General features: G+C 32.4%; 4 protein-coding genes across 5 annotated transcripts; all 4 read left to right on the top strand.

The window, feature by feature from the left end:
• The first annotated feature begins 3,828 nt into the window (after positions 1 to 3,828).
• LOC134690757 (uncharacterized) lies at positions 3,829 to 5,409 on the top strand. The gene has a single exon (XM_063550840.1). It carries the CDS (start codon positions 3,829 to 3,831, stop codon positions 5,407 to 5,409), a length of 1,581 nt encoding a protein of 526 aa, XP_063406910.1.
• A 17,661-nt stretch (positions 5,410 to 23,070) lies between these two features.
• On the top strand, positions 23,071 to 29,375 carry LOC134682879 (tubulin alpha-8 chain-like). Its single transcript, XM_063541804.1, has 8 exons — positions 23,071 to 23,225; positions 23,938 to 24,154; positions 25,120 to 25,268; positions 25,997 to 26,149; positions 26,534 to 26,837; positions 27,434 to 27,694; positions 28,159 to 28,299; positions 28,998 to 29,375. The coding sequence occupies exons 1-8, from the start codon at positions 23,223 to 23,225 to the stop codon at positions 29,108 to 29,110; spliced, it is 1,341 nt and encodes a 446-aa protein (XP_063397874.1). The 5' UTR covers positions 23,071 to 23,222; the 3' UTR covers positions 29,111 to 29,375.
• A 3,217-nt stretch (positions 29,376 to 32,592) lies between these two features.
• Positions 32,593 to 49,138, top strand: LOC134682853 (tubulin alpha-8 chain-like). Of its 2 annotated transcripts, none has more exons than XM_063541803.1 (8): positions 32,593 to 32,748; positions 39,307 to 39,532; positions 40,005 to 40,153; positions 41,463 to 41,615; positions 42,166 to 42,469; positions 42,785 to 43,045; positions 46,349 to 46,489; positions 47,584 to 49,138. In XM_063541803.1, the coding sequence occupies exons 1-8, from the start codon at positions 32,746 to 32,748 to the stop codon at positions 47,706 to 47,708; spliced, it is 1,362 nt and encodes a 453-aa protein (XP_063397873.1). In that variant the 5' UTR covers positions 32,593 to 32,745; the 3' UTR covers positions 47,709 to 49,138. The 2 variants fall into 2 exon arrangements, with proteins under 2 accessions (XP_063397873.1, XP_063397872.1); XM_063541802.1 differs by lacking the exon at positions 32,593 to 32,748 and adding an exon at positions 39,089 to 39,164.
• A 5,868-nt stretch (positions 49,139 to 55,006) lies between these two features.
• Positions 55,007 to 56,960, top strand: LOC134682837 (uncharacterized). The gene has a single exon (XM_063541801.1). The coding sequence runs from the start codon at positions 55,194 to 55,196 to the stop codon at positions 56,382 to 56,384; it is 1,191 nt and encodes a 396-aa protein (XP_063397871.1). The 5' UTR covers positions 55,007 to 55,193; the 3' UTR covers positions 56,385 to 56,960.
• Positions 56,961 to 61,921: the final 4,961 nt, after the last annotated feature.

The raw sequence follows: 61,921 nt of genomic DNA, 5'->3' as shown, positions 1-61,921 counted from the left end.
GTGCCCCTTTTTCCTAAACTGTTGGGACCAAAACTCCCTAAATCAATCCCAATGTACCTTTTATGGTCATAAACCTTTTGTTTAAATTTCATAAATTTCTATTTAAGTTATGGTGCTAAAACCAAGGAAAATTCTTATTTAGCACCTTTTTTGGCCCCTAATTCCTAAATTGTTGGAACCGCAACTCCCAAAATCAATCCTAACCTTCCTTTTGTGTTCATAAACCTTGTGTTTAAATTTCATTGATTTCCATTTACTTATACTAAAGTTAAGGTTCAAAAACTAAGAAAAATGCTTATTTTGGGCCCTTTTTGGGTCCCTTATTCCTAAATTGTTGGGACCTCAACTCCCAAAATCAATCCCAACCTTCTTTTTGTGTTCATAAACCTTGTGATTAAATTTCATTGATTTCCATTCACTTATACTAATTCTATTGTGCAAAAAACCAAGAATAATGCTTATCTGGGCCATTTTTGGCCCCTAATTCCTAAGCTGTTGGGACAAAAACTCCAAAAATCAATCTCAACCATCTTTTTATGGTCATAAACCCTGTGTTAAAGGTCATAGATTTCTATATACTTATATAAAAGTTATATTTCGAAAACCAAATGTCTTCGGAAGAAGACGACGCCGGACGACGACGCCAACGTTATACCAATATACGACCAACAAATTTCAATATTTGCTGTCGTATAAAAAGGGAGGATATTCCAGTTTTCAGACAATGCTTTGAACAGTTATCAAACTTTGGTGACGGGTGTATATCTTAAATCATAACCTCCCTTTAGTTTTCATGAATTTGTGATACTAGAACACACCCGTGAAATCGTGGGTAAATATACTGACTGGAGAATTTCAGGAGAGGTATCAAAAGTCAAAAGATACTTTTTTTTCCCTCCCCCTATTTTTCAAATACCGGTTTTTATACCTTCTGTTTTTCTGTACTCTTTGAACATATTAAAGATAACCATTGGAATTTATAGTTAATTATAACAAATACAGTTATTCATATTATTCATAGTAAATGTATGTAAGCATACAGAAATATATCCGCAGTGACAGCCGTTGATAGTAAACCATAGGCGGATCCCAGGGGGGCCTGGGGGCCCTGTTCTCAATTTCGTTGAAAGAAAATTGTTGCCATTATGGGGAATCACTGAAGCATAAGAGGAACGCCCCTTCCCTCTTAGGTCAGTCAGCCCCCCCCCCCCCCTCCCCTCCCTTATGAAATGTTCTGGATCTGCCACTGTAAACTAATTGATAGTGAATAGCAAATATTATTCATTTTCGTTTCCCTCCTGAAATAACCCAAACTGAAACACACAAAGGAAGGATCTCAAAATGATAGCAGAAAGCAAATTTACATACTTTATTCATAGTCTTTTTATGTCAAAGAACAGAAAAACTCAAACTGGAAGTCTAATCGGGCTTAAAGTTTTGTCCAATGACGGGAAAATATTCGGACGCTTTCTTTTTCGTTTTTATCCAAAATTACCCAAACTGAATGATCATAAAAATGGATGACAAATGCGACTATAAATGTTACCTTTAGGACACAGAGGCATGATGATTAATTTATTGTGGAAGGAGGGGAAGCAAAACACGAAATGAGGTATTTCGTTTAGTAGTATAGATGACACTGAGAAGTTATTATTCTTAGAAAAAGCGACGGGCGTAACATGCGCTGTTTATTTTTATTTTATGGAATTACACTGTTAGGATCAGTTAAGAGTACATTTGAACTTTGCAGTATATCTGAGATAGTTAATGATTATTATGTACACCTTAGCTGTGCATGATCCTGATCTATGAAAGATTCAAACAAAAACGACTCAACCTCCACTCCTCCCCCAAAATGCAACAGGGTATATATTAAAATTTGTTGAGTCTTTTCAATAAGCAAAGACAGTCATGACAGTACTGAGAGTGAAACAAAGCAAAGCATGCAGTTATATTCCCCTTAGAAAACTGAACACTATTAACAGAATTATATGTAATTCTTTACATAATCTATATGACTAAAATTTGATTGACTGGTATATATGGGTGATATGTGTTACCATGGCAACTGTTGTAATAATACTTAACGATTGTAGTTTGGAGCTTTTATATGCTTCAATGCATGTCTTTTCATAAAGGTTTGGAAACAGTTGAGAACATTGAATTCCCTATACTGCAGAATTCAACAAATAATAACTCTGTTTCAAAGGAGAAAATACGTTAACATGGTGATAAAATTTAAGAGAGCACCACGCAGTGGTTTTTTTGGTCAGGTAGTATTCAAACTTGCAACTATAATGCTAGCTATGATTTACATATTTTCAAATTTTGAAAAACGCATGAGAAAATTCCACAATTCTTCATGATTCCGAAAAAAATGATTTTTTGTTTAATTATTTTTTAACAAAAAATCTAAAAGTCGGGGTTGAACTGCAATATTAACTAAGCTCTGAAGCTAAACCAAAGCTATATAGATGAATTATTCATGTATATGAAATTTCTGAAAATAAAATTGATTCTATTCATAATATAATCATTATTCTATTCATAACCAGGCTTTCCGACCAAACGTTATCTTTTCAAGAATCTACATGTATGATTTTTTTAAATAAACCTACCCCCACCCCCCCTTTTTTCCTAACCTTCGGTTCTAATGCCAATGTTTCATTATATATTACAATTGTTGAACCTTCTGAAAAGAACAGACAAGACTGTGAGTGAGGCAAAGCATGCAGTCATATTCCAACTTGATAATAAACAGCGTCTATATATAATATATGTATTTTTTTTTACATAAATTTCTATTGATACATTTTTAAATAGATGTTGCTATGGGAAATGTGCATTTCCATGGTAGCTTTTGAAGTCAGCAACTATTAACGATGGTAATTTAGAGTAAGCTTATGTTTAAATGTATTTTTTTAATCAGTAATGAAACAATTCGGTACATTTGAGCTCTAAAACTGCAATATTTTGCAAATAATAAGTCCGTTTCCAAGGAAAAAATCGGTTGCTATGGTGATAAAACTGAAGAAAGTCCCAAGCTTTTTTCTATTTAATTTGGTAAAGTAGTATCCAAACTTCATAACTATAGTGCTAACTAAGCTATACACAGTTGCTCTTTTCTGAAAAACACCATAGAAAATTTGATAATTTCGCAAAAATCCCAAATTCAAAAAAGTTGAAAATATGCATTTTTTGGCAAAATTTTTCAAAAAATTTACAAATTTAATTTACATGCAATCTTAACTAAAATGATGCTTAAACAAAGTTGTATCAATGTTACATATGAAAATTAATTAGAAATGCTTGATTCTATTCCTAATCAGGCTCTGAATTGTAGTGATCTAGCTGATTTTTGAAAGATTTTACTATGTTTAACAAACAAAAAATAGAGTGTCCGTTACCATGGCAACCACTCGTTTTTCCCACTCATATTTATTTTTTGAGTAGTATTTAGTTACTGCTTCTTCTAGGCCATTTATAGATAAAATCTGAAACCCTCATAAATCACATGTATATGGCACCCTGCCTGGTTCTTACAAAGAGCTGTACTTAACATCTTACATTACGCATTTATCAAAATCATAATATGAAACGATAAAGGATATTTGAATAGTATAACCCTGTAAAATGAAAGTAATTTTTCTAATTTTACAAAATTACTCAGATATAGTCATAAGCATGAAACTGAGAACGAAGGAGAAATAAAAAAAAATGTTTTCATAATGTAAACAATTTGATGAGTGGTTTCAATGTGATAACACTTTATCATAAGCCCGTATTTGTACTTATTTTTAAATATATTCTATTTTTAAATCATTTAAAATGGCGGAACCTTTAATTCACTGTGGACAACATACAACTGAAATCCTAAATCTCTTTTGCTGTAAATGTGAAGAAGTTATATGCGTACATTGCTTGATCGAGAGTCATCAAAAGCATGAAATGAAACATTTATTTGACGCAAAGAAAGTGATTCATGGACAACTGAGTCGAATTCTTACTACGGACGATGAAAATATCACAGATAAAATTAAAGAAGCTAAAGACTTCGTTTCAAACGAATTGTCAGATTCTGACACAGATGAAAAGCAAGTTTGTAAACAGATTGAAAAAAGTTCCGAATCGGAAAAGGATAAAATTGAGAGCCAAACTGAAAATCTAACTGAAATTTTGCAGACTAAATATGCGACATACAGACAGACGGTTAAAGCTATCGTTCAAACTGTAATCGAAACTGAAACTAGAATTGCAGAAATGAGAAAATCAGGAAATGGCATAGATGATTTTGAATGGACGGAGCAAGTTGAACTATATTCAAATATTAAGAAATCTACCAATAGTTTAGAAACAATGGTCAAAATTAAAAAGGATATGAAACCTAGGTTTGTTCCTACAAACGACTTTAATAATAGAGAAATTATTATCGGATTTATAGAAATTGGTGAAAAAATTGCTGTTTCGAACGAACTTTCTGAAGTTATCTCACAAGGAATATACAGCGATCTGAATACAGAAAGAACCCCTTTAAAGCAAACGAACACAAGTGACACTCATGAAGAATCTTCCTCGGATGAGGTTCGGAATGAATACCCAATAACTATTGAACTTAACGCCTCTGTAAAGAAACCTGTGAGTAAAATTATTCCAATTTCTGATGAAGATGCATGGATTATTTGTGAAAACAAACTATGTAAGCTGAAAAACTGTAAAGTAGAAGATACTTTGTATACAGAGAGAGTTGATGATATTGCCATTTTGGGAGATGGAAGTTTATTGCTATTGCAAAGAGAGTCAACCTACATAAAAAGACTGCTTGGTAAACGAATATCAAATTTTGCATATCCAGGTACAAAAATACCACAATGTCTTCACGTTATGACTGGAAATAATGTGATTATATTGTTAGATCATTCCGGTAACGAAAGTGAAGATCAATTAGGACAAAAAAAACGAGAAGTTGTACAGGTAACTAATCATGGTGTCGTCCAAGTGGCCTTTTCGTTTCTATATGATACAGACGCTATACCTAATGCAGTAACTGTAAGAAATAGTTCTGATTTGTATATCATTTTCCGTGATACATATTACACCCCAGAAAGAGCAAGTATTGTAAGAATGGACCTAAAGACTAAAACACTTGATGAAGAAATAATATTTACTGGGGCGATCGGAATAGATGTCAATTCACAATTTATTTCCTATGGGTTATGTTTTGAACCGAGCGGTAAGATTCTTGTTTCTGATCAAAATCATCATTCCGTCTTATTAATTGACAATATGAAATATGTAAAAAGTGTTTACTTTGCTGACCACGGATTAGATTCTCCAGGTGCGCTCGCTTTTTTTAATGGTATCCTTTGGATTGTGGATGACACCAAAGTACATAAGTTTAGATACAAATGACGAATAAATATGTATGTATGAGCATGTATACAACATTATTATATTATACTTATATATGACTTTACCTATATATATTTTGATATCAATCCAAAAAAGGCTTTTATTAAAAACATTCAGATTTCTAATATATAGGGATCTGTAGTTTCTATTGTAATTCAGGTTACTCCTTTTGCTTTTCCTGTAAATAGAATAATATATAGCTATTAGATTTGTTTCAAATGTCGGTGAAAAATACAATTTAATCGAGAAAAATATTAGAAAGTACTAGTCAATACTGACAAATACCGGTCATATGAACTTTTGATAGAGCATTACTATATAATACTAGTAACCAGCTCCTGACTAGTATATTACTGGGTAAAACTATGAGTGTGGTTAAGGGACATTTATAAAAACAAAATAATCAAAAAAGGATGTATTTTTTGAACTATGAAGCAATCCGGTCATTGGCGATCGACTATGTTTTGCATAACAGCTATATATTTCGGTTATTTTTTATATTTAATTAAGGTAGCACAATACAAAGATTTTTTTTCTGCCAATCACTAACCTTTGAAATGCGGTAACTTTCTTATGAATGCATAGAAAATAATAAAAGAGGTATATATGGATGGATAAAAGATTAATCTTTTAAATGAATGCAACATTTTTATTATGCAATCATGATGTAATCAATTATTATGTAATTAGTGGCAAAATCTCGGTTAGTTCACTTGAATGAAATTAACTCTATCATCTCTTTAACTATACAGAAACCTTTAACGAAATCTGAATCAACACATCATGGGCCTTAAAAGGGTGTCTCAGATTGTCTCTATGGTATTCCATTCTCTCATAAATCTCTGATTAGTGTAAATATCCTTACCACATAGAAGAAGATAATGTTTAAATAAGTGTAAAATTTGTTCTATACATTCTATCTGAAATCTGAGACCCCTTTTGTACATAATGGCCATAGAAACAACATAAAATAAAATCAACCCTCTGTGGATACCTATGCAGAAGCTAATTTCATTTGAAAGTGAATATTTGGTGAAAAATATTTAAGACACAGTTAACATTATAATTGGTTACATAATTGTTGCATAATACTATCATTGTATTAATTTGAAAGAGTAATTTGTGAGCTATCCAAAACTACCACGTTTTATAGATTTTCAAGCATTATTGAGGAATTTACAGCATTTTAAAACTTGGGAGTTGGAGTTATACAATCTTTGTATTGTGCTACGTGTACCTTAAGTTTTAAAAAGATAAAAAAAAAAGGTCTTTTCTTAAACATCGAACAAGTTCAATCAATGCAGAACATAGTTATCAAAGGTACCAGGATTATAATTTGATACGCCAGACGCGCGTTTCGTCTTCATAAGACTCATCAGTGACGCTCAAATCAAAATAGTTATAAAGCCAAACAAGTACAGAGTTAAAGAGCACTGATGACCTAAAATTCTAAAAAGCTGTGCCAATTACGGCTAATGTAATCTATCTCTGGGATAAGAAAATCCTTCATTTTTCGAAAAATTCAAAGTTTTGTAACAGGAAATTTATTAAAATGACCATATAAGTGATATTCATTTTAATACCGAAGTGCCGACTACTGGGCTAGTGATACCCTCGGGGACGAAACGTCCACCACTAGTGGCATCGACCCAGTGGTGTAAAAAGTTGAGGTAATCTATTCCTTGGATAAAGAAAAAATATGAAATCATCAAGTCAATATATAGTGGAAGATATTAGCAAGCAAAATCGAAGGAATTCTGCAAATGGTGATACAAGCATGAAAATTACCACAAAGCATCATTATTATACACTTTTTAAGAAATAAACTGCTGGCCATTAAAAAAAAGTAATTTCGAGATGGCATGCATGGTCATTTTCTAAAATGGCTGTTTTCTTCAGTTTGTAAATTATGATTTTTCTGGAAAACTTATCTTTGACCTTCCTTCAGTAAAAACCAATCATCAGGTTTGGCAGCAACCTTCCTTACATCATATATTTATTAAAAATGAATATTTGACACATCCAGTATTTGCGCATACGCAAAAATGTTACAAAAGTCTTTCAAAATCATTTGAACTATTTACTATATATTTTGTGTTTTTGGATTTCTTATGATATTATGAATTGATTTAATAACATTTTTCAAGGTTACGATACACATGTGTTTAACACTTTTGCTTTGCACATGTGCAAACTATTAATAGAAATCAAAAGCAATTGTTATGCACGGCCAGGCAATTCTCGGGTATTCGATGGATAAGGCGAAAATGTGGTGAATCCCGCAGAAACATCAATTGTAACTGCAGATCAGCCACTTTTGAAAATGCCTTAGCAAATTCACTGGGAATGGCCTGATTTGTACGGAAAAGATAGGTTTATCGTCATGTTTGGTGGATTGCACATTGAAATGACTTGTTTTAAAACACTTATATATTGCGTGATAGGGAATGGACATGTTGTCTTACGAAAGCCAATATTGCAACACCAAGAACGGCAGATTCTTTTAATGTATATTTAAATGTACATAGGACTAGACAGGCGCACCAGACAACTGCATGTCTTTTGCTTAAACTGTTAATTTCCGATTATGAAAGCTAAACTCAGAATATATAGTTATGTCATGACTCTGTAACGTTCAATGAGTTTAAAGACTAGTGTAAAGAAATAGAGTCATCTCGACCACAATTTCATTCTTGGCGTCTAATTATAAAATATAAACTTGTTCTGATTTTGGTATTATGCTCATTTTATGAGTGAGATTTCGTACTTTACAAACAGTCCATATAAAGCATGATAGGGTAGTGGTTTAGGTCTTGATCAAGTAAATTATGCTCGATCGTTACCGATTAATCTCCAAGATATGACTTACCTTCCCGAACATCACTCAAAGGTGGCAATGTAATTTGAAAGTGATACTTATACTGTACGTAAGACCAGCAAATTTCTTTCTTATAACACAATTGATCAGGCACTAAAACAGAATAATGCAATTGTGAACGGCGATATTGGTGCTCTAGGATTAACCGAAGACCCCATTTAGACAAATGGATGGATGGAGTCAGTATACTAGAAGATGAATTTGAAAGATCTTGTGTCACTCTATAACAGATCAACGACCTAATGAAGACTGTACAAAAACACAAAAAGATGTCTTTAAGCAGCTTTGAAGGCCTTGTAAAGTTATGAACAAGTTTAGAAATTCATTTCTAGAAGAGTCGTCCGATTTGGAAGGTAGCCATACACAGTTAGGATTTTAGTTTCGCATTTTGGCCCCTGTGGATTTTTCAAATAGGAAACTTATTGTGTAATACAATTCATTTTTAGACAGCTGAGTACTAATTTGGCCTTCAAAGATGGTTTATAAGAGCATCAAGATTGTTTTTAACATGTTTTATGGGCTATTTTCTGTTTGACAATCCGTATTTTCATAGCTTGACCGGCCATCGGTCCAGAAATGAATGTAGTGTTTACAAACACTTTTTTCTACACGAAGTTTTTGACGCAATTTTACCAAAAAATGAGATGAAAGACATATGATTTTCATTGGATCTAGTGAATGACAGAAAAGGTATTACTTCAAGCAATTGAAATTCTACTTTAGCCAAATTTGGGGGAAATATGTGACATCTTTTCCCCCCTTTTGCAATATTTTATAGCAAATAAGTGCAGATTGTTGCCATGGATATACCCAAAAGAAATTGTATTTTACCATTTTATATACTGGATATAAAATCTATGAAAGATTCTGATTACACACATATGCAAATATATGACTCAAACAGTACGCTTAGTATTGCTAGAAAGCAATGAAAAGGGGATGGTAAAATTTATGAGGGCAAATTTTAATGTTTTTTTCCGAACTGTTTATTGCTACCTAAAAAAGAAACACTTCATTTAGGAAATTGTTGAACAGGTGAGATATGCTCAAAGATATTGGTCCAAACAATACGCAGATCTATTGAAGTAAATGCAAAACGAAAGAGAACCTGCTTTTTATAAACAAATAAAAAATAACAACTTCGTATATTTTGGCCGCAAAATTAAACTGGAAACTTCTTTGTCAAAAACATAGCTAGAAAACCTTAAAAATGATTGGGAAACTTTTTCTATAATTTTTATTTCTTGTCACAGTTTTCTTGGAATATTTCTTTATCCATAAAAACCAAACTGCTCCTCCGTCTTTATCGCAGGATGTTTCTTGAAATGGTGGTATTGAATCGCTGCAAATGGGTTTACTTGAAACATTATGCGATTTGTTGATCCAAATTCGAACGCATTTATCGTCGGTGGGGCAGCAATGGTTCATTCCAGGTCACAAAGTTGGGCAAACATAGTTGATGATTATGCAAATAATGTCATACTGCCTTACATATAATCTTGTTTCGATAAGTATTCAAGAGTAGACATTGTATATGATGTTTACTAAATGAATAAATGAAGGCTGTGACAAGAAAAAGGCAATGGTTTGTGCCAGATGGAAAGGTATTGGTTCTGGTAGAACATCAAGGGTTTGGAGTAGTTTTCTCTGTGAAGATGACAACGAAACGAAATTTTTCTTGTTTCTTTAAGAAACTAAAAAAAGTGTGTATTTTATTCATGGTGAAAATATTTTTTGTAATTTCAATAAGGATATTTCATATCTATCCCCTGTAAACACGTACACGAAGAAGCAGATACACGAATGTTTGTCCATGTTCGGCATGATTATGAGAAGTGTAATTTTAGGAAGTACTGACACAGATGTAATAGTATCAAGAATTGCAGCAATCGCAAAACTAGTTAGAACACATTGTGGATAGGTAATGGAAGGAATAAAGACTTTGATGGCTTCCCGTACGTAACATATATCAACTGCGTTTAGTGCTTGTGTAGCTGCTCTTTCTTTCTTTCCGACCCGCAAAAATACGTATTTTCGAGTATTTTGGAACTGTTTGCTAAAGATATCTCTGAAAACATTTTCATTTTCTTGACCTATGATGACGGGTCAGCTGGTGAACCTATTGAACTTGGAGCACTTCGACAAGCGGGCATTCCTTTAAGGGAAGAAATGTTCTTCAGGTTTAATAACGCAAAGGTTTTCAAAACCGAACATTCTGGCAATGTATGGAGAGAAGGGAACAAGAGTTTCAGCAGATTTTTTGACAAACTGATGACTTTACTTTTCTCTGTCTAGCACAAAGGAAGTCTTAGATTCAAAAGTATTTCTTGAAATTTAACTAGGGAAAATTCAGAAAACAATAGGGGATCAAGTCACAGATATCATGAATATAGAAGACGACAAAAGATTCAATGAAAACAATCAAAAAGACATTGAAAACAATAAAGATTTTACTAAACCAGTAAAAGTTAAAAAAATCAGTTACCGTATCGCAAAGCTTCTATTCTCTGAATTGTAAGAAATGCAAGGAAACATGCCATGAAAACTGTTGGGCATTGGGCAATTTCATCTGGTCATGCGAAGTAATGTCTGGATCGGAATGTCGTGTATGTCAGGGTAGATGCGGAACTCAGTCACATGAACTTCAGTCATTTACGCATGAAACAAAGACAATAGTTAAAATCGAGACAATAGAAGATCTAAAGAGACGGTACGATGTTGCCAAGGAAGGCGCAGAAGGCGCAGAAGGCCGAAAAGATATAATGGATAAAAATAGAGCCAGTTTAATGAAATCTTTGGATGAGTTGAATGACATTATAAAACAAGTTGACGAAAATATTGAGAAATTACGTAAAAAAGCGGTTAAACCAAAATTTAAGAGCATTGATGAGTACTTAGATAATGTAATCGCTGAAGTAAAAGATTCCCCTGTGAATAAAACTAACCATGAACGCGTTCAAATTCTACAGAATGTCAAGAAAGCTGTGTCGTCGAAGATATCATTAACCGACCTGATAACAGATATTAATTATTTGTTAGAAAAATGCACTTTGCATAGACTAAAGAAATAGTAGGTATTTAAGAGCTTTCAGATGCAGCTTAGATTTTAAAAAATGTAACAGTGGCTCCGCAGAATGAACATAAAGTAATGATGTGTCCAAGAAAGTTTGGTTCTTTTCTTTAAATTGCTTAGAGGTATTCATTGGAGGATACCGAGACCTTGTTAATAAATATTCCGTATTAACTTTTCAAATAATACGTGATGGTCTATACACGATTGTTTATTATAATTGCGTGTCATAGTGTTCTTTTTATATGTCTTTGTATATTTTCAACATTTACTGTTATTTGGTATGACTCGGTTTTTATACATCCAGTCACTGTTTTATCTTCCTTTGGTAATTTGGTTTTTTTTGTATTCTTGTCTTCTTTCTTTTTTTCTTATGTGCTTTGGCTATAGATTGTTTAGATACCATCTCGTTTTTCTTTGTTGAAATAGTTGTTTGCTGTTATATTGATTTAGATAATGATAAACAATGTTGACCTCTGTACCCCATTGTGTGACATTTTTACCTATCATGTCTGTTTGCTTTGCTCAAAGATTGTTGTTAATATAATGGAATTATTTTCAACTGTCATACTAGTGAAAGACTGCTATAAAATCAGGTTAATCTACCATTTTCGACATAAGGAAATACCTGTTACCAGTCAGATTATTCCATAGTCTGGCTGGTAACATGGCAGTTGTTTTCCATTCGTTTGAAGTCTTTTAGCTTTTTATTTTACTATGTGATGCAGGACTTTTCGTTTTGAATTTTTCTTGGAGTTCGAAATAGTTTTGTTTTGTATTTTAGTATATTTATTGAGATTTAACACTTTTTGCATGAAAAAATATATCTAGGTTTATCTTGAATTTTCATGAACATTTTTTGTCAGATAATGGACATAGTATTGTTTATAGTGAAACACGCCTTTTAAGAAATCTTGCTTTGAGTTTTTTATTTACTGAATACTGCGTGATGCTTTTTTTTAAATATTTTTCATGCTGTAAATATACTTTTGATTAATTACTGTGGTTTTCTAATTATTAAAATTGAAAAGAAGATAAAAAGCATTTTTATCAATTTTAATTTAAGGAATCTTTTTTTTTTTACTTCAGTTGCATTATCATTGTAAACCTACCTAAGTGGAATTTTCTACACTAAATGGGGCACGTCTTGAATCGCATTATAGTTTATTTCAAATATTGTAAATGTGATAGTTTTTATAACTTAAAATCGCTTAACTGATGAATTAAAAAACGATGCTAAAGTTTTGCAAGTACTTTCCGTTAACTGAAACATTAAGCTTCATAAGCTATTCATCCTTTCTTAGCATCGATTGTTGATTTGCAATTATGCTTCAAAAAGGGGGTTATCCATGGTACTCTGCATTTGAAAATGCCTGTACCAAGTCAGCAATATGACAGTTGTTGTCCATTCGTTGATTTGTTTTATCAATTGATTTTGCTATTTCATTAGGGACTTTCCCTTTTAAATTTTACTCGGAGTTCAGTATCTTTGTGATTTTAATTTTTATAGAATCAATTAATGAATAATTGTTTGTCTGTTTGTCCTTTTCATTTTTAGCCACGGCGTTGTCCGTTTTTTTTTCGTTTTTTTTGGTTTATGAGTTTGACTGTCCCTCTGGTATCTTTCATCTTTTAATGAAATGTCATCAACGCCAACTTCTCACTATAACAAAACAAAAATACAACAAAACAGCATAACAAAACAAATAAAGGCAGCAGTAGTATACCCCTGTTCAAAAGATATGAGTTGATGGAGAGAAAACAAATCCAGGCTACAAACTAAAATCGATTAAAACCATCAACTATAAAAGGAAAACAGCGAAACAACAGAAACACTGAAGTGCAACAAAAAAAACCGACAATGCAACACACACAAAAACGAACTATAAGATAACAACTGCCATTTTCCGGTCATGGTACAGGACATTTAAATAAAAAAAGTGGTGGATTGAAACTGGTTTTGTGGCTAGCCAAAACTCGCGCTTTTATTGCAATGTTAAATTTACCACTAAAATGAAAACATTACATGACAGGAATACAGTTCAAATAAATGCAAGAACATTCATGACAGAGAAATGCACAAATAAAAAATACAATAGTACATGCTATATAATCAGAGAAAAACTAAAACGTTACGTCAGAGTTAAACCAAAAATTACAGTCGTATTTGGGAAATAAAACATGTTCTGTACTTAAAAGACCAGGCGATGTAGTAGGCGAGTGACTTTAACCATAAAATTAAATTTTTAATGCACCTACCTAACACACGGCTAATTTATACATCATTTGAAAGCAACACATCTGTACTATCTGTTTTGCCCGTTCGTAAAAAAATCGTACGGTGCAATTTCCGTCAAATCAAGAGCAAAGGTCAAGGACGAATAAGTGCATATTTTCTTAGATTTCAGCTTGATTGCATAATATGACTTATATATACTAAATTCACATATGCAAACAATTTTAAAAATTAGCAGAGATATTAACAGTCATTAATCAAATGCATTTTTTAATATTTAAAGCGTGTTTTTGCTAGAAAGAACATGTTTCTAGAAATTTGAGTAAAATTTAACAAAATGTGTGAAAATCCAAATTTTTCTTTCTGATGCAAATTCTTATCATTTCAAACTAAGTAAAACCCTGTAATAACTACCAAAGAAGTTTTTGACATCATACATTTCATAAAATAATGCTTACTTCTATTAAAATAGCAAAACATAACAACTCATACAGTTGCCCAAAATACCACCACCTGCGAAAGACACAGTTTTCAAGCATTCTTCCTATTTAAACATTGTATGTGGTCAATATATGATTTAATTAACAAATCCTTTAGAATCTGTAAAATTTAGGACAACAAAATATGTGCGCAAATCATACTTTTGCTTGAAATAAAGGGGGAGGCGAAACTAAAAGATTACAATCTGCATTGTAACTACCAGACTGAAATAAACATCTTTCGACTTTTCTAATTGTTTCATTTATAGCTTCATTGTAAATATTGATGTAGTGAAAAGACCTTTTATTTATTCAATGTGAACAATAAAAAAATAAATTGACAATAATAAATACAAAATAAATTGACGAAAATTGAAATTTCAAAGAATTAAAAAACCTGTTAATACATTATTAAACTTGAGTTTTTGACTGCTTAAATTGCGTTGTTCATTGTTTAAATGTATAAATTCATCTAAAATAATAATTTTGAAGAAAAAAATCAATTAATACACAACGATTCTGGTTGCAACTAGACTTCCTGGATAACTTGAATGGCTAGTTCTTTTTTCATACTAGGATGACTTCATGTAAGATCAACTTTTGACGACTGCAAAGCTAACATTAGCTTGAAACTTCACCTCCACTATATATATGATGTTATCTTACTGAAAGTGCCAAAATTGTGAGAATGCGGGACTCGTATTTTCTATTGAAATTGAAAAAAAAACCTCAACCGCCTCAACAGATATTAGTTAACAACAGTTTACTCTATCACGTATATGGAAATCGACGATGAGTGTTTGTTAAGAACAAGTTACGACAAAAGAGATTAGAGCACAAATCAACCCATAAAACACTTTTTACTACTCAATTATAAACTTTTCATTTCTATGTAGCAACACTATAGTAACGCCTGCATATCTTTACTACTAAAGGAGTAGACCGATTTTATTTAGCCTTAACTTCTCTAAAACAATAACAAGTCATAAATATTTATGATATGACATATAAATGTAGGGTTTTGTATTTCCTAAATTTGTCTTTGCATTCTCAGTTGACGTACTGCCAGCGAAATTAAATAAATCTTACTATTTAAACACTTTTCCAATTGTAACGCATTTTCGCGGCATCTTCTTATTGGGTATATATCTCTAAGTTGATGCAATATTCCAGAGGTTGCATTTACTTCACAATTGTCGTGGTAGTGCGTAACTGCTCACAACGAAGATATTAGTTAAAGGCATCTATAGTATACCGCTTTTCAATAGTCATCAATCGATTAACTAGAAATTAATAAACAAATCCGGGTCACAAACAAAAACCGAGTAAAAGGCATCAACTATAAGAGGAACACAAAGAAATAAAAAAAACCACCGAACTGCTACAAAAACAAACGCCAACATACAAAGAAACAGATTATTCAATACCAGACTTCAAATGAAAAGTTGAAATCACCCTTTGAAAATTTAATGGACAACACTACGAGTTGGTTGACAATTATGAAATATCTGTTTCACCAGATGACGACTGATAAGTCCAATCGACATAACCAACATACCGTCATCTCACCCTTGAATGTCACCTACCGAATAAGGCTTGGCACCGACGTAGGAATTACATGAGCTACAAGACGGGTGTCAGATGTGGAACATGATCTTTTATCCATTGGGAGCCCATGAGTTCACACATTGTTTGGGGCTTGTGTTACTCAATCTTTAGTTTTATATATGTTGTGTTTTGTATACTGTTGCTTGTCTAGCTCGTTTTTGTCCGGCTTTGTCAGTTCGTTTTCAATTATGAGTTTGAACGGCATTCAAACTAAAAAGTCGAAAAACTGCTGACATCGTCGTGGCTAAAAAAAAAATCCGACAAACGAATGGTGCCAAATAAAACAAAACAACACATAACAAGAAAGACTGAGAGGCACGAAAAAGCACAAGTAATTTGAGGACCAATAGTCTTGATGACAAACTATAATTGACAAGTCGTATCATAATAATACCATAGATAGATATTTGTAGAAACGGCGGTCGGTAATTCATTGTGAAATTGACACAAACAAAAAAACAGAAGCTCAAGCTTTGTTTGTAAACCGTATGACTTATGGTTATGAAAGGTAATAACAAAAACACTGTATCCCACCTTAAATCTAAACTTTTTAATAGACGTTTAAGATTCATCCGAGTACTCGAGTATCTTGACCGAGTACCCTAGTAGTAAATTTCAGATCTTTTGACATCCCTAATATATACATATCACCGTGATCACATTAAGTTATTTTTCGCGGATACTTGGCTTATTGCGTTAATCTTCTTCATTACTGTAAGTTAATGTTTTTCAAGTAAAATAATACCTAAGGGACAATCAATATCTCAAACCATGAATCAAATAAACTTAATCAAAACCATGAACAAAATATTCTTAAAGTCCAAGACACAAACAACAGTCCGCAAAACACAGCGCAACACGAAAACGATCACCATGATCACTGCCTAAAACGGCGAATGATCTTATGAGATCAGGAAAGGTATTCAACTTTCTCATTATTTTATTTCACAACTGCTTATAGTATTTTACATACACAATGACATGCATTTGTATTTCAAAAAGTTATGTTAAAAAAACTTAAAGCATCTTTTATTCAAAAAATTAAAGATATTGAGCTTCTAAACACATTTAACATGCCTATCACGATTCTAAACTGAATAAGAATCAGCAGCATTATATTTAGTTCGTTTTCATCCTGTTTTCGACAACCAAGTGTTTCTATACAAGTTTACTTATTTCAATGTTGCCTACGATTTAGTCGCAAAGTCATGTTTGCATTTCAACATGATTACAAAAAGTAAATAAGTTTGACTTCGTAAAAAACATATTTTTACCTCAATTAGCTCGTATATTTTCTTTTCGAACTTTAAAAAAAACTTCTTTTATTATGGAAAATCATTCTGCTCCTTGATATTGACAATTGGAGATGTGCAAACTTTACTTAGAATGACAAAGTGACCGCTTTTTGCAGATGGCAGATTTTGGGGCAACTGCAAACACTTCAATAGAAGGCTGTTTTATGAACAATAATTATCAATTACATCTTAAAATTACAAAACAAATATTCCTTGACCTAAAACATATACATTTGTCTATTTTGTTCAGCAAACAAATATCATTTCCCCAAGATATATTTTGCTTTTTGAACAATTTTTCATTTTTTTAGGATTTGGGATGAATTTCAATTTTCGGGAAATATTGCGCATTTTACCTCTTATTTTTTGTTTAATTTGGAAATTATGTATCTTGTTGTATAAAATTCATATGATCTTTTGAAAAATTTTATGGTACAAGAATAAGAAAATGGCTTTTTGTTAAGTAATCGCAAAAAAATGAAATGTTTTTTCATGACCTTTGACCTTGATTTAACAGAAAATGCACCGTACAATTTTTTTACGACCGGGCAAAACAGAAAGTACAGATTATTAACTTTCGAATGATATATAATACAGCCGTGTGTTAGGTGGGTGCATTAAAGTCGTTAACTAAGCGTCTTTTTGAAATAAGTCACTCGCCTATAGATGATAAACCACAATCTAAGACGTGGTCAAAATGTCGTTAGTTAGTTTAGACACAGACACATCGTATGGATCAATCAGTTCGTGATGGTGTCCATAAAATTTACGAAGTGTCATTTTTAATCTTTGAAATTCCTCTTTATAACTTTGTTAGAGCAGTTTCTGCGTAAAGAGCACACTACTGTATATGTAGTCCGTATAGTATGAACAGGCACGAACATAACGTATCAACTGAAATATGTAAACGCCACACGATGGGCAGCGCGTATGTTACTGCTGAGAAATGGGAAATTGATAATTGGGAAGTTTAAATCATACCGTTTTTTCATAGATTTTAGTGTTTGTGTGAAGTCGCCCATCTGTGTCAATATTGAGGAAAAGATCAAGGTATGAAGCAGTCCGTCTAGTATCAGTAGTATCCTTAATTTCAAGTTCAGTGGGATATATGAGATATAAGTGTTGACTGAAATATGGGTAATTCATTGATAGGACATCATCAATATATCTGAAAGTAAAATTAAAGAATTTCGGAAGGTGCTTTTTCTTTTTGTGTTTTAGAAGGTTCTGAATGAATTCTGCTTCATACGAGTACACAAACAAATCAGTCAGTAGGGTTGCACAATTAGTATCCATTGGAATACCGACTGTCTCCAACTTCGTACTTTATTTGGCCTTTTAAACATTTTTTGATTCGAGCGTCACTGATGAGTCTTTTGTAGACGAAACGCGCGTCTGGCGTAATTATAAAATTTTAATCCTGGTATCCATGATGAGTTTATTTGAACTATCAATCCTTCAAACCCAACAAATTTATTGTCGATAAAAAAAACCCAGCATTTTGATATCATTTTCAGTAGATTTTTGGTAGATTCATTACAATATAAGAATAATTATAACCCAAAACAAGAAATTTGTATCTTTGATTCCCAGTTTTATAGAAAAAGGCTCTGTTAAATGAGATGTTGATTATGAAGTCGGTCTTTCAATTGAGCATGGGGAATAAAAATGAAAAAAAGTAAAGCGTATATACCGAATGTAAATTGAATCCAAAGGGAAGACAAACGACCGGACTTATACTATATTATATATAACAAAAAAAACGAAAATTAACTAACACGAGAGACATTACCAAATGACAAAAAAAATTATAAGCTCCTGACTTTGAACAAGCACATACAGAATGCCGCCCTGTGATAGAGATGTAAATAAACTCATCATATATAGATATCAGGATTTTGTGTTTACGCCACCCGCGCGTTTTGTCTACAAAAGACTCATTAGTGACGCTCGAATCCAAAACATCACAACACTAGGGAAAAAAAGGTAAAAAAAGCCGGAAAGAGGTCAACTTGTCAAATCTGCATGAAGAAAACAATAACAAAACACAAAGCATAACACAAAGAATCGATCTAAGAGTGTAAGCAGGCAATTACAACCGTTAATAAATATATTAAGACTAAAACTCCATCACCACACATTCATAATAATCATTTGTATCACAATCAGTACACAGATTTTGAACTTTGTACTGATTATGATATGCAATGAATGTTAATTTGCCTAGAAAAAAAATGGAAATTAAATCAAGAGATCTGAATATAAACGACTGACATTTCAGTCACATGAATATATGATGTGCAGCATACGGGGCGCCGAATGGGACTCTTGTGGTTTTGTACTCAAAATTCAATTTTGTACAGACAAAAGTGACTTTTGATCAACAAAAATGAGTTCAGTTTAACAAAATTTGTATCATACTACAAATTTAAAATTTTGTCATACAAAATTATCTATCAGCGGACAAAAGTCACTTTTGTCATGACAAAATTCATTTTTGAAAATTGACAAAATTGACTTTTGTCTCAACAAAATTGACAAAATTGACTTTTGTCTCAACAAAATTGACAAAATTGACCAATGTGATCAAGAAAATTGACAAAATTGACTTTTGTGAGACAAAATTGACCAATGTGAGACAAAATTGACTTTTGTCTCAACAAAATTGACAAAACTGAATTTTGTCTCAAAAAAATTGACAAAATTGAATTTTGTCTCAACAATTGACTTTTGTCTCAACTAAATTCTCATAAAATTGACAAAATAGAATTTTGTCTCATAAAAATTGACAAAATTGAATTTTGTCTCATAAAAATTGACAAAATTGAATTTTGTCTCACGAAAGTCAATTTTGTCTCATAAATGTCAATTTTGTCTCATAAGAGTCAATTTTGTCTCATAAAAGTCAATTTTGTTGTTACAAAATTGAATTTTGTCGTCACAAAAATGAATTTTGTCTCAACAAAATTGACAAAATTGACTTTTGTCTCAACAAAATTGACAAAGTTGACTTTTGTCACAACAAAATTACCAAAATTGACTTTTGTCTCAACAAAATTGACAAAATTGATTTTTGTCTCAACAAAATTGACAAAATTGACTTTTGTCTCAACAAAATTAACAAAATTGACTTTTGTCTCAACAAAATTGACAAAGTTGACTTTTGTCACAACAAAATTTACAAAATTGACTTTTGTCTCAACAAAATTGACAAAATTGATTTTTGTCTCAACAAAATTGACAAAATTGACTTTTGTCTCAACAAAATTAACAAAATTGACTTTTGTCTCAACAAAATTGACAAAGTTGACTTTTGTCTCAACAAAATTAACAAAATTGACTTTTGTCTCAACAAAATTGACAAAATTGACTTTTGTCTCAACAAAATTGACAAAATTGACCAATGTGATCAAGAAAATTGACAAAATTGACTTTTGTGAGACAAAATTGACCAATGTGAGACAAAATTGACTTTTGTCTCAACAAAATTGACAAAACTGAATTTTGTCTCAAAAAAATTGACAAAATTGAATTTTGTCTCAACAAAATTGACAAAATTGAATTTTGTCTCAACTAAATTCTCATAAAAATTGACAAAATTGAATTTTGTCTCATAAAAATTGACAAAATTGAATTTTGTCTCACGAAAGTCAATTTTGTCTCATAAATGTCAATTTTCTCTCATAAGAGTCAATTTTGTCTCATAAAAGTCAATTTTGTTGTTACAAAATTGACTTTTGTCTCAACAAAATTGACAAAGTTGACTTTTGTCACAACAAAATTAACAAAATTGACTTTTGTCTCAACAAAATTGACAAAATTGATTTTTGTCTCAACAAAATTGACAAAATTGACTTTTGTCTCAACAAAATTAACAAAATTGACTTTTGTCTCAACAAAATTGACAAAATTGATTTTTGTCTCAACAAAATTGACAAAGTTGACTTTTGTCTCAACAAAATTAACAAAATTGACTTTTGTCTCAACAAAATTGACAAAATTGATTTTTGTCTCAACAAAATTGACAAAGTTGACTTTTGTCTCAACAAAATAAACAAAATTGACTTTTGTCTCAACAAAATTGACAAAATTGATTTTTGTCTCAACAAAATTGACAAAATTGACTTTTGTCTCACAAAATTGAATTTTGTCTCACAAAATTGAATTTTGTCTCACAAAATTGAATTTTGTCTCACAAAAGTCAATTTTGTCTCACAAAAGTCAATTTTGTCTCACAAAAGTCAATTTTGTCTCACAAAAGTCAATTTTGTCTCACAAAAGTCAATTTTGTCTTACAAAAGTTAATTTTGTCTCACAAAATTGAATGTTACCTCACACAATTGACTTTTGTGATTTAATTTCCATATCAGGTAACAAAAGTCAATTTTGTATGCAAATATGTTTATGCAAATATGTTCATATTTGCATACCTTTTAGACAAAATTGACTTTTGTCATGACAAATATGAATTTTGTCTACAAAAATGAATTTTGTCTACAAAAATGAATTTTGTCATGACAAAAATGAATTTTGTCATGACAAAAATGAATTTTGTCATCACAAAATTGCAGTTCTCGCAAAACAAGTCTTTAGCACATAGTTTTGTAAGACAAAAATGATTTTCTTATGACAGAATTGAATTTTGTACAAAACCACAAGAGTCTCATTCGGCGCCCCGTAGAGCATGCATGTGACATTGTTCGTTCGAAGTGATGCACTGAGAAGCTTTAGAAATCAGTTTAAAAAAATGCACTACTTGCAAATGAACCAACAATCACCAGGTACAGTTATTGAACTACTTTTTTTGATTTACCACGATTGTGTAACGATTATAATAGTATATTTCGGGTCAATTTCAAATGAAAATTCAATATATCTATAATACTAAAATTACGAGGTCCAATTTGTCAGCCGTCATCACGTAAAAACGATGAATCAAAGAATTCAACTTTATATACAACTAATATACTTACAATGGTGTTGATAAAAAATTACACCACTCCAGTTCCCTTTGTTTTCCACGTAATTAATATTGCCAATAATTAAGAAGTTCCGGATCGAGTCCGACACCGATCCCAATAGTATATTCACCTTTTACCTATTACCTTATCTGTACGTTCCGCATCTGACAGGCGCACCATCAAAGGTTCAAACAGAAAGATTTTTTAAAGCAGAGAAAACTGTGCATCAGATGACAATACAAATACTAAAATAAGGCATACGCATAGTTATATACTTTAATTCAGTCACTGACCCGCAATATCACGGGTGTGTTCTAGTACAGTATATGTATACAGGAATAGCATTTCTTAACATCCGGCTACAGCTTTGCGGTAAAGCGGTTCAATTTTGGTCACATCTTATAACTTTAATAGATATTATTCAATTTAGTTAGATATCTATAATGTGTATAATACTTAACCTCCTGGTTATTGGCACGTTTACCATTGCCATCTGATTGTGTTGTTCACATCTTGTGTTGTAAATATAACGGTACTTTAGTCATTTTAATACAACTTGGAGGTATAACCATTTATATAATCGGGCTTATTTCATCAATGGTAATGCCTATGGGAAGTAAGGAATATAATATTTGTTTTACTATCATACTTTTAATATTATTGTTAAGTCGAGCATTTGGTTTTGTCAGTATTTATGAACTACTCCTTTTGGAGCTTTCATTGGAGTTAGGTTTTGTTTTATAAGAGTTTGTTGTACATCAAATAACGTTAAAACAACACAGCTCGTGTCACATATTGAGCAGAATATCACATCATTCCCGAGTTAACCCCTCAATTGAGATGTTTCTTGATTTAATGAAAATGGTCCGACTTTTAAATCACATTCGGCAGCAATATTTTAAAACTGATTATTCTCACAGTAAAAGTTGTCCGACACTCTAACCAAGTTTCAAAAATGTATGCATTTTGATACTTTGCAACCGTTCTCGAGTTTGTAAACACATTTCATTAATAAGGTTAAAATACATACATAATAAACAAACACTATCAACACCAAAATAATTGTGACCAATAGTATCCTGAAACAAGATAAGAGTCTTACATATTCGAAAATCCATTTCCGTTTTTAAATATAATGTTTCAAGGGAATATACGGCGAGTTGATAGTTAAAAATAATAACAGGATGACAATATTAAAAATATATCATATAAGAAAAATATAAGTTGTTTTTTAAGTTGTTAACACTTTACTGAGAAAGTTATAACTCAAATCATAACATAAGAAAATGGTAAGTACATTAACATAAAATTTTGAACAATGAACATAAAAATTCTAACTTTCTATCTCTTTCGACATAAACCAACGAACCAACGACAACCGCTTCAAACTACAGGCTTCTGACTTGGGACAGGCCCATGTAGAATATACGTCTATTGGTGTTCTATATTATGAGTAATCATATTAACTTAATCAAGCATTTGTTAAATTGCTGACCGTGAACTGAATTGATAATATTATTTGTACAGATTAGCATATACTATTGACTTTTTCTCTATTATATATTGGATTTAATATTCAATTAATATTTCCTAAAGAAATAAAAATCCCTTACAAAATTTCGGATATATAAACAAACAAAAAAAGTAATTTATGATTGATAAGGACGCTGTGGAATCCATGGTTGTAAAGGCAACTTGTCAAAAATGTCGATTTCATTTATAAACAAAATTCCAAACCTAAATTCACATTTTTCTTCCGTGCTAGATTGTATTTGAATTGTCGTTATTGATATAAAAATTTCTAATATCATAATTATCAATATCATTTCATTTTTATCAGAATAACAATATTCATTGTATTATAGCTTCTCGTTAAAATGCCAGAGATTGGCTTGTTGATACGAGGGAAACATTTTACGCTATTCATTGGCTCAGCAGAAGACACTTTTATAACATTTTTTAGAGTATACATTTAATGATTGAAGGTCGTCTTTTTTTCAGAGAGAATGCATATCAATCCAGGTTGGCCAAGCAGGCGTCCAGATTGGCAATGCATGCTGGGAACTATATTGTTTAGAACACAACATCAAACCTGACGGAACTCTGCAGGACGGAAATACTAACTCAGACGATTCACTCAACACATTTTTCAACGAAACCAGACATGGCAAACATGTACCAAGAGCTATATATGTTGACCTTGAACCGAGTGTAGTAGGCATGTATATATTTGTCAAAGTCTTGAGTGTTTTTGTCCAAAGGAATTTGTTAAATTAAGTATAAAAAGTAACGAAGTCCATTAGTATCTCATTTAGGTAAAACGCCACTTGCATTTAGTGCAAAAACATTAACTTTTTGTAAAGTGTTAATTACTCAACATTTCGACTAAAGGACGAACCGGACAAAAATAAAGATAAACTAAAGGTCGGAGAAGAATTGTTAGACTGACATAATCTATTAAATATACCAAACTTTTACCAAACCGACTAAAATTCTCGCTTGAATTGTTTTACTTTTGTCATTTCGGGGCCTTTTATAACTGAATATGCGGTAAAGGCTTTGCTCATTGTTGAAGGCCGTACGGTGACATACTGAAACAGTTGTTAATTTCTGAGTCATTTTGTCTCTTGTGGAGAGTTGTCTCATTGACAATCATACCACATCTTCTTTTTTATAATCTGGAAATGGATTCTTGGAAAAACAGTACCCAAATTTAATTCCGTATAGTTGTTAACAGTGATGAATAAGATGAATTAACAGAGATATATGCCACCCCAATTAGACAGCAACACAAACACGACCAAAAGATATCAATAGGGAAAAAATAAAATTAACAGGTTTCTTTTCAATATATCAAGCTCCGAGTCAAAACAGTTGGAAAATCTATTCAATCCGTACCAAAATCACCAAAAACCATAACATCAACAACAAACCATCAAGAGAAGGGAGTGCAAATTGCTACACAAGAAACCCACTGCAATACTAGTATATAGTTATGTATAAAAGTACATAATGAACAAAGCCCTCTCTTCGCCTATTCTGCGTTAGATGTCCAACAAAAACCTTTAAATTTAAATCATTTGCAAGGCAGAAACACTCTTGTATAGAATGAAATTGGTGCTTACTGTGCTCAATTTTAGAGTTTCAACTTTAAGAAAAATGTTTTCCTTGATTCTATTTTAGATGAAGTACGAACGGGAAAATACAAGGATCTTTTCCATCCGGAACAGCTAATCACTGGCAATGAAGACGCTGCTAACAATTTTGCAAGGGGTCACTATACCGTCGGAAGAGCCATTGCTGATGATGTATTAGATCAAATACGACGTGTGGTAAGTAATCAAGGAACATTACTGTGACCAGAAAATATATGTCTGATATCCGGAAGAATCTATAAGGAGATTTCATAATGATACAGAAGAAGTTTACATAAATATATGCATGATATTTTTAGCATCAAGCATCAGTACTAGTATTCCAAGAGAAAAAGACTATTATTTAATATATTTTACGAATGAAATGGTATGTATATAAAAACGTCTCGGCGGGTTTGAAAAATATGTTCTATCATATTTGGTAACAAGTGTTCCAGAAGTAATTTTGTAGTAGCGGGTTATTTTATATATATATCCAAATAAATGGTTTACTCTTAAAAATTCGGAAGACTAAATATAGCATTTGAAATACAAACGAAAAGAGACATATAAATGAAACAGAGAACTGAAGTCGCAACCAAAGCAGGTTGCATTCATGCATCATCATTGACTGTAAAAAGGCGTCATACGACTGTTTCCATGACCTTATATTCTTATATATATATAGTCTTTGTCATATAAAGATGACAAGATGTTGTATTCTTGGGGGTAAAAACGTTGAATTTAATGACTATAAGTCCCCCTTCGACCATCACCAACAAATAAACACATACACCATAGAAAGCTACAAAGGATCCGACATGCACGACACATGTTAAATAAGTCTAAGAAGGAAACTAACGAAATAATTTATGCAGAAAAGTATATTTATTCATAGAAAGCTAACTTGAATTAATCTGTCTTAGGCTGACACGTGTAACGGATTGCAAGGTTTCTTGGTCTTTCACAGTTTGGGAGGAGGAACCGGAAGTGGTTTCACATCCCGGTTAATGGAACGCTTGTATCTTGAGTATGGAAGGAAATCAAAACTGCAGTTTGCGGTATATCCATCCCCTAAGGTAGGTGTTTTGCTATTGTTAATATAGAATACGAATTCATGTACACACCCTAACATTGAAAACGAAGGAGACTAAAAGAAAGAAATAAATGTTTAAAGGTCTTTAATACCAAACATATCTAGCCATTAAGTCTAGTAGCTCAATTTCGCTAGTCCAGGAATTTTTTGAAATTCTGATTAACTAACGTGTCTACTCGAACACTTTAATTGGACTTCAAAGTTGGCTTCAATTTAGCGAAGAGAAAATATTATATATCCGATAAGTTTATTTACAATAACATTCTCTATTAATGTTTTGATATCTTGTCTCAACATTTTGATGATGCAATAGTTCGCACTTTTCAGATGAATACCACGTTGGTTAAATAAATGTTTTGTTTTACAGACTTCAACAGCTGTTGTAGAACCATACAATGCCATTTTGGCCACTCATGCAACAATGGATCATGCCGATTGCACTTTCTTGGTTGATAACGAGGCCTTATTTGACATATGCAAAAGAAATCTTGATATAGCTAGACCGTCCTACATTAACTTAAATAGACTGATTGGTCAAGTTGTCTCATCTATAACTTCTTCATTGCGTTTTGATGGCGTTCTCAATGTTGACATGAATGAATTTCAAACAAATTTAGTGCCTTATCCACGTATCCACTTTCCATTGGTTAACTATGCACCAATTAAATCAGGTAACTAGAGTTACAGTACTTTTCTACATATTTTTTGTCATGTTAGCAATTAAGTTGCTAACAGTCAACATTATCCTGATGTCTGCAAACTGTACATGAATACAAGCACCACTTGTCGGAGTACCTTTTTGACCTTATATTGTCTTTTTTATTTTGATCACAATATTTGCTCAGGAACATTTATAATTATGTTAGATATACTGTTCTCAGTTTGGATTGAGTTTTTTTTCCTAAGTTATACCACACCGGATTTCCGACCGTGTAGTGATCCGAAACTCAAGGAGAAAGTACACGACTTCGCAAGCGGTGAATAGGCAAACTCTGGATACGTACATTAGGCTCCATCGGAATCGGGTCCAGATTTTACTTGCCCAACGTGTGTAGTCTCTAAGCTTTTAATAGCTGTTCGGAATTCGGATCTTATTCGTGTTTTTTTTAATTGCGAAAACTTGAGAAGCATATTCAAAATAATTATCTGGGAAAGATTTACTATGCCAAACCGATGAACCTGTTTTCTTTCCGATAGGACTTGTTTTGGATTTTCACTGTAATCCATAATGTCAAAGGTTAATAACTTTTTTTTAATTTTGTTACAGCCGAAAAGGCATACCACGAAGCTATGTCCGTAGCAGAGATAACAAACGCCTGCTTTGAGCCAACCAATCAAATGGTTAAATGTGATCCACGTAATGGAAAATATATGGCTTGCTGTATGATGTATCGTGGTGACGTTGTTCCCAAAGATGTCAACGACGCCATTGCTAAAATTAAGACAAAACGAAAAATTCAGTTTGTAGACTGGTGCCCGACTGGTTTCAAAGTAGGCATCAACTTTCAGAAACCTACCACTGTGCCAGGTATAAATAAAGATAGTTTGTTATGTTTGTTTCTTTGGTTTGTTTGGGGTTGGGAGGAAGCGCAACATCTCAATATTCATCTTTGAATCTGCCTGATTGAATTTTGATAATTAAATATATATATAAGCCGTAGAAAAGGGTATTAAAATTTCACAAAAAAATAAAAGATAAGTTCATTAGACCTTGTTTTTTTTACTCTTTCTGTAGTTTGCAACCAGTATGTTAAATAAATCTTTGCATGTTTGATAGAACTGTAGGAACTCATTCATTATATACAATTTACAATGATTAATTTCAAACAAAATGTATATACATTCATAAACAAACAATCATGTTGAATATCTAATCTTCAAAGTTATGATAATGTAACTATACGAAAAGTATATAGTTCCTGCCGAAAAACTTAACATTTCTTAGTTTCCTAATGTTTACGAACGAATTCCATTTTTGCACTTATTTTGTAGGCGGGGATTTAGGTCAGACACAAAGAGCTGTCTGTATGTTGAGCAACACAACAGCTATAGCGGATGCATGGTCACGACTGGGCCACAAGTTTGACCTGATGTATGCCAAGAGAGCTTTTGTACATTGGTATGTTGGGGAAGGTAAGAATGTTTCTCAATGTATCACTGAATACAGTTGTCTAGTAATGTCATTAGCCGTTTTCCTAGATTTAAGGGTTAGGGTCACTATGTTTTTGCCAATGAATTAACCATTTAACACTTGGTTCTTGTCTAATAAGATTAGTGTTCTTTTTTCTGCTATAAAATGTGATTGAAAAGTTTCAAATGATGAACCTTGTATATACTGGCAATCCCTATTTCCATTCTCAGTTTTATTTTAAGACATACCATGCATGAGGTTTGACATTATGGAAACTGGATTTGCAAAACATGTTATTTTGTTATATTTCCTATCCGTGGTTGGGTTTTCCTTTTGATCACTCACTGAATAAATCGATTGCATTTATATAAAGTGGCATCGTGGATCTGTAGATTTTAAATTGTCCTAAAAAATCAGTAGTTTTATTAGTTTCATTAATTTGCATTCATTTTAAAGACAACATTTATGTGTGCTCCTACTTTTCAATCTCTACCATGAAGTTAAGTTGTAAAGAGCTATTGTTTTGATAACTTAATGTTTTGTTCAGTCGAAAGAACTGATCATAGCGAACTGTTCGCGGAATTTATGAATACTCATTCAAAAATAAGCATTTGTCAGGTTAAGGGTAACATAAATCTAATCATATCATACAATAAATATTCTATTAAAACAATTAAAACTTACTAAATGACTTTTAAAGGAATGGAAGAAGGTGAATTTTCTGAAGCCAGAGAAAACGTGGCTGCTTTGGAGAAAGACTATAAAGAAGTAGGAATGGAGTATAATGAAGAAGAGGAACAGGACGAATACTAGAAAAAAGATAAGCTCGCAAATAAAATATACCATGTATTTCCTAGCTATTATATGGATATACGATATGAATATAAGTGATAAATCTGTCTATCCTCAACAAAGAAGTATTTAATCATTGGCACACTTTTCGCGGGAGTTATTATACTTTAAAAGTACATATATATATTTGATTGATTGATTGATTGGATGGTTGATTTTAGCACTATTGTGCTATTTCATGGCGGTCAGATTTTATTGGTGGAGAAAGTGGAAGTGCCCAGAGAGAACCACCAACAGTCTTAGTGAATTAAGATTAGAGTTGATCGCACCTGCCACGTAGTACCGGATTTAACTCCCAGACTCATACTGGATTGTACTCACGTAAACAGTAACATCTTTATTAAACTTTTTTTTTTATTTTATAATCAACCTATCTAAACTATTAAAATACAGGTTGAAAGATATGAAACTTTCAAACGATAAACGTTTAGCTGTAGACTTCTGTTGTGAGATAGTAGTTATATCTAAATTACTGTTTGCCTCAAAGTTCTATTTGGGGTCATCATGTTGATATCATTGACAAAATGGTACATAGTTGGAAAATATGAAATATATGCAGTCGCTACGAAACCGGAGAAACGCGAGCTAGACTGAACTTGTTACTATTTCAACCCATATTGAACTTCTGGTTAGTAATTTTTTTTATCGTTACATGCTCGTTATAGCTAGAGTTGAATGGGTGCCAATAACAGACCTCAAATAACTATAATGAACTATTGCCGGGAACATAACCTGAATGGACAAGAATCTGCCTCCTTGTTGTTTCTGAGACAAGCGCATGTGTCCTTGTGGTTTCCCTTGATGTTACTAAAACTGCAAACTTACAATATATGGTTCAGGCCTGAAGTTTTGACGACTAAAGCTGATTATTTATTTTTGATAACACTTTAAGAATCCTTGGCTTTATCGCGGCGACAAGTGTTTATTGTTTGATTTAAACCTGGTCATTTGGAGACGACCACCGTCCTTCGACAGTAAAACATGCAATCCTAGTCCATCAAGATCTGAGTCGTACGCACCTGTCATGTACGGGGTTCTAATTTAAAACCCTTTCTGAATTTTTCTTATATTTTTGAACATTTTTATAAATAAATTACAGTAACTGTGTTTCCCTCTAAAGCTTACGAGAGGCTTTACCGGAAACCTTTTTTCCCTTGGATACATCGATGAAAAATATTTCGATAGCCGTATGCATATGTATTTCTGGCGCCAACGATTTCAATAAAAAGTACGAATACCTTTATTAAAAAGAATTATCGACTATGATAAGGGAGACTACTGTAATTTATATTTTGAAGATTTGTTGATTTGTATTTTTGTTGGCGATAACTTTGATCTTATCTCATAGTCCAATAGTTGGGGTTTTCCGTTCTTTAATAGCCGTAGCATATGATGCCAATTTTTGACGTAATAAAATTAATTCAACAATGTTATATTTTAAAGAACGTTCAATAACTCAAATCAAATTCTTATACATTTATTAATTCAGTTAATATCCATAAATGTTACCATTTATTCTGTATTAAAGTTAAAAATAATCACGTATACCCCCTTCCACATACCAGAGCTCTTAAAAATACAATTCAAAAATAGTTATAATACTTTTATCTCAAAATATTCAGTAAAACATAACATATTTACATTACAACTATAGAGCATCATCCTTTTGGAAACGACTCATTGGTATAATGATAACAGGCTCGTCTCAAGTGTCGATGATTGGTTCGATCCCCGAGACTGAGTCAAACCGTTGGCTTGGAAGATGGTATATGCAGCTTCTCCGCTTAGCACAAAGTACAATGTCGACTTTATGTCGGAATAATGTGCCCGGGTATAGAGTAACAAGTATTCATGCCGACTGTTACCTTGTAAATTAGCCCGTCCAATTTTTGAATTAGACTTCCAGTTTTGTACAATAGTAGGGTTCATATTACTATCACTGTTATCATTATACCGATGAGTCGTTTCCAAAAGGATGATGCTCTATAGTTGTAATGTAAATATGTTATGTTTTACTGAATATTTTGAGATAAAAGTATTATAACTATTCATATTACTATCACTGTTAAAAACATGTTTTCGACCTGATTTACATGTAATATTTGCCACTGGACGTTATCATAATCAACCTTTTGGATATATGACTCCTAGCTAAATAGGTATTATAGCTTTTATGCCCCTCTACTATCGGGGCATTATGTTTTCTGGTCTGTGGGCCCGTTCGTTCGTTCGTCCCGCTTCAGGTTAAAGTTTTTGGTAAAGGTAGTTTTTGAAGAAGTTGAAATCCAATCAACTTGAAACTTTGTACACATGTACAAAAAAATTATAGTGCAAGTAGGGCATCCGTGTACACGGGACACATTCTTGTTTTACAAATATATGCATGCATCCTTCATTCTGATACAGAAATGATAGGTTTCTTAGTTGGCTAAGAATACTGGGTTAAGAAAGAGAAAAGCATTTGAATTATTGCCATGATGCAAATCAAATGGGATAGAAGTAGATCAACTAAAAACTTTTATGTTTCACTGACATATATACCAGTGTTTTTTTCAGTTGTTATAGAATAATAAAACAAGGAACATTTCAATAAACAAATATGCATTTTATATTAATCCAAGGAACCTAAATTGCCATCTGCACAAATATTATCATATTAATGAAGATGTAAAAGAAATGGTTCCGAACATGAAACGATTTCAAGAAACTTTAAAGAAGTGTTATTTCAACATAGGAAATATGTGTGGCATGTTGAGTTCTGGTCATTCTTCCATCATATCATCTGATTTCAAGAATTGTCTTTAAAAAGGCACTTTGTGTACAATTCTCTTCAGGCCATAACCAAATCACGGACCCACGGGTGTTTTCTGTGTGTTTGTTTGCTGCCACATAAATGTGAACCTAACATTTCCTTTTATCCCGATGACCCACTTACTATATATAAAAATTAGATTGACAGGTGCAATATATAAGGGTTATTGTGTCTTAAACCGCACACTCTACCACAAATAGATCCAAATGACCCCAAACCTTTTGTTCGTTTTTCAAAAGAAAATAATACATGATATTTTTTTTTTTTTTTTTTTGACAGTATCTTAGTATTTGATAAATAATTTTATAAAAAAAATATATACCAGACTATAATGTGGTTGATTAGGGATCAAATCGAGTGCCCCTCTTCTGATTTCATTGAGAGAAAAATGTAACAAAAACCTCCCATTTTTCCCTTCCGTTTTATACAAAAGCTCCCCCTTTCAAACATACCGGATCCTCCCTCGTATAATATATTGCCGGGGACCATGGAAGAATTATTACAGAAAAGATTATTTCCTATCATATCAATTGCACATCCTGATCAAAGTATTGCATATTGATTATGCATCGTGACTAACGTGCAGAAAATACCAGTTTTACACTCAAACGTTCACTCGTCTGCAAATCATCATGATTCAGCTTTGATGACATCATCACCAGTATTGTAAAAACGGAGATCCTAGACAAAGGTGCGTTAGTTGTATGTGGTTCTTCACTCGCCTCGGCTACAACGTACTGCTAATCTAAAAGAGGAGAAACAGAAAAATATCAGACAAAGAAAAATGGTAAGGGAATATATTTTCTCGTAATTAAGTTTTCAAATAATTAATCATTTGCCTGATATTCGAGATGTAATTTTTTTTTATAGTATGAACGTAAAACCATGATCCAGTACTTTAAACTTGATAAGCACGAATTGTGTTATTCCATTACTATTTTAATTGGATAACAAATCCATTTAGAACAATCCCTCCCCCTTTTTCCTAATTCTACTTCTTTTCTGTCAATTCTTCAACCTAGAATAAACAACCCTGATAAAGTTCACATGCATATAGCTGTATAAAGAATACGAATGAAAATTGAAAAGTAATCGTTTCCTAAATCAATATCTCTAATTAAAAGATAAATAGCAATTATTATAACATGATGATCCATATGGAACCCCCTTTTTATCCTCACAACTGCGCTTTCCCGTAATTGTTCGAATTCGAATTTTGCATTTCTTGTAATTCTTCAAGTTGTTTTCCTCTATCCAAAATAAACAAATCTTTCAATGTATAGCTATATATCAAGAATGTATCTCTAAATTCAGATTCAATTAACACAGCAAAAGATAAATAACTATCATTGGTTTTTGACAACTGATCCCTCCCCCCTTTTTACTGCCCTTCCCCGTTTATTACAACTCTTCAACTAGCTGTTTCTGGTCAATCAGAAATTAACAACCCGGGTATTATGTGCACATTTATCTGTAAAAGAGGATTGAACAGTCATCCTTAAATATTACTTTTTCTGAATTCACTCTTTGTTAGTTTAGCAAACGATTTCTTCTAGAATGTCCTTAAATATCAAATGAATCTTAATTACGAATTACAGAAACAAATTTTATATGTATTAGATGAAACACCTGAAAATTGCCTACATCTAAACTTGTAAGAATTTGCTTTGTAGTGATATATCTTCAGAGTAACATCTGATTGCAATAATTATGTTTAGATGTAGTGAACAAACATCTGTTCTGCTGAAAAGATAATATAGTAAGTTTTACTTTCTTCAGATAAGAGGTGTCAATTTTAATTTGTACTCAGTATGTCTCTTTAAGTGCACGCTAGAAAAGGATCAGTTGAATGTTAGACAATCTTGGAAACTACATATGAGTCTTTAATAAGACAATTTTTTAACTGTAATGAGACATTCTATAAACTACATGAGTTCATATATAAGCAGACAATATACAAACTTCATGAGCTCATAGTGACACAATGTTTGACCTACAATGTACATAAGCCCATAATAAAGCACTCTAGGAACTTTCTGATACTAGTATGTCAATGTATGTCACAATCTTGGAACTTAATGAGCCCATATTGACACAATGAGCCCTATAGAAACAATCTAGGAACTTCACGAGCCCAATAGTTACTCAATCTTGGAACTTCATGAGCCCTTAAAATAAATCAATCTTTAAACTTCATGAGCCATAATGCCAGAGTCTAAGAACTTTATGAGGCCATACTGCCACAATCTAGGAACTTTATGAGACCACAATGACACAATCTTTGAACTACATCAGTCCGTAGAGACACAATCTAGGAACTTCGTGGGGCTAAAATGACACATATTAGGAACTTAGGAGTCCATAATAACACAATCTTGAAACCATCTGGGGTTGAAGTCATAAAACTTCAGTGCTCGAAGCAAAAAAATCATGCTCGAAACATGAAATCCAGCATTTTGATTGGTTGATTCTCGAGTCTGAGTACAAAAATCGTGCTCGAAATTTTTATGACCGCAAGGCCTGAGACCATACAGACACAGTCAAATAACTTCTAAAGACCATCATGGCAAAATCTAGGAACTTCTTGAGCCAATTATGACACATTAAGGAAACGTCATGCGACCATACTGACACAATCTAGAAACTTCAGGAATACATAATAACTTAATCTATGAACTGTATGGGCACATACTGACACAATCTTGGAACTTTCTGAGACCATACATACACAATATATGAACCTTTCAATCAAAGAACTCCCTAATACCATTATGACTAGAAACTTGATTAGCTAATTATCGTAATGAGACCATATTAAAAACAATTTTGGAACTTTCTGAGACCATAATGACACAATCTAGGAATCACAGGATCCAAAAATGAGACATTATAGGATTTATATGAGTCCACTGACAATGACACAATCTAGGAACCTCATAAGCCTAAAAAAGACACAATCTAGGAACCTCATGAGCTCATTAGGACATTATACAGGAACTATAATACCGTACGTTATATTGATTACATCAAACGTTCTGAAAAAAATATATTCCCTATTGTTTACTAGTAACACATGCCTATCGTTGACGAAAGAAGAAGCTACATTTCTGATTGATCCTGGTCTATTGCTTTTTGCTTAATGTTCAGTGGCAAATATGTCATACATATTTAGACGGGAACAATTAATTAAAAATAAAATGAAAACAACGGTTTATCGGTTTCATGCGTCTTCTCCCAAATGTTAACTGAAAGTATAACTGTGTTTTTCGTACTATAACTGGTAAAATGTTATAACTACAAGCCAGACGAAAAGCTTTTTAGAAAGCTTATATTGTACAACGTCTGCAATAATAGTACATTAATCAATTTCGGTATCTTGTAATTGTGTATTCGGTAACAACACATCAATTGATTTAGCAGTGAGAGTGTAACTCACAAGGACAAAAAGAAGGTGGAAGAAAATAATGTGTTATCAAATAATGTCTGTAAAAGTGATTAATTTTTGCAGCGTAAAATGGGTTTATATATATGTTCTGAAATCTTGTAAACTTTTAAAAATCGCTTAACTTCTGCTGAAAGATCTGTAAAAGATGGAAATTGCATGATTTCCCACTTATATAATATTATTTGACAGTATTTGTTAAATTACTATGTGTGTTACAGTAAAATATAAGTATGCAAATTCTTATTTCAAAATCTTGGTGACGTCCAATCGAGATCAAAATGAGTGTTTTGTAGTTCACTTCAAACAAACAAAAAAGTTTTGACTTTTTTCACGCTACTTATGCCATTCGAGACAAAACAAATTGTTAAGCCATTCAACAGAATCGGAATTCATAAGCCTTATTTTCAACTGACCTGTACACTCCAACCAAAGCCTCTTTGAATTTAACCGAATAAAGCGTGAGAAAAAGAAAACCGCATCATCTTAATGTACTTTACAATGGATCGAAATAGCATTAACTTTATTTCTTTATTTCTTATCTTCTTTTACAAGCACTTGCAGAATATATATCATACATTAAATACATAGGCAAGAAACACTCGAGGGAGATATGCACATCTATTGCACTTTTACACTTTCTTTTTCTGAGTCAATACTAAAATAATTATATATCACACATTGTTTTCGCTATTGGGTTTACTGCAGTTTTCTCCAACTTTCATCACTTAATTCCGACTAATTTCAGTAATTACATTGATGTCAAGAATTCTATAATATATTTTGCACATTGTAGCATTCGCGTTAATCGTTTAATTTACTTGCCAGTTTCAAATCATTTTCTTAATTGTGTAATATGTATAAAAGCAGACAGCATTGATGATATTGCATTAGTTTGTTATATTTTATATAGTGAGGTAAAATTAACTTGATATTGTGTTGTAAACTGTAAGGTATACGTGTTATATATACCCACGAGGCCGTTAGCCCGATGTGATATAACTTATTTTCATCCCGATATTATGGTAATTGCAAAATGATTACAGCAGTTTGTTATCTTATTTTACGATAAAGTGATAAATCATTTTTTGACTTCTTTAGAAAAAGTGAATCACGTTTTTTTTTTTTATATATATTTGTCGCTGTGTTTGTTATCTTTTTTTTTTTTAAATTGTGTGGGATCAAATTTCCTAAACAACCAGCCATCTAGCAAGACAACAAAAAAAAAACTGCCAAAAGACCATCACAAGCTCCTCGTACATGCACCAAAAATTTTGACGGCATTTTTGACCTCATATTTTTTGTTTGATTTCGTGGGGAGTGTTTTTATTTAAACCAAAACAAGAATTTAGGACATTTCAGCAAATTAAATAGACATGTGTCCCATTGAATGCCATGGTTTCTATATTTAAGACTTTTCACAATCTAGAAATAATTTATATTGATAACGATAACTTCTTTTTTATAATTTTATTCAACTTAACAAGTAAACTGCATGAATCATTCAATCAATCAAGAATACTTCAGAAATGTCAGAATCTGTTTCTCTTATTCTCTGCAAACTATCAGTTTTGATTTGTCTGTTTGGAGTAGCAACCATGTTTCTGATCTAATGTGTATAGAATTTATGTATTTTATAAAACCTGGCAAGATATTCACTTTCGTTGTTATAAAATATCGATTAAGGGAAGACGAGACTGGCACATCTTTGTTTTTACAAGTTTTTCTTAGTGTATATATAACGTGGATGAGCAAAAAATAAAAAAACACTCTTACACATAGAATATATATCTTTGAAATATGTAGCATCAGTGACTTTAGTTATTACGAAGTGACTTTAGAACAAAGACACTTGGGGTATGTGGATCACACTTTATTTAATTTATATTTCCTTGGTATTGTAACTCTTTCAATTATCAAATGTCTTCTTGTTTTTCCCATGGAAAAATAATAGAGGAGCAGCAAGTAAAATCTGTTGTTATTATGCTGTAAGAAAATTACACACACTTAATAGAAAACGAGGGTCTTACTATATGAGCCAAGGGTCTGTGCTTATGATATAATGAGTTCACGAGGCGCAATTATGTTACAGAACTACACAGTCGTACGAAAAATGACATCTAGGTGTTGGGTATTTGATTGAAAATTCAAAACAATATCATGAGCGTGTTATTAAAGAACTCAACCATGTAGTTTATGTAAGAAATATATCTCAACTGACGCATATATGATTGTCATTTTGGTCAGGAGCTACTTTGACAAATGTCAATATATATAAATCGGAGCCATAGTAGATGCAGACTTAGCACCAACATTTAATTTTATACATATGAAAAAGATCGCTCAAAATGCATATGAAATATAATTATATATAGTGTAAGTAAAAGTCATTTTAAGATAATACTGTCTGTTTCTTCCAAGATCATGATAGACAACAGCAATAGGTATATTAAATAAAGAAGATAAGAATTCACAATGGATCTATTCCTGTCAGAGATGATGTCTGAGGAACAACTGTTCATGTATTATAAAATTCACAGTTTACGGCATGTGTGCGAAATAGTGCATTTATTACAGCAAAAAAATCTTAAGTAAACTCTCTATAAACATACAAAGGAAGTTAACGTCTGTAATAGCATTTATACAGGAGATTCACACATTAACGCATCATATCATTTTACTGCATTAAACTACGTTTGAAAATACCATTGAAACCACGTAAAAATAGATAGATTTGTCATGGCAACTCGTTCTCTCAATTCAATTCAACTGAATTTCATAACACGTTTTATTGCGTTTTGTTGCTTCCATTTTAGAATACGTACTATAGCCTTTATATTGTTTTTTCTAATGTAGTCCAAACTTATTTTTAAATTGCGTCTAATCGAGCTCAATTATATATACATATATAACAGAATAGTGTTTAATCTCATAAATAATGGAACATTTCAAAACTACAGCAATGTATGCTAATCTATGGAGTTTTTAATTGCTGTGTGGTATTTAAGTAGCTATTTTTTTCATTCAAAATGCACACATTTCATACATCGGCAATCAAGAAAATTATTCTGAATAAGAAAACTCATCTCGTGACTGGCATAGTCGAGTCATATGCACTTAATTTTAGAAGTCCAACATTAAATCCTGTACTTGTACACTCTGCATGGTATAAGAAAGTCAAGTTCAAATTGACAAAAAAATTTGAACAATTCTTTTTATTATCATCCTAAAAATACAAAGAAATAATAATTTCTATAGTTCTGTTAGTCATACTGCATCGCCATCAAGTATTATATATAATGATTATAAAAAACCTGCCTTTAAGTAAACATTGCTAATCGACTCCTTTTGATATACATTTTTTTTATATCGATAGCACAAAACACTTAATTACAAGAGCCATAATTTTACGTTGTAACTATAATTATTGTAATGTTATGGTATTTAGGACTTGCTTAATGCATTATAATGAAATCATCCGAAGAGCCTTTCAAGAGCTGTGAAATGTATGTTCCACGCGCCATGCACGTTCTGTCGACTGCTGGGGTTAGACAGGAGATCAATTTCAATAAAGTGACAACGAATGCCAGATGATTTGTTTCGAAATAAAGTTAACAGACAGATGTTTTGGTTGCGTAATATTTTGGTTTTTTTTCCTCGAGCATAAATTTCCTATCCGGCGTACAGTAATTGCAAATATCGCTGCACTAAACTTTTGCTATGGTTTCGACATGACGTCTAAACGTGAATTCCAAATTACGGTGAAATTTTATTTTTGTAAGATCGTTACCATAGTACCTACAAAGTTTTCTTCTGTAAGAAAATTAAAAAAAGAAGAAGAAAGTAGGTTTTGATATTTGCAGTCGTAACAATAGAAATTTTATTGCTGTCTTTCTTTTTCAGAGAGAATGCATATCAATCCATGTTGGTCAGGCAGGCGTCCAGATTGGCAATGCATGCTGGGAACTCTATTGTTTAGAACACAACATCCAGCCCAATGGAACCATGCAAGATGAAAAGGCAATTATGTCGAGCGGGGACGAGTCTTACAACACATTTTTCAACGAAACCAGTCATGGAAAACATGTACCAAGAGCTATATATGTTGACCTTGAACCAAGTGTTGTAGGTAGGTATATTTGTCTTATAGCTTGTATTATTTTTAGAGCGTGAAATTTGGGCAAGTATTTTGTTGCAGAAAAGTCTGATATTTACATATCATCATGTGTAGCGAGAAAGACTTCGTGAATGTTTTACTCGCTCGGCATTGAATATATTGTTTTAATGGCGGATGAAAAATGTTACATGGTGGTATTTAAAATCCCCTAAATCTTAATACATAATGATTGACAAAATGGGATCAACAATATATCTTTTCTCTGAAGAAATTTTATATATATTATAGATGTAAAACTTTTTAATTTCCATACATATTGCTTTGAAATATTATCCTTATAACTTGGTTTTTAAATTATTTTTTTTTTTTTGCTTTGTTAATAACGATTATGGTGAAGAAAACAAAGGTGCTTTTTACAAATTCCGTTAATTGACTCAGACATACACGGTTCATTGAAAATATGTATTCTTGGATCCAATTATAGATGAAGTGCGTACCGGATCATACAGAGAACTTTTCCATCCAGAACAACTGATTAGTGGCAAAGAAGATGCTGCTAACAACTATGCTAGGGGACACTATACCGTCGGCAAAGAAATTGTTGATTTGGTGCTAGATAAAATAAGAAAAATGGTAAGTAGAGAGATAACCAGAAATATATGTTTGAGAATACATGTATATCTGGGTATATTTATAGAAGGCAACAAAACACTCATTTTAATTTAAGTTAAAAAAAAAAACACCCGTGTCTTATTTGTAGTCTCAACTTGGATGTCCGTGTTAGACATTCAAAATCAAACGTCAACTGGACATTGAATATTTGATTGATTGTTTGCCAAACGTCAAGTGGCAGCTATTCCATGAATATTCAAGACGAACCTAAAGTGAGAACTGAATTAAATAATAGTGTTCCGCATTATGGGTGATTTTGACAAACGTCTTTAGGTCAAGGAACAATAAATGGGCTAAATCAAAGATTTGGCTAAAATGTATTTTGCAAAACTGGCTCTTTGAACTTTTACTGAATATCCCAAATAAATGTGTTTATATCAGTTATTATCTGAAATATTGCTGATTGAATTCTTTTAAAATAGAATGTTCAACTATTTTGAAAGAATTCAATCAGTAATACTTCAGATGATAAAAAAAAGATAAATGCATATTTTTTTTCTTCGATTTTCAGTAATAGTTCAACGAGCCGATGTTATGCCAGTTCTTTTTAAATTCATGATGTAGCCTATTTACTGCAACTTTAATACAGTAATATTTGCCACTGGACGTTTTAGCAAACAACAATCGATCGTCAGTTTGACAATGATTTATGACTTTGCAATTGCGATGATATGAATTCAAGTTGACTGTTCAACTTGTAGGTAGAAATGTAAAAGATTAGACATATAGAAAAAAAAGCAAATTTATTACACAAATTAGTTCTTGTTTTTGATTTTTATGTCTTATCATAACACCGATGACTCTATGGAAGAATATTTGATAATTTAGTCGTGTTTTCGTTATTATTTGATTGGAAAAACCTGACAATGTTGCTTATATATGATAGCAGCATTACATAACGTGAAAGAATATCAAGAAAAGATATTTAAATAGTTTGTAGTACAAATGATGAATTATATTGTAAATCTTTAAGTAGAAAACTTGAGAAGGTTTATGAGATAACATAGAAACAGACAGTTTAACGTCTTTTGTGGAACATTAGAAAAATGAATTCAAATACTTAATCAAACGCAAGAAGTGATGTTGGCTCCGATCCTTTCGTTTAACTTAGCAATATTTACACTCATAATGTAATTATAATGTTCTTTCGAATAAAATTGTGTTGTTTTTGCGTTTATTTTATTGATTGTCAAGTCTTGTTGGAACCACAAAACTAAAACCATATACATGCATATATGTTTTACAAGTGCATTTACGTTTTCCTTTGTAGGCTGATATGTGTACTGGGCTACAAGGTTTCTTAGTCTTTCACAGTTTCGGTGGCGGTACCGGGAGTGGTTTCTCCTCCTTGTTGATGGAACGGTTGTCTGTTGATTATGGAAAGAAATCTAAGCTGGAGTTTGCTGTATACCCAGCCCCACAGGTAATGTTCAATAGTTATTGTAAACACTTTATTAAAAAAATCTCAGCAGAATTAACTTGGAAAAGAAGTAAAGTCATTAACGTCATTAACCGTACCAATTTTACTGCATAACTGATGACCATTTCGGATTTTTTTTTTTAAACGCATTCCGATATTGCAATTAATTACTAGAGTCACAGTGACATGTTTATTCACTAGAATCACTAGTAACTGGACAATGTTAAGATATATATCACCTGTTTCTAGATCTTCGGAAGCGTATTAGGGCCAAGGCATCCTCTTTAACTTTGGCAAAATTATCAACTTTAATTTGGGAATTATGAACTGTAATCTTAGAATTTCCATTTACTAAATTTAAATTTTCGCGTCTGAATGCATGAAACTTGTTTGATTCTTGTCAACTGTTCGTTATGCTCTTGCACATTTTGTTTTACTTTTCGTAGGTATAATTGCAGATCGTTAATACGAATCTGTAATCGGTGCTTATTGATTAACATTTTTACCACTAGGTTAAAAACACAACTATAACAGTACTTTACTTTACTTGTAGATTTCAACAGCCGTTGTAGAACCATATAACGCCATTTTGACCACTCATACAACATTGGAACATTCCGATTGTGCATTCATGGTTGATAACGAGGCTATATATGATATATGCCGAAGAAATCTTGATATAGAACGTCCGTCCTATACTAACCTCAACCGACTCATTGGACAAATTGTCTCCTCAATTACTGCGTCTTTACGTTTTGATGGTGCTCTCAATGTTGACTTGACTGAATTTCAGACCAATTTAGTGCCTTATCCACGTATCCATTTCCCATTGGTTACTTATGCACCAATCATATCAGGTAATTCGGCATTAATAGTCAGCTAAAGTCTTTTGCATGAATTGTTATTAAAATCATTTGAATTTAAAAAAAAAAAGAGACTATAAATTGCACAAATAAATTTAGGTCGGCAGTCTTCTCAAAAAGCTAAATATAATGGCATATCATAGGTCAACAAATTATCATATCTCCATGCAGTCTTATTCTGATGTTTACAAAGACAACTAATGGGTGGCTTCAATTCCAGATTCCAATTGTGATGTTAATGTCTTGTTGTAAGATAAAATGTATATATCCAATGAATATTAATTTGTATTGCCATTTCAATCTTTGCAGCTGAAAAAGCCTACCATGAAGCTATGTCAGTGTCAGAGATAACAAATGCCTGTTTCGAGCCATGCAATCAAATGGTCAAATGTGATCCACGTCATGGAAAATATATGGCATGCTGTATGTTATATCGTGGTGACGTAGTACCAAAAGACGTTAATGCCGCCATTGCTACAATTAAAACCAAACGATCAATCCAGTTTGTAGACTGGTGCCCCACTGGTTTTAAAGTAGGAATCAACTATCAGCCACCTACCACTGTACCAGGTAATATACAGAATATTTGCTAAAATAATTATACTATTTTGGTAATGGGTTTAAAATTTTCCTTCTTGTTTTGTAACATTGTTTCTTTTGATACTCCGCATTTACCACCCAAAAAAAATACATTTCAAGAGTCTGATGTGCTATGAGTTGTCATTATTTACTATTCAACAACTAGAAATCATTCGTTCCGTTAAAGTATTGTGAATATTCACACAAAAGAAGAAAAAAACACAAAAATGTGTTGGTTCCATATGTATTGAATTCCAAATGTATGACTGCAACCTTGGCCTACAGAACCAGGGGCGGATTAAGAAGGTTTCCAGGGGGACAAGGCTCCCCCTTGTGTTGCCGGAAACGTTTGGTTAATTTTTTAGACATGCTTGGAGCGGTCCCCCTCTAAGGTAGTAAGTGTCCCCCTTTTTATGAACATTTCTTTATCATCCACTAAGAACTGTATATTCACATCATGTAGTACATATATGACAAATACACACAACACCACTACTGATAGGGATTAAGTGCTTTTTTCTACGACCGCAATTTTTTGGTCGTATATTGGGATGACGTCGTCGTCCAAAGACATTTGGTTTTCGCACTATAACTTTAGTATAAGTTAAAAAATATATATATGAAATTTATACACAAGGTTTATAACCACAAAAGGAAGGTTGGGATTGATTTTTGAAGTTTTGGTTCCAACAGTTTAGGAATTAGGGGCCAAAAAGGGCCCAAATAAGCATTTTTCTTGGTTTTCGCACATTAACTTTAGTATAAGTAAATAAAAATCTATGAAATTTAAACACAAGGTTTATGACCACAAAAGGAAGGTTGGGGTTGATTTTGGGAGTTTTTGTCCCAACATTTTAGGAATAAGGGTCCAAAAGGGTCCAAAATTAAACTTTGTTTGACTTCATCAAAAATTGAAATATTGGGGGTCTTTGATATGCTGAATCTAAACATGTACTTAGATTTTTTATTATGGGCCCAGTTTTCAAGTAAGTCAACATCGGGGTCCAAAATTAAATTTTGTTTGATTTCAACAAAAATTGAACATATGGGGTTTTTCAATATCCTGAGTCTTACCATGTATTTAGATTTTTAATATTTGGGCCCGGTTATCGAATTTGTCCACTTTGAAGTCAATCGTAACTACTCGGCCATTCTCGCTACGCAGTACAAGTTATTTCTTCGTGCAACCAGAAAGGCCGAGTTGTTCCGATTGCTTTGAAGTCTAAAGGGTCCGAAATTGAACATTATTTGATTTCATCAAAAATTAAATATTTATGGTTCCCTGATATGCTGAATCTAACCATGTATTTAGATTTTGGATATTGGACCATAATAGATAAATGTCAATTTAAAAATTTTTAGTTCTTAGACCACATTTATTCTGTGTCAGAAACCTATGTTGTGTCAACTATTTAATCACAATCCAAAATCAGAGCTGTATCAAGCTTGAATGTTGTGTCCATACTTGCCCCAACTGTTCGGGGTTCGACCTCTGGGTCGTATAAAGCTGCGCCCTGCGAAGCATCCGGTTGTAGTTTAGCTTATGAATTTATTATATGCCTAAGTCACTTTTCTCATCACTTGGCGTCCGTCGTCGTCTGTCGTCGTCCTGCGTCTGGCGTTAACTTTTACAAAAATCTTCTCCTCTAAAACTACTGGGCCAAATTTAACAAACCTTGGCCACAATCATCATTAGAGGTATCTAGTTTAAAAATTGTGTCCGGTTAACTGGCCAACCAACCAAGATGGCCGCCATGTCTAAAAATAGAACATAGAGGTAAAATGCAGTTTTTGGCTTATAACTCAAAAACTAAAGCCCTTAGAGCAATCTGATATGGAGTGAAATTGTTTATCAGGTCAAGATCTATCTGCCCTGAAATTTTCAGATGAATCGGACAACCTGTTGTTGGGTTGCTGCCCCTGAATTGGTAATTTGAAGGAAATTTTGCTGTGTTTGGTTTATTCTCTTGAATATTATTATAGATAAAGATAAACTGTAAACAGCAATAATGTTCAGCAAAGTCAGATTTACAAATAAGTTACATGACTGTAATGGTCAGATGACCCCTTTAGGAGTTATTGCCCTTTATAGTAAATTTTTAATCATTTTTCTTAAATCTTAGTAATCTTGTATATAAATCTTCTCCTCTGATACTACTAGGCTAAATTAATTCAAACTCAGCCACAATCATCTTTGATGTATGTAGTTAAAAAATTGTGTCTGGTGACCCGGCCAACCAACCAAGATGGCCGCCATGGCTTAAAATGGAACATAGGGGTAAAATGCAGTTTTTGGCTTATAACTCAAAAACCAAAGCATTAACAGCAAATCTAAAAAGGTGTAAAAATGTTTATTAGGTCAAGATCTATCTGCCCTGAAATTTACCGATGAATTGGACAACTGGTTGTTAAGTTGCTGCCCCTGAACTGGTAATATTAAGGAAATTATGCTGTTTTTGGTTATTATCTTGAATATTATTATAGATAGAGATAAACTGTAAACGCAAAAATATTCAGCAAATTCATATTTACAAATGAGTCAACATGTCCAAAATGGTCAGTTGACCCCTTTAGAAGTAATTGCCCTTTATAGTCAATTTTTAACCATTTTTCGTAAATCTTAGTTATCTTTCACAAAAATCTTTACCTCTAAAACTACTGGGCAAAATAAAATCAAACTTGGCCACAATCATCATAAGGGTATTTAGTTTAAAAATTGTGTTCGGTGACCCGGCCAACCAACCAAGATGGCCGCCATGGTTAAAAATAGAACATAGGGGTAAAATGCAGTTTTTGGCTTATAATTCAAAAACCAAAGCATTTAGAGCAAATCTGATAGGGGTTGATATTGTTTTCAGATGAATTTGACAACTGGTTGTTAGGGTGCTGCCCCTGAATTGGACAATTCAAAGAAATTTTGCCGTTTTTGTTATTATCTTGAATATTATTATAGATAGAGATAAATTGTAAACGGCAATAATTTACAACGAAGTAAGACCTTAAAATAAGTCAACATGACCAAAATGGTCAATTGACCCCCTACTGAGTTATTGCCCTTTATAGTCAAAGTTTACTAACATTTTCCACTGAAAGTACTGGGCCAATCATTATAGATAGGGATAATTGTACACAGCTAGAATGTTCAGTAAGGTAAGATCTACAAACACGTCACCATCACCAAAACACGATTTTGTCATGAATTCATCTGTGTCCTTTGTTGAATATTCACATAGACCAAGGTGAGCTACACCGGCTCTTTAGAGCCTCTAGTTTGTATGACGTTTTCCTTTGTAGGTGGAGATTTAGCTCAGGTACAAAGAGCCGTCTGTATGTTAAGCAACACTACCGCCATAGCCGAGGCGTGGGCGAGATTGGATCACAAATTTGACCTGATGTATGCTAAAAGAGCTTTTGTACATTGGTATGTTGGTGAAGGTATGTACAATTCTTGATATTACTTGGATAATGAAAATACTTTTTAACCAGTATTTTTTTTTGAAAAAAGCATCGAATATGAATAGGAAGTTTTATCAACGAATTTAATCTTTTCTACATGGTGTGATACAGAAATATTATTATACTACTTGTATTTCTTAAAACTTTATAAGACTTAAATAAGACCAACAAATATCTGTCTTGTAAGATAGGTATACAGTTTGCCAATTTATATCAAGAAGGGATTTGATGAAAAAAGCATTTCAAATTATTTTGAAGCAGTCAGTTTCAAAGAATTTTACTATTTTTCGTGCGAATTTCAAATTTTAAATTTGACTTGTCGCCCTTTGACAGGTAAATTATCAACAACAGGTTACCTCAACCTTTAATGATGCAACAGTGAAGTGTTTGATCAAAACGATTCATTGTTACTTTATAAGTTTGTGAATTATGTCATTTTAAAATTAGTACAAAAACTATCATGCAGCTTGATATTTAACAGATGACTAGCTGTCTCATTTAGGCCTTTTTTGAAATATTAAACACGAAGTCTTGTAAATATTTCGTGTTTGACATCCTTATCTTTTGGTCTCGATCATACCCTATGAAAGGTTTTTTAACAAGTGTTGTTGACTGGTTAAGTATCAAGATAAATACAAAGTGTTACAATGGATCCATTGACACAAGTGTCTGTCTGTCTACCCATGTGCCTTGTAAAAGCAATTTCTCATTTACCACTTGACGGACATAACTAAAACTTTACACATGCAGTTGTAGAACATTCCACAAGGAAGCAAATATCAAACATAATCTCGGTACACAACTTGTAACAGGGAAATCATTAGATTAACTAACTTTAAAATGCAAAAAGGTTTGCCTGAACAGGGGATATACTTTTGTGAGTCTAACTGGATGCAATTAATTATGAATAAAAACATCAATGAATGCAAAAAATATAAAAAAAATCCGTCTTTAAATACCCGGGACATGCATATCTACTGCTATGCAAGAGAAGACCATCACAAAAATAACTGGGGGATACTTTTTAAGTTAATATTAAGACTACTAATCATTGATTTATTATTTCGTTGAAGGAATGGAGGAAGGCGAATTCTCTGAAGCAAGAGAAGACATGGCAGCTTTGGAGAAAGATTATGAAGAAGTTGGTGTCGAGTCCACCGACGACGGTGACGAAGCAGAAGAGACAGAAGAATATTAATTAGATTAAATAATTTCATTACAGGGGAACAAAATGTTACAAAGAAAAATGTGCTATTTTTTATGTCTTCCTATTATTTAATCAAGTTTTGATATGCATTCAAAATGTAATATAATTTATAAACTTTTTTTTGTAAGTGTGCCTTCATTGTAAATATTGAATTGTGCCAAATTCTTTATTGTGTTCACCTTCTGCATATAAAATGTATTTATTAATTTATTCCTCAAATATAAAGTAACGTTTATAGGAGAAACTTAATATTACAATAGAATAACATAATGTAAAATGAATCAGTTAACTGTATAAGGAAGCATAGCTGATGTTTAAATTTTCTTTTTTCGAAATACTTGCATTCGTAAATGTCGATAGACGCCACAAAAATAAAATTAGGAATTCAAGGTCCCACAGTACAATGCTCTTTCTACTAGATATTGCTATTTTATTACGGTACAATCCAATAAAATGCAGAGCTTAACTTTACATTGGGGCTAAAATAACGATAAACACAAACACCCTTTCTAAGCTTTTTTTTATTTTGAAATGATAATTTAATTTTAACGTACCTTATCCAGACAAACGTCTAAAAGAATCATTTACATTTTTGGATTTGTTTCTCAATATCTAAGAAAAAAAATAGACTGGAAACAAATGTTAACAAATGTCGTAGACCACAACCCCTGCCATTTATCCTTTCCAAAAAAATGAAATAACATTGTTTGTATTTTTGGTTAATATCAAGAATCCGTCCAATTTACAGTATAGCGCTCTCATCTTATATTAACTCTGCTTCCCTATATAGGTATACACCTTCATATCGTGTGAAAACCAGCTATTATTTTGAACAAACGGCGGCTTTCAACGCGTGGTGAAAATATGATAAGATCTGATAAAGAATGTACTTCTTTTAGAAAAAATACAGGCAGATTTTTATGCGAGCATGCTGGACATACTTTACCCACAGAAGAAAGGATAATATAAGAAAAACTGCTTAATGTAAATAATCAATTGTTTTTCCTGATCACTCAAGGTTATTGTTTGCTAACTCAATTGTTTTTTGGGGGGGTAATGCAAAAGATGTGAAAGAAAGGGGCTCAATATAGTTTTATTTAGACTTTTGCAATCTAAGTAACAATATTTCTATGAACTATTTTATCAAAGGTAACCTTATATGGTAGTGTAATTTTATGTGTGAATGTGCTTTTATAAATAGATTGTGTACATGGTTGACCAAACATAATTGTAGAATAATAATTTATTTTCTATTTATTTATTTCTTGAGTTATGATAAATATTTATAATTCATCTCAAACATAGTATATATCACTAGAGTGTGTGTATTAGTCTCATTTAAAAATGACTAACATTTCACAACATTTTGAGTTGAGAGAACATGTTTGCATTTGTATTCTTAATGGATTAAAAATTTTAAAAGTACAAATCTTTATTGATATTCCATTTACTAAATTGAAAAAGAAAACATCGATTAAAATTTACTGCTGACTTGCTTGGGTCATGGGAAAACCTATACTTATTTATGAAGGTGGGTTGAGGTCATTTCTATAAACAATTTTTACATACTGGTTTTTGACATCGTTCTTAGTTTAGTGATTAAGAACATTTAAAGAACATTACAAACAATAGCACATGCATTTAAAAAATATTAAAACTTTTTGCAACCCAGAAATTAATGAAATGACGCGAGCGAATTTGAAATTAAGTTATACATAGGCATATGGTCACTACTGAAGACTTTATTCACAACATACAGCAGATTTCATTAAGTGTGCAGCCAAAGGTAATATCTTTGGTTAGCTTGCTTGTTAGCTGAACCATGAAGTCATTGTTATGTCAGATAAACTACTATCCTTTAAGCGTAGATTTGTCCAGCAGATAACCAATCTATATATCGATGGGACGAGGCTACTTCGAAAGGATGGTAGTTCACCTGACCTAATAGTGACTTCACGGTTCAGCTAACAAGCAAGCTAACCAAAGATATAACCTTTGGCTACACACTCAATGAAATTGGCTGTAACACAGACATACACTCAAACTTCTTGCTTACAACACGACGTTCTTCGAGCTCAGTTGGGTAGCTGTTTCAATTACAACCATACAACATCTCCTTATCTATAATATATGCATATGGTGCAGAAAATTCAAAGTTTAATCTTGAATTATGAATTGACTGCGAATGTGGTAGATACACTGCTGACTGAATGTTGCAGAGCAGCTCATAAATGTATGACTTGCATATTTCAGTGGCGGATCTAGAAATTTTTATAAGAGGAGGCCCGCTCCCGTAACCGCTTCAGTGATTCCCTATATAATCAACCATTTTTTTTCAAAAAGGGGGGGGGGGGCTGGACCTCTCCTAAATCCACCTATGTATTTAAAGACAACATTTCTGTTAATTTTATCAATATTGCTATAATACTACACAGAAATAGTTTGTCGGAATTGATCATGTTATTTGGAAAATGACGCTTACTTTGTTGAAAAAGCAGTAAATACCAATTTAGAATTCTCCAATTTGACTCTGCCAATGTTTAATTCACCCCCACCCCCCGGACAATTCACTGTATCATATGTCCTCTTAGGCCAACACTCCCATAGATGCGCCAATGAAAGCAACGAGTGGTTCATATGAAGAACAGCTACATAAAACACTTGCGAGGTCAACAATTAGCAACAAACATTACAAAACGAATTTAAAATATGTTATCTACGAGAACATTGAACAGAGGGTACAATAACAATAACATTCAATTAGATCATAGTTCGGGTTAATGGATTTCGTGTTGTATCAACACTAATTATCTCGAAAAAATCATTTTCTTTGATTTTATTTGCTTTTACTTACAATGTAGTTACGCTGCGAAATGTATCTTTTCGTCCGTCCGTCCGAAAAACTTCCAAGTAATATACAGAAAACTGTGGAAACATCTAACTAGTCAAAGATATCGCCGCATCGTTTGAAAGCTACTGCTCGAGAACTTTTGGCTACCATGATCTTTACCTTGAATGCGTACTCTATAACGATACTTATGACGAATATCATATTTGCTTTTAGAATACCAGAGGCGGATTTAGGGGAAGGGGCAGGGCTTCATAAGCTAAAAATATACATCTAATTTCTGACACAGTGTTTGTATATCGTTACAAGCAGTTGTCATTCATAAATGGGCAGTAGTACCAAATATAATTCAGATTTTACTGTTTAATTTTCTACTGATGTCATAATAACCTATATTTTCCTTATTTTAGATATCAATGTTAAATATTAAAAATTTTGGAGCAAATGCAGGGAAATAATTGATAGAAAATGTGCATGTCACGGTGAATATTGCTTGAAAGTTTTGTTCTGCATTTCTGATGTCACGGTGAATATTGCTTGAAATTTTTTTCTGCATTTCTGATGTCACGGTGAATATTGTTTGAAAGTTTTTTTCTGCATTTCTGATGTCACGGTGAATATTGCTTGAAAGTTTTTTTCTGCATTTCTGATGTCACGGTGAATATTGCTTGAAAGTTTTTTTCTGCATTTCTGATGTCACGGTGAATATTGCCTGAAAGTTTTTTTCTGCATTTCTGTGATATAACATGAACTACGAAAATAAAAACAAATCGAATTAATGCATGATATATTACACAGGTTTAGAAAATATCATACAATAAGAAAAAAAAAAGAAAGGTAAATCGTCATTCATATATTGAGAAATATCAACGTACAAAAAAAGAATAACTGCTTAATTAATTGATACGAAGTCTATTGTCAATACTGAATAATTGTGCATTATATATGATAAGGTGACTAGGGTCAAATCTAGTTGATACTCCAAACAGTTATTCAATCGTGACAAGAGAAATAATGATTATTTATTGATAATGACAGACACGATAAGATAATCAATATCCCATTGAATCGGAATTGATTTGTTTAAGGTAAACTTTGAGTAACGACAATGAGAATAATGGCTTTTTGAAACTATGAATGTATGAGAATAGACTCGAAGTAAGTTCATGCTAAATAAAAATAATAAAAAAAGTACGACAGAGCCGAAAGTCAATTACCTGAACCGCTAAATAATGCATCATTGTTAAAGAAATTATCAAATATCATATCCATGTTTTATAATAACCTTTAAGCTGGGGTCACACATTCACGATTTATACTGCCGTCCTTGACATGAACATTCCCGATTAAAATTTGTCAAAAATCTGATCAAGATCCTGTGAATCGTGGATGAAAATTCAAACTTTGATTAAAATTTGTAAAACAAATAATTTAATCACGACAACAATCAGATATTGATCAGGATGCGTCGATATTCAACCGTTTCCAAGCGAATTTATCCCGATAATCCCGTTCTCAATCGGATTCTAATCCAATTTGTATCTTTCGCCAGGTAAAATTCGACCGAGTATCTTACGACTTCGTCCCGATTCTACCGAATGTAATCCTACAGAGATCAGACAGTGACCAGACAGTGAACCGACGCTGACGGAAGTTATCCGTTCGAAAACTGTCGGCATAATCTGGATGAGCAGGTACTGTCGGAACGTTATCCTATTAAGGTCCGCTCTATCGCATTGCAAACGGCTTTGTCTAGTCTCAGTCCTATTGTATTCTGTAATTGTCGGGACTCTGACGTGGGTATTATTGAGAATTTCGTATTAATAACGGGACTGTTCCGGAACGGTTTCGGCAAAAACTGTTCGCAATCCTCACAAGATATGGATGCAATCTGGACTCAATCGGCAGAAAAACAGCAATGAAAAATTTCTCCAGATCATTCTCGTTCCACAGGACACCGTTCAGAATACACAGAACATTGTTAGGATTTTGATCCGATACAGCAGAATCTGTCACGACATTTGCACGATTGTAAACCGACTAGACTAAATCGGCTGAGTTTCCCCGAATGTTACGGGACGCACCTAACTGTCGGGGTGCTTCGCCGAACTATTCGGACCCTTCCCGACCCGTAGGAATCTGTTACGAAAGTAAACGACTGCGTTCAGACAATGATAGGACATTCCAGATAATTGAGGATAGTAATCCGACTTTTTCAATTTTCGTTTCGTATCGCTGTCTGATCTCAAACGGGAGCAATAATCGGCAATGTGTGAACCCCGCATTAGAAAATTAAGGGAGAGAGAGAATATCTCTAGTGCACACTGGAAAAGAACTGGTGGTGGACCAATCTGATGTATTATAAAAAAAAATCACTACACTCACATAAACGAATCATAATATATTGCTGCTCTACATATCGAATTCACAGTAATATCACATAAACACCTGTACATAAGGGTAAGCAGATCCTGTTCCACATGTGGCACCCATCGTGTTGCCCATGTTATTACAAATCCGGTAAATAGTCTTGTTCGGTAGTCACACTCGTGAAAAGAATTGAAATAAAAAATACGCCATAACTTATAATATAAATGCATGCATATGTCTACGATTTGACTCATTGCTCTCAGTACTCGTAAGCGCGACTGTCGGATAGAATATAGTTATATTTGAAGAAAATCTGAAGTGCTGATTTAAAATATTTCATCAGGATTCCTTGTTAGCCTGCATATCAAATATGGAGAACCTTTTCACGCGTTATGGAAAAGAGTCACGAAACATACCATGCTTGTCTAGATACCATAGATTGTATTGTATCTGTAAGTTTAATATGGTCATATTGCCAGTCAATTTATTACATAATTTGTCATATTTCTTTGTCTTATATCATTATTAACTTATATTGATATTATAAAACCGTAGTTTTTTTTATTTAATGCACCGACATATAGTTATCGACATCTAGTAAACATCGGATTCCCTTGCTATGAGTTGTCGATCTTGAACTTGCGATTATTTTTTTTTTATATAGACTAAATACAAAGTTACAAAAGAAAATGAAACATATAAATAACTAAAATAACCGCATGCATTTGTGAACTACTACATCATATAGTATAATAAGGAGAACATACCAGTGAGCACCACGTCTAAATTTACACAGCTTTTCTATACTTGTTCAAGTTTGTAGCTTGTAATAAAGCATTAACTCTGGGATTTTTCGAAAATAAGCAGATAAGAATTTGTTTTCTATCTGCGTTCAATTTACATGTTTTATAAGTCATAATTGTCCCTTTCTTCCAGAAAGGAATGCTGAACCCATGCCAAAGATAGAATACTCTATCGTCTCTCGATAGACCATGTCATCTCCTTGTTGGAACGTCGGGAAGGGCAATCGGTGACTTCTACATCTAATAGCCCAAAGTATCAACATGATAGGTTGGCAAAAGATTAAAATATTTCGGGGAGGTTTAAAAATGTACTCCGTGTTAGAAGACACGATATTGACACGATGAAGAATAATGAAAGTCTAAACTTTCTAATTTGTTTTTCCAGGGAAGATTGTAAAGAGTTTCATTTCTGCTCGCTGTCTAAAACCGATTTTTCATCTGGCTCGTTAGCCTTTCTGTATAATTTCCATTTTGTTTCATGTGTTGAACCTTTCAAAACAAATCATACTTGAATATAACTGTTTTTTCCAAACTTTTTAACCTCCAAATTTAACCTTAGATTTATAGATAAGAGTAATTACATTTTAAATCTTTATTGAGTCAGGCAGGATATGATGACGAATGTTTTAGATAACGTTACGAAATTTATAAAAACCATTTTGTAACATGTGTAACAAAAAAAAATCAGTGACTGTTAAACAAAGTTTGCTTCCGGTTAGTAAATCCGCTTTTTCTGACAAGTTTGAAAGTTCTGCACTTCCATTTAGAGGCGGATTTAGGAGGGGCAGGGGGCCCGGACGGAAGCAGTCAGTGGGCCCCCACTGATGAAAATTTCTGGATCCGACACTGCCATTCCAATTTTTTCCCATTCGAACACAATCAAGAATTATTTTTTTGTATATGTTTTATTAAATTTGCATACGCTTAAAGATGTTGCTTTAGAAGGAATAAAAAAAAATGCGGTACCTTAAACTTAAGATTTATGTCTTTTAACTGTATTTGGACTGGATAAAAATTCGATGAAAGGATAATTTATATTTTGGTTTTTTTCAATATTTTTGTTTATTTGTTTTGATTGTGTTGCTAAGTGTAAAACGTCACCTTCCCAGAAGATTTACGATAGTATGGACTTGACTAGTCTATAATTAATATAAGAAATATTCTTTATCAAAGTATTTCATTATCAATGATTGTGCAACTCTCCAACACCAACCTTTGGGTTTTCCCCAGTAGATTTAAAAGGCTCTTTGAATATATAAATACAGTAATACGTATATATAGATCATATACAGTTCTACTGTTGATCAATATAGTTACCGATTTAAAACCCTTCGTTAGTATTGATTGGTGAGTTGGAATCAAGTTAAGACAAGACTCCATTATTAAATTGTTACCTGTGAAACGAACGTAATAAAATATAGGACATTATACACAGTTCGATCAAATGTCTTTGGAATGGAAAATGGGCGAAGCATTATGACCTTAGATAGCGACACAAATATTTCCCCTAAAGGGGGATGTGTTTCTCAGATAGACAATTGTGATTCAAAAATGGAGGATGATATTGTTGGAGTAAACGGTAAGAAACGTAAACTTGTCGTTCATTTTGATCTCAGGAATACAGTTTTAGTTTCCGATTCAGTTACAAATGTTACTATGGAACAAGCGCTGAACAGTTTCTTGACGGGTGTCGTTTGGGGTAGAGATCTTGAAAGTGGCGCATGGCGATGGCATTCATATATTCCGTCTCTTACTCCTCCGGCTGTGGGTACAACTACATTTTATAAATATTTAGAAAGAAAATTGGTTAAAACTCCAAAAGACAGAACATTGTTGCGAATAGCAACAGGTGATTTCGCTCACAGTGATATTGGTAAGGGATTTTTACCGTATTTCGATTCACACATTGACAAAATGAAATGGAAACATTCGGAAGTACCACAATCTGGAAAATTAACAATGTCCGGTTCAGACGGCAAACACTATCATTATATACTACCCTCCGTATATAAAGCAATACACCAACTTCATGAAGACGACCGGGATTTTGCAATTGTGTTTAGAACATATGGCTTGGATACTGCAAACGTCATATCAAGTGTTAAATTTGGACTGGCAGGGAACCATCCGGGTTTTCCGGAAGATCTTCAACTTCCGGTAAATCAGCTGGTTGGAAAAGTAAAACGAGGTGATAATCAATCAATCGAATTCATGACGTACATGGACGACTCGACAGTAAAGGAATTCAAAAATGATCGGGATATTTACAACATGCTTTCAAAATCTCAGGGAATATCAGGGTATATGGACGACTTCCGGTACTGGCAAGACAATGGATATATGTATTCTACCGCTAAACCTTTGTATATTGACCCTTTTGATACCAGTGTTCAGCACATATTTTTCGATGACAATTTTAGAAAATATGAAAACGATAGTATCGTTGACGTCAGACTTTTCGATTCAGCTGGGTGTAGAAACGCCAAAAGCGTTTTGCGACCGGAAATTGAAAAATTCGAAAATCTGTGTGTTGTGCAAGCAGATTTGATGACGGCTATAGACAATGATGATTATTTCTTGAAAAGTATACGAAACTGTGAAGAAAACTACACACAATATCTAAAGAAATTTCATGGAATAGTTTGATGATTGTTTATAAAGTGCTGTATCCCTTAAGAGTTTATGAATCTACCTACACTAGTCAATTGGCTATAGTTTATGGATATAATAGTAGTTGTGTATGTTAAACACTGCAATATCTTATTCTGTGATATACATTTGTACATTTTTAATCATTGTTTAGATAACTATTGAATTAAATACACCATGACAGGTCCTTTTATTGAAGTGAGATTTGATATTTTACAAAAGTTTTTAAAATCTATGGTTCATTAGCACTATTTATCTAAAACATTTCAGATATTTTCAACGTACGAAGTATTCTTATGATGTATTTTCTTCTTATTTATATACACTTTCGTTGAACTGTCTTAATATTTTATTAACCTATTTTCCTGTTTTGGTGTATTTTAATTTTTAATGTCCCTATAGGTATATACGTTGCACTTATCTATAAGACGTATTGAAATTAAACTTCAATGATTTCAATCTTAATTTAGTCCAGACCTTATTCGTATAGTTAAATACTTTTATATGTTAAGAAATAACATTATGGATTTGTGTTCTAACGATAATTGTGCAAGACACGCTTGATTAGTTCTTTTAATAACCTTCTATATCCCTTCTTTACAAAAAATTTCAACAATATATTTCAATGACAGATACAGTTTCTTAAGTGTGCTGCGTTTGGTTTTTATGAAGTTTTATTTTTCGTCGAAGATTGAAATTCCTTTTTAATTGACCGTCCAGTTTATTATCTTTTCTTATATAGATATGAATAACAAACTTCATAACTTAATCTCGGAATTTAATCATAAGCATATTTAAATTGATAGACGTTGTGTTGAGGTCGGTTAAAAAATCAAAGCATGTATTTTAAAATCCCTATTGTTGACACTGAATTTTAAATTTGAATGGATGCCAAATAGCTATAGATTTTAATTAAACTTCAAGAGATAATATGTGAATTTTAAATTGGTTGTATGTATACAATCCGATCGTAACAATGTCAAGGAACCTTATTGATATATTTTCTAAAAAAGAATGACGAGACGAAAAAATAAGTATATGTAATGAAGAAAATATTTTCCCGCGATATTTGTTTTGCTCATTTCCTGATATACATTGTACATGGTCAGGTCATTATGCATTTTTGTTGGGACAAATTGTTGAACAAATCGTTGAATTTGAAGGAGGTTAACTTTTATTAATAATAGCAAAACTATGCCATGTATATTTTTCATTCAACATTGTATGGAATTTTTCTCGCCTGAACCATATTACATAAATGTTAGAATAGAGCTAATGTGCCAAATTTGAGAAACTTTCAACCATTGCAAACTATGTAAAATCAATGATTTCTCAATTCTCAGTGATGAAACATATTGTTGTCTTTTTGATAACTAGACCATATCTCCCAGTAGCGTTAAATCAATTCTCTTTATACATTATGTAGAAGCCGTCTGAGAATTATCAGAAGCGGGTAGAAGTAAATGTGATAATTGATGATTGATAAAAATTCTGATAACATTGATCAACATATATATATATATATATATATATAAACATACTTTGTCTTTGTGGTAGGATGGCAGTTTGGAAAAACAAATTTCCCTAAACAGATAAAACCGAAAATGATGATAATACTTATTAACATAAACACACACAAAATACGTATGGTCAAATTTTCAAATAGGGTTGCAGATGTAGAAGAAAAAAATAACAAGTATATGCAAAAATATAATTGAGAAAGGAAATGGGGAATGTGTCAAAGCGACACCAACTCGACCATAGATTAGTGCATGCGCAGTAGATAAAAAGAGAAAAGAATATTACAAGTTGTCTGCTCTATGGTCGGGTTGTTGTCGCTTTGACACATTCCCTATATCCTTTCTCAATTTTATTTAGTATGGTTCAATTACCATGTTAGATGTTTGAACTGGCCATTATGTAAAATATTTCAAAGAACACATCGAAGACTTCTATCCTTATCGGGCCACCCTCCCCCTTTAAATCCAAATCCTGTCGTACATGCCATGGTTTTAAGAGTTATATAGAGATGCCAATTCAATGTGTCTTTTGTCGAGGTCAATCACCAAAATTGTATGGGAGGCCATCGTTACATTTTTATTCTGATAATAACACAAAATGACTCCCATATATTAGATGCTTAATTAAATTTGTGCAATCTTAAAGTTTAAAAAAAAAACACGTGCATAAATAGTATTAGTTTTAACAAAGGCATTTAAAAAAATATTTTACATGATATAAATGGTGTATGGGATATGAATGATTTTATAAAGATTAATGGTATGACTTTTATTTGTTATTAGACAATCTGATGTAAACTGATGTTTATCGAACATTATATATTTTAAAACTACTTAATGCGTTATTTTTTTCGACAAACAAAACAGCATTGTGTATGTTTGTAGTTTAATGTAGATCAACATACGTAGTACATATTCTTTAAATAATATTTATTAACAAACATTTAGTATTTTGGTATCAATTATCTTATTTTGCACCCGTGTCCCTCCTCAAGAAATATTTGTCTTTAATACGAAGGGAGGTGATATGTTAACGCCAATGAGTAAACAACCTAACGACAAAATATTCGAAGAAGCAGAGACAGAGAACAGTCAGAAACAAACACAAACAAGCAACTGGAAACTTAATACTGGATTACACGTGCAATTGTTTATAGACTGCTATCTTTAGTTTTTTTTACAAAGCACTGTCAGTTATTCTTTGACAAGTTTTATTTTAGTATCCCTTTTGTAACTTTCACCTCATTTAAGCAGTCTTTAACAATATTCAATTGTCTTTATAATTGTCTGACTCTAGCTCTTCCCGACTTGATCAAAACTGTCCGTCATTATCTAGAGTATTTCATACAAATGAAATATAATGAAAACCGCCTAAGCTCTCCAAATGGAAACGATTTTCCCAAATTCAATTTTATTTTTAATCGTTACTGAAAAAGAGCGAAGTCTTAATCCCTATAATTACGAATTTGAAAGTCCTTTTGTCATCTTTCGCCTCTCTTCCATAACACATCAAATCAAGTCACAGAAAGAAGGAGCAGTCCTGTTTTACATATAGGGAATGTTTGTTTAACTCGTGGCTCATTTAGTTTAGCTTCAGATGGACCCCGGCCAAAACTATTTGATTATATGAGCACTATTTCGGTCAATGTACATCAAAAGGGATTACGACTTAGTTATTTTTCAGTCACGATTAAAATAAAATTGAAATTGGGAAAACCGTATACATTTGAACACTTGTTCGGTCTTTAGTGCAAAATATGGTGGAACCGCACGTAAGCATTTAAAACGTTTGCGCTGCTAAGTTTCTAGATCATGTGTAACATTTGCAAGTCTTAATTTTGTTTTTCGTTATTCGGAATATAGGATGATGACGGACATGACATGATTGTTTCTTTTGAGCTAGACATATTATAAGGAAAACTGTCTATTATTGAAGACTTTCGAAATAAAGATATGAAAAGATAGGTTTTATGATATGTTTTATGAAAATTATAATAAATAACAGTGTCACCAGAATTGTTGTCTTGCTTAAAATTAAAAACTTCCCTATCAGGCCAGTAAAAAAATTGTGCTATAAAAAGAGTTATCTCCTCTTTTATGACTAATTTGAAAAATTTATTCTTTACACACAAACATTTGGAATTTGTTGATGTTTTCTATAATGCAATGAATCACTCAGTTTTCCTTATACAGATAGTCAATCTGACCAATAAATTGCAAATCTGTCTTTAAATTTGCAGCTTTTGGCAAATAACTTGACCGATTGTGTGGTAAGATTGTACATTCCAAGATGGTGGTTTACCATGAATCTAACCAACATATTGTAAACTTGGTAATAAATGCAACACATTCGGGGATTTTTTTACATGCGTACTAATGATACAGTGTGTGTACATGCGTTATTGTTTTCGTTTGTTTGAACTTCCGAACGTAAACCTTGACATGTATACATAGTGTAACTTGAAATAGATAAGGACATGAATATTCTGAGATTCTGAGAATTGTTTTCTCATCTACACTTTAAAAAACAAGGAAGTATACGATGAATTGTTCAAAATTAAATACTTTGGGGTTTAGGGGCCCCAAATTCCTGTTTTTTTTCGTATTATTTATTCTTTTTAAGCCGTTTTAATCTATTCTTTATACTTTTTGCCTATAATTATTCTTTTTTTCTTTATATATTAGCACTTTATTATTGTCTATTCTTTAAATTTTTTTACCATGATTTTCTCTCTTTTTTATATTATTGACCATTATACTCTTCTCTGTATAAACCCTCTTCCATACCCTCACGAATAATAAACGTCAACTTCTATGTAATCGGGCTAGTCGACCAAAATTTGATGTCTTTTTGTTTTATTGTCGAGTTTCTTTCTCAAATTATGTCGTTCTTTGGCAGAATATCAATATTTCTTTATCATGTTCAACAATGTAAGATATAATTACAGCCGATTTCATTGAGTGTATATATAGGCAAAGGTAATATCTTTGGTTAGTTTGCTTGTTAGCTGAACCGTGAAGTCACTATTTGTTGAGTAAACTACCCTCCTTTCGAAGTAGCCTAGTACAACAGACAGATAGATTGGTTATCTGTCGGAGTAGTCTACTCTTAAAGGAGGGTAGTTTACATAACCTAATAATGACTAAAAAGTACGGTTCAGCTAGCAATCAAGCTAACAAAAAATATTACCTTTGCCTACACACTCAATGCAATCAGATGTAAGCCTCTGATGGTCCATCCTTTGGTCTCAGACCTGTACAGCATTTCACAGATTGAACTGTTATTTGCTTATATTCTTTACATATTATATTATTAGTTTCAACTGTTCTGTGTCTACTTTGAATTTGTAGCAGTTTAGCATGCTAGCTATGAAAGGTGGATTACGGAATAGAGATTATTGTATGGTAAAAAAATGTAAAGAAAAAGAGAAAATTTAGCAAAATAAAGAATATAGAATGATGGAGTGCAGAAGAATAAAGAATAAGGAATAACTGTAAAAAAATAAGAATTATGTAATAAAATATAATACTGATTGAAGAATTAAACCATATACAGAATAAAGACATCATGACGTAATGGCAAATAAATCTGATATTCAAATGTTTCATGAGAATGATACTGGATAAGCGTTATATTTAAAGAAAAGGAAAATTCCTAGAAGAATTAAAGAATACAAAAATGAAAGACCTCCCCAATCCACACCTTCAGTTGTTGCTTTGTGCAACTCCTTAAAAGCGTAAGAAAACTGCAAGAGATGCTAACTCTTTACCTAATTAGTTTTTTTCAACATAACAATTTTTTTACAAAAATATGAAGAAGATCAAAGAAGGAAATGTTTGCATATGAAAATCTATTTTAGAACGGTAGTGATTTTGTCCCTGCATGAGAACTGCAATAATTCAAAATTTAACTTCTTTTACATATTTTGTACCACACGACTTCAAAGTTAAATCAGTTTACATTCTATATTAAATCATTAAGTATTTGTAATAAGGTTGTGAATGAAAATTTAA

The sequence above is a fragment of the Mytilus trossulus genome, chromosome 1 (assembly GCF_036588685.1).
Source record: "Mytilus trossulus isolate FHL-02 chromosome 1, PNRI_Mtr1.1.1.hap1, whole genome shotgun sequence".
Lineage (NCBI taxonomy): Eukaryota > Metazoa > Mollusca > Bivalvia > Mytilida > Mytilidae > Mytilus > Mytilus trossulus.
This window is presented reverse-complemented; position numbering and strand designations above follow the sequence as displayed.

What these genes read in the sequence shown, in the direction of transcription:
- LOC134682853 (XM_063541802.1), top strand. Translation starts at nt 39,135, where the DNA reads ATGACGTCTAAACGTGAATTCCAAATTACG. An exon ending in AACGTGAATTCCAAATTACG is followed by an intron (nt 39,165 to 39,306) that starts GTGAAATTTTAT and finishes TTTCTTTTTCAG; the next exon opens with AGAGAATGCATATCAATCCA. An exon ending in CCTTGAACCAAGTGTTGTAG is followed by an intron (nt 39,533 to 40,004) that starts GTAGGTATATTT and finishes ATCCAATTATAG; the next exon opens with ATGAAGTGCGTACCGGATCA.
- LOC134690757 (XM_063550840.1), top strand. Translation starts at nt 3,829, where the DNA reads ATGGCGGAACCTTTAATTCACTGTGGACAACATACAACTGAAATCCTA.
- LOC134682879 (XM_063541804.1), top strand. An exon ending in CCTTGAACCGAGTGTAGTAG is followed by an intron (nt 24,155 to 25,119) that starts GCATGTATATAT and finishes ATTCTATTTTAG; the next exon opens with ATGAAGTACGAACGGGAAAA. An exon ending in ACATTGGTATGTTGGGGAAG is followed by an intron (nt 28,300 to 28,997) that starts GTAAGAATGTTT and finishes TGACTTTTAAAG; the next exon opens with GAATGGAAGAAGGTGAATTT.
- LOC134682837 (XM_063541801.1), top strand. Translation starts at nt 55,194, where the DNA reads ATGGAAAATGGGCGAAGCATTATGACCTTAGATAGCGACACAAATATT.